The sequence below is a fragment of the Erythrolamprus reginae genome, chromosome 1 (genome assembly GCF_031021105.1).
Source record: "Erythrolamprus reginae isolate rEryReg1 chromosome 1, rEryReg1.hap1, whole genome shotgun sequence".
Lineage (NCBI taxonomy): Eukaryota > Metazoa > Chordata > Lepidosauria > Squamata > Dipsadidae > Erythrolamprus > Erythrolamprus reginae.
The window spans coordinates 26159909-26228290 of record NC_091950.1 but is presented as its reverse complement, the minus strand read 5'-3'; the positions used below and the strand labels follow the sequence as shown (position 1 = coordinate 26228290).

The window sequence follows — 68382 nt, the reverse complement described above, 5'->3', positions numbered from 1 at the left end:
ACCAAAATAAGTTTTCAAATAGGTGTTTGGACTCTTTTTCAGTTGATTAAGTCACATTATTTGAATAGCCACAAAAAAGGAAAAAAATATGATAGACAGCATGATTTGTTGAGGAGCACAGTAACATTTGAAGGTTTTGTACAGAACCCACAAGGTTCAGTATGATAACAGATTAAGCAAGTAGCTCAATTTTCTTTTATTGCTATAAAAGTCCAGTTCTAGATAATGTTAAAATGATTAAAGCACTTATGGGTAAAAAACATACTATTTATTTCCTATTTTAAAAGTAACTGAGGATCATACTAAGGTGCTAGAGAAAGAAGGACAATTTTAAAAACTACTAAGTATTCAATAAACAGTGCATAAACTTACTACCCCCCATTGCATATCTGTCCCCCCCCTCCCCCCCCCCCCGTGGAGGCAGCAGCCAATCACTGTTCTGCTGGCTTTTCCCACGAAGTTGCAAACTTTTCTTTTCACCGGTTCTGCTCTGGTGATGTTCACAAACAGCCTAGCACTTACTACCATTCTTCCATTGGTCCTTTTATCTGGGTATCAGGAAAAATCAACACCCAACTATGGGCTGTGTTCAGATACAACACAGGTGCTGGGCTAGAATCAAGCAGTGGATTAAATGCCTGACGTTTCATTTTTTAGAATCCCAGCAAAAATAACAACTTACAATTTATCTTTCCTACAAGCCAGTGAAGTTGCAGGAACTACGTACGTCTAGTTTAATGAAAAGAAGGACCAGGGGAGACACGATAGCAGTGTTCCAGTATCTCAGGGGTTGCCACAAAGAAGAAGGAGTCAAACTATTCTCCAAAGCACCTGAGGGTAGAATAAGAAGCAAAGGGTGGAAACTAAACAAGGAGAGAAATAGCTTAGAACTAAGGAGAAATTTCCTGACAGTCAGAACAATTAATCAGTGGAACAGCTTGCCTCCAGAAGTTGTGAATGCTCCAACACTGGAAGTTTTTAAGATGTTGGATAGCCATTTGTCTCAAGTAGTGTAGGTTTTCTTGCCTAAGCAGGACTAGTTGGACTAGAAGACCTCCAAGGTCCCTTCCAACTCTTTTGTTATATTATTATTATTATTATTATTATTATTATTATTATTATTATTATTACTACTACTACTACTATTATTATTATTATTATTACTATTATTATTATTATTATTATTATCCCTTCATTACCCAAAAGTGCTTATCAAAAAGTCATTTTTACTGCTTATCCAAATGTCCCTATTTCAATGTTCCTGTTACGATTGAGTAATGGATTTGTGTAAATCACTTTTAGCCAATTTGGGGTCGTTTACCCCGAGTTTGAAAAAGTACACCTGTAAGGTAATCCTGCCCAAACAAATAGAGCAGGAATCCAAGCACCAATATCGTTCTGCTAACTTTTCAATCCGAGATACGTACATATCACCAACTTCCTCCCTTTCCAGTTTCCCAAATGGACTTACACTTTCGCAGGATAGAGAAGCACAAGGACGCTGGCGGCTCCTGGATTGCGGAGGTGCTGCTTACTAAATGATACAGCTCAGCAGGAGGAAAGCTCTACCTTGTGGAAAGTCATTGGACTTCTCCTTCCCACCCTCTCTGTTTTCAAACAGGCGTGTAACCCTTGCCTGCCCAGTTGCAAGGAAATCAGAGAATGAGAAAAGTGAAGGAAGAGGGCAATGCGTCTCTGTTTTCATAGTGGGTCTCACAGTCAGCCGTTTATCTGTCTCTCTGTCTGTCTGTCTGTCTGTCTGTCTGTCTGTCTGTCTGTCTGTCTGTCTGTCTATCTATCTATCTATCTATCTATCTACTTACCTATCTATCTATCTATCTATCTATCTACCTATCTACCTACCTACCTATTCTCTCTCTCTCTTCTATCTATCTGTCTGTCTGTCTGTCTGTCTGTCTGTCTGTCTCTGTCTGTCTGTCTGTCTGTCTGTCTGTCTGTCTGTCTATCTATCTATCTATCTATCTATCTATCTATCTATCTATCTATCTACCTATCTATTCTCTCTCTCTCTCTTCTATCTGTCTGTCTGTCTGTCTGTCTGTCTATCTATTCTCTCTCTCTCTTCTGTCTGCCCCGGCCCTGTGGAATCAACTCCCCCCAGAGAGTCAAACTGCCCCCACCCTCCTCGCCTTCCGTAAATTGTTGAAGACTCACCTTTGCCGCCAGGCATGGGGGTATTAATCTCCCCCCTCCTTTTCTTTTTTCCGCTCACCTTTATTATGTTTATGTTCAGTCGGACTGAGCGTGTATGACTGTGTAACAGATAAGTTTTTATAACAATGTATTTTAAATTAGTTTTTTTAAGTTTTTAACATTAGATTTGTATTTATATTGTATTGCTGTTATGTTGTGAGCCGCCCCGAGTCTTCAGAGAGTAATAATAATAATAATAATAATAATAATAATAATAATAATAATATCTATTATCTATTATCTATTATCTATTATCTATTATCTATTATCTATTATCTATTATCTATTATCTATTATCATCTATTATCATCTATTATTATCTATTATCTATCTATCTTATCTATCTGCTTGCTTGTTTATTTGTTTATTTGTTTATTTGTTTATTTATCTATGGGCTTACTTACTTACTTGAATTTATAAGCCACCCTTCTTCGGTGGACTTAGGGTGGCATACAGAATAAAACAGATACAAAATCATTAAACCCCAAACATTTAAAAGAAAGCCATTCATCCAAGATTCATCTAATACCACAATATACTACTGGCTGGAGCAGAGTGTTAACACTCAATGGGCCTAGGCCTGCCGGCAAAGGCATGCTTTTAAAGCCTTTCTTAAGGCCAGCAGGGTTGGGGCAGTGCGAATCTCTGGGAGGAGTTGATTCCAGAGGACCGGAGCCACCACGGAGAAGGCCCTACCCCTGGGGCCCGCCAGCCAGCTTTTTTTGGCTGACGGAACCTGGAGAAGGCCGACTCTGTGGGATCTGACCAGCCGCTGGGATATATGAGGCAGGAGATGGTCCCATAGATAATCCGGTCCCATTGTAAACTGGATTTAACATTTTTCCCCCCTTCCAAATCCTTTCCATGGATTTGGGATAGGCAGAATTTGTTGTTTAATAATATTAAATATATTGTTGCAGGATGTAAGCAGCCTTTTTCAATTCACAGATGGCGATTTTTGTCAATGCCAGTAGTGTTCAAGTCAGAGGTGGTTCCTCCCAGTTCGCACCAGTTCTATAGAATTGATAGCAAACTGCTGGTGATGTCACGGAGTTGGTTCTGTTGGTTCTGGTCCATGGACACTGTCATCTCTTCTATTTATTTATTTATTTTTGATATTTTTGCTGATTTTTTCTTCTTCTGCATATGCACAGAAGCTGTGTTTCTGGCAACTGCACATATTATTTTTTAATTTTTTTATTAGATTTCTCTGCCACCCTTGCCCACAGAGTCAAATGCTTTAATCATTTTAATCATTATCTAAAACTGAACTTTTATAGCAATTTTAAAAAATTGAGCTACTTGCCTAATCTGTTATCATACTGAACCTTGTGGGTTCTGTGCAAAAACCTTAAAATGTTACTGTGCTCACAACAGAAGTAAATACAAAAAACATATAAGAAATCTAACTTAAAATATACTCTAAAACCCCAATTCTTAAAACCAGTCATCTGCACTCATCCCATCGTACATCAAACATTCAGTCATCGTTCGGGGCTCAATGGCCCAAGCCTGTTGGTAAAGATGAGTTTTTAAGGACTTCTGGAAGGCCAGGAGGGTGGGGGCAATGCAGATCTTTGGGGGGAGTTGATTCCAAAGGGCTGGGGCCGCTACACTCAAGGCTCTTCCCCTAGGCCTCGCCGTGTTCGGAAACTTCAGATCGTGCAGAATGCAGTTGCGAGAGCAATCATGGGCTTTCCCAAAAATGCCCATATAACACCAACACTCTGCAGTCTGCATTGGTTGCTGATCAGTTTCCGGTCACAATTCAAAGTGTTGGTTATGACCTATAAAGCCCTTCATGGCATCGGACCAGGTTCTCTCAGGGACCGCCTTCTGCTGCACGAATCCCAGCGATCAGTCAGATCCCACAGAGTGGGCCTTCTCCGGGTCCCGTCAACTAAACAATGTCCTTTGGCGGGGCCCAGGGGAAGAGCCTTCTTTGTGGCGGCCCCGGCCCTCTGGAACCAACTCCCCCCGGAGATTAGAATTGCCCCCACCCTCCTCGCGTTTCGTAAGCTCCTTAAAACCCACTTCTGCCATCAGGCATGGGGGAACCGAGATCCTCTTTCCCCCTAGGCCTTTACAATTTACGCATGGTATGTTTGTTTGTATGTATGATTGGTTTTAAAATAAGGGTTTTTTAGTTGTTTTAGTATTGGATTTACATGCTGTTTTTTATTATTGTTGTTAGCCGCCCCGAGTCTACGTAGAGGGGCGGCATACAAATCCAATAAATAAATAAATAAAGTATCTGGCTGACGGGACCTAGAGAAGGCCGACTCTGTGGGACCTAACTGGCCACTGGGATACATGAAGGTGAAGACGGTCCCATAAGTAATCTGGTCCGATGCCATGTAGGGCTTTATAGGTCATATTCAACACTGAATTGCGTTCAGAAACCAATCGGCAGCCAATGCAGCTCACAGAGTGCTGGAGAGACGTGGGCATGCCGCCATCTTGTTTTCAGCTTTTTCTCATGGGGGTTTTTTTGCGAATTTTCAGGACTGCGTCTGTGCATCTGTGCTCACGAAGCCCATGCGTGCTCACTCAGTGCATAATGCTCATGCAGCCATGCGGCGTGGGAGGAGGCAAACCGGCAGCGAGGTAAGTTAGAACCCACCCCTGGTCAAGTGGTAGTCCAGATGGTTTGGCATTGCATCCAAGATGCTTATTATTGTTGATGCTCTCTTTGCTTTCTCGGCCACAGTCATTCTATTTCTATTAGTATTAGGGTTTTATTTATTTACTTACTTACTTACTTACTTACTTACTTACTTACTTACTTACTTACTTACTTACTTACTTACTTACTTACTTAGTCCAATACATAATACACATTGAAGAGAAAGATATGTAATAATATGAGTAAAGAAAAGAATAGAAGGAAAGATATAAAATTATAGGAGAACATATACGAAAGGAAGAAAAGATAAATGAGATAAGGAGAGACAATTGGACAGGGGACGAAAGACAGGCTAGTGCACTTATGTACGCCCCTTACTGACCTCTTGGGAACCTGGAGAGGTCAATCGTGGATAGTCTAAGGGGAAAATGTTGGGGGGTTAGGGGTTGACACTACTGAGTCAGGTAATGAGTTCCACGCTTTGACAACTCGGTTGCTGAAGTCGTATTTTTTACAGTCAAGTTTGGAGCGGTTAATATTAAGTTTGAATCTGTTGCGTGCTCTTGTGTTGTTGTGGATGAAGCTGAAGTAGTCATTGACAGGTAGAACGTTGCAGCATATGATTTTGTGGGCAATACTTAGATCGTGTTTTAGGTGTCATAGTTCTAAGCTTTCTCGACCTAGGATTGATAGTCTGCTTTCGTAGGGTATTCTGTTTCGAGTGGAAGAGTGAAGGGCTCTTCTGGTGAAGTATTTTTGGACATTTTTTAGGGTGCAAGATGTTTAAGCTGAAGTACCAGGGTCGGTCATATAGTCACCCAGAAGTTTAGATTGAATTTGGCATTCTTCTCAACCTATCAAGTCATTCCCAGGGGCCTGGGATAGGCAGATGTACATGGCTGGGATCCTCTCCTCTTTCCCTTATTCCTCTTTGGAGAGTTTATAGAAGAGGAATCATTGAGTCTGTCATCTGCATCTCTATAACTGTCTGGTTTGGTTCTGCAACCTAACAGACTTCAGAGCATAATCAGAAGTGCAGAAAAAACAATTACTGCCAACCTGCCTTCCACTGAGTCAAAACGAGGGCTGTGGAAATATTTACTGACCCCTCACATCCTGAACATAAACTGTTTCAACTCCTACCCTCAAAATATCGCTACAGAGCACTGCACACTAAGACAACTAGACACAAGAACAGTTTTTTCCCCGAACGCCATCACTCTGCTAAACAAATAATTCCCTCAACACTGTCAAACTATTTACTAAGTCTGCACAACGTTCTACCTGTCAATGACTACTTCAGCTTCAACCGCAACAACACAAGAGCACGCAACAGATTCAAACTTAATATTAACCGCTCCAAACTTGACTGTAAAAAATATGACTTCAGCAACCGAGTTGTCGAAGCATGGAACTCATTACCTGACTCAGTAGGGTCAACCCCTAACCTCCAACATTTTTCTCTTAGACTATCCACGATTGACCTCTCCAGGTTCCTTAGAGGTCAGTAAAGGGCGTGCATAAGTGCACCAGTGTGCCTTCCGTCCCCTGTCCAATTGTCTCTCCTTATCTCATTTATCTTTTCTTCCTTTCAAATTTGTTCACCTATACTTTTATATCTTTTCTTCTATTCTTTTCTTTATTTATATTATTACATATCTATTCTCTTCAATGTGTATTATGTATCGGACAAAATAAATAAATAAATAAATAAATAAATAAATAAATACTATTAGTACTAGTTTTTTCTCATCATTCCTATTGCCCATCTCTTCCCACTAATGATTGTATGACTCTAACTTGTTGCTTGTATCCTTAAGATTTTTATTAGAAACATAGAAACATAGAAGACTGACGGCAGAAAAAGACCTCATGGTCCATCTAGTCTGCCCTTATACTATTTCCTGTATTTTACCTTACAATGGATATATGTTTATCCCAGGCATGTTTAAATTCAGTTACTGTGGATTTACCAACCACGTCTGCTGGAAGTTTGTTCCAAGGATCTACTACTCTTTCAGTGAAATAATATTTTCTCATGTTGCTCTTGATCTTTCCCCCAACTAACTTCAGATTGTGTCCCCTTGTTCTTGTGTTTACTTTCCTATTAAAAACACTTCCCTCCTGAACCTTATTTAACCCTTTAACATATTTAAATGTTTCGGTCATGTTTCCTCATTGCTTATTTGACCCTTATAATCATTAAGTGTTGTACCTCATAATTCTTGACAAATGTATCTATTTCTTTTATGTACACTGAGAGCATATGCACCAAGACAAATTCCTTGTGTGTCCAATCACACTTGGCCATTAAAGAATTCTATCTATCTTAGTTAAACTGCCAGCCTGCACAAGGACAGGTGATGATATAGCATTGCTGATTCAACTAAGAGCTGTTAAACTAAATGGATACTTCCCTTTTCTTGTCATCTGATATTACTATTATTATTATTATTATTATTATTATTATTATTATTATTATTATTATTATTATTAATTAGATTTGTATGCCGCCCCTCTCCGTAGACTCGGGGCGGCTCACACCATCTCTCCTTGCTGTTTGTATGAATGTCACATAGATGGTTTAGGTGAAAAGGTATCAGTCCATAGATCACATCTGAAATCCTACCCAGCAAGTCTGGTCTCTCTTCAAAAGTTGCTCAACCAGCAAAACTCCGGGAAGATGAGGGTTTCTTCAGGGCTGCATCATCTCCATATTTTTGGAGATGGTTGGTGGATTGTTCTATTGGGAGTTAGAGTTCTTGTCTACTCTATCACAATGTTTCTTAACCTTGGCACCTTTAAAATGTGTGAACTTCAACTCCCAGAATTCCCCAGTGAATAGAATAGAATAGAATTTTATTGGCCAAGTGTGATTGGACACACAAGGACTACTTCAGCTTCAACCACAACAACACAAGAGCACACAACAGATTTAAACTTAATATTAACCGCTCCAAACTTGACTGTAAAAAATATGACTTCAGTAACTGAGTTGTCGAAGCGTGGAACTCATTACCAGACTCCATAGTGTCATCCCCAAACCCCCAACACTTTACCCTTAGATTATCTACGGTTGACCTATCCAGATTCCTAAGAGGTCAGTAAGGGGCGAGTACAAGTGCACTAGAGTGCCTTCCGTCCCCTGTCCTATTGCTCTCCTATATCTCCTATACCTTTCTTCTATTCCTATATCTCTTCTTCTATTCTTTCATTGATATATTCTATTCCTATATCTTCTTTTCTATTATTTCTTAGATATATTTTACTATGAGTATCTCCTTTATAACCTTCATCATGTATTTTACTATGTGTATATAGATATATACCCACTAAAACCCTCATTGTGTATTGGACAAAATAAATAAATAAAAATAAATTAAAAAATAAATTTGTCTTGGTGCATATGCTCTCAGCGTACATAAAAGAAAAAGATACATTTGTCAAGAATCATGTGGTACAATACTTAATGATTGTCATAGCAATGAAGAAGCAATCAATATTAATAAAAATCTTAGGATACAATTGTGAACTGGCAGTGAGGTAAGTTATAACCCACCCTCATCTCAAACCCAAGCTTTTTGTCATTTGTACCTCAAATGAAAACTGAGTTGATTTTTTTTTATATAATCTGTCATTTTATTTTCTTGGCTGTTTACATTCTTTTCCAATTCTAAGATTGAAAAGCATAAATATGCTCCCTATCCTGTTTCCAGAGTTATAGCACAAGTTGCAAAGGAGGCTATTATATATGCTCGCAGATAAGCAGAGATTTTTAAGTGCCAAAATGCCAGTGAAAATTGAGTTCTGCTTATCTGCCTATAGGCTTATTTACAAGTACAGTATATATATTTAAAGTACACGCATGTCTGTATATACTTACAGATAAGCTCATCTGCAGACAAGGAGGTGTCCTATTTTTAACCAAAATACTATGAAAGATGCCGGTTGACTGTATGTACAGGGAGCACATTTTTCATGGTAATTTGGTTAAAATGTGAGGGTTGGTTTATTGACAGATGGGCTTATCTATATGGCAGATATAGATACAGCAACTCTGAAAACATTATCATTGGATGCCACTTTTTGCCATCTAAAGAGTCACAATTAACAACCTGCTAATATCTCATTATTATCTTTGCTAATTATGTTGTATAAAGCAACATTTTGATAAATGCATCAGAAAATTAGTTCCTTAACATGGTCAAGGACAGCTTCCTTTCTTTCTTCAGTTTGTCAACTATTTTTTATGTGGTACGTTGCGGATTGCAGCTATCCACTTTTTTTTTTTTTAAGTTATATTTATTAATTTTTCAAATTTTAAAAACATCACTATATTTTAGCCCGTTTTCTTACATGTCTTACAATTCTTACATTGCATCCATATAATTATATACATTGTATTTCTTGTTTATATATTTCTCATTTTTCATATGTCCTTTCACATTTTATCACGTACCATTGCTTCTATTTTTAATCCAATTCTACCAATTGTTCCAAATCTCGTAATATTCTGAATTACTTGTTCTCTTAATCTCCATAGTCATCCTGTCCATTTCCCCACATCTGTAAATTTTATCTATAATATTGGTTTTTGGCAGCCATCCACTTTTTTATCCTCATATGTGATTTTGGGCCTCAAGAATCCCATAAGCTCTCTTTGAAATAATAATAATAATAAAAATGGGCTGTGTATTTCACCTTTTCAGAAAAAGAAAAAGGAGTCAACTGGATTAGAAGGTGTTCTGCCGGGCTCTATGGTATGACTTAAGCAATGTCGTTTGGCGGGAGCCAGGAGAAGAGCCTTCTCTGTGGCGGCCCCTGCCCTCTGGAACCAGCTCCCCCCAGATATCAGAGTTGCCCCCACCCTCCTTGCCTTTCGCAAGCTCCTTAAAACCCACCTCTGTCGTCAGGCATGGGGGAATTGAAATTTCCCTTCCCCCTAGGCTTATAGAATTTATACATGGTATGCTTGTATGTATGAGTGGTTCTTTAAATTGGGGTTTTTTAGATTATTTTTAATATTATATTTGTTTACATTGTCTTTTTATACTGTTGTTAGCCGCCCCGAGTCTTCGGAGAGGGGCGGCATACAAATCTAATAAATAAATAAATAAAATAAATAAAATAAAATGAGTCTCTCGAAAATTCAAGGATACAAATTTCAGACACACGCACACTTGAAAGTTCAAAACAATGTTCTTTATCACAAAATTCAAAAGAAACAAAGCACCCTTTTTGTATTGCAAAGAGCACTCGTCCCAAAACAACCTTGTAGGCTGTACAATCCCCTTAATCAGTCCTTAAGTACTTAGCTAGCAGCTGTGAAGAAATGTCACAGCCCTCCTTCTTCCACGAAGTGAGACACACACACTTTGCTCTGCTTTGGTTTCCAAGTCGTGAAAAATCAACAAAGTTCAGAAACAGCAAGGCACGGTCCTGAAGAAACAACGATCAGATAATCTTCCACAACGGCCAAGCCAGCACGCTGCTATTTATATCAGCAGCTCTAATTACTGGAGCCCCACCCAAACACAGGTGGCCTCTCTTATCTCCTGCAATATTTCTTCAATTGGTCTCTTCGATGCATAACTCTGCGCATGCGTGGGTCTAACACGTCCTCATCCGAATCGACCGAAGATAATGGAGATTGGCTTCCTGGGCTGTGTGCCAAGCCCCCCTCTTCCAAGTCCCCCCCACCTTCTTCTTCGTCCGAGGAAACTGCACTACCTGACTCTATCGGCAATAAAACAGGCCTATGACATGTTGATGTTTCCCCTGCATCCACCTCCACATTCCTTGGGGCAGGAGCTGGGCCAGAGCCAACCACAACAGAACGGAGCATCCTTATAATAGAAGACAAATTTAAAATAATTAATACAGTATCACTTCTTGATTTCAATGGGAAACAGCTGCTTTGTAGCTAATTGGGTGCCCTTATTTATTTATTTATTTATTTTATTTATTGGATTTGTATGCCACCCTTAGCTGCCTTTTCACAAAGTGCCCAAATATTCCCTCAACATTCCAGATGTTATCATCACCACCAAAAATGTGGAGCGTTGGGTCACAAACAAGTAGCATTTGAACATGGAAAAAATGATATTTGAGTGTTTTTTTTTTTTAAAAAAAACACACTTATTTCACCCCTTCTGTAATCAGCACATCAATTATGACTGGATTACAGATTAAAAAGAATAGAATAGAATTATTTATGGGCCAAGTGTGATTCGACACACAAGGAATTTATCTTAAGTGTTTATGCTTTCGGTGTACATAAGGAAAATAAAATAATTCGTCAAGAATAAAAAGATACTTTCCTCTTCCTTTTTCTTTCCTTCTCTTCCTTTCCCTTTAGTTTCTTTTTTCCTGTTATATATATATATGTGTGTACTTTGACTTATAACTGTATACTCAAATTCAAGGCTGTGTACTCTCACCACTTCTCTCTATACACTAATGACTGCATCTCATACGATCCATCTGTTAAACTACTGAAGTTTGCAGATGATACAACAGTGATCGGACTCATTCGAGACAATGATGAATCCGCATACAGACGGGAAGTTGAACAACTATCCTTGTGGTGTGATCAGAACAATCTAGAACTGAACACACTCAAAACCGTAGAAATGGTGGTAGACTTTAAGAGAAACCCTTCCACCCTTCCACCTCTCACAATACTAGACAACACAGTATCAACAGTAGAGACCTTCAAATTTCTAGGTTCTATCATATCTCAAGACCTAAAATGGTCACCTAACATCAAAAACATCATCAAAAAAGCACAACAAAGAATGTTCTTTCTGCGCCAGCTCAGGAAGCTCAAACTGCCCAAGGAGCTGCTGATTCAGTTCTACAGAGGTATCATTGAGTCTGTCATCTGCACCTCTATAACTGTCTGGTTTGGTGCTGCAACCCAACAGGACCGACACAGACTTCAGAGGATAATCAGAATTGCAGAAAAAACAATTGCTGCCAACCTGCCTTCCATTGAGGACCTGTATACTGCACGAGCCAAAAAGAGGGCGGGTAAAATATTTACTGACCCCTCGCATCCTGGACACAAATTGTTTCAACTCCTACCCTCAAAACGTCGCTACAGAGTACTGCACACCAAGACAACTAGACACAAGAACAGTTTTTTCCCGAACGCCATCACTCTACTAAACAAATAATTCCCTCAAAACTGTCAGACTTTCTACAAAATCTGCACTTCTATTCTACTAGTTTTTCTCATTATTCCTATCACCCATTTCCTCCCATGTTGACTGTATGACTGTAACTTGTTGCTTGTATCCTAAGATTTTTATTAATATTGCTTCTTCATTGCTTATTTGACCCCTATGACAATCATTAAGTGTTGTACCACATGATTCTTGACAAATGTATATTTTATTTTATGTACGTTGAGAGCATATGCACCAAGACAAATTCCTTGTGTGTCCAATCACACTTGGCCAATAAAAATTCTATTCTATTCTATTCTATTCTATTCTATTCTATTCTATATACATTTGTACCAATATTTGCAAAGTCCTTTTGGTTTATGTATCCCCTCCCCTATTGATCTTCAATAAAGATTATATTTTCTTTAAAAAAATAAAAAATAGAAAAGAATAAAAAGATACAATACTTAGTGATAGTCAAGGTTACCAATAAGCTATCAAATTGTACTAGGAAACAAAAACAAGATACAAGCAACATGGTTGGAATAATAAGAGGGGAGAGATAGATACAAGTAAGATGAGAAGAATAATCTGTAATACAGTCTTACTAAATTATTTGACAGTGTTATGGAATTTAGTTGTTTAGCAGAGTGATGACATTCCGGAAAAAACTGCCTTGTTTCTTGTTGTTCTGGTGGGCCGTATAGTTTATTTATTTTATTTTTATTTATTTATTTTGTCCAATACACAATACATATTGAAGAGAATAGACATGAAGTATTATATATAAAGAACAGATATAAAAATAGAGGAGAAGATATATGAAAGGAAGAAAAGATATATGATATATGAGATAAGGAGAGACAATTGGACAGGGGACGAAAGGCAGGCTAGTGCACTTATGTACGCCTCTTACTGACCTCTTAGGAACCTGGAGAGGTCAATCGTCTAAGGGAGAAATGTTGGGGGTTAGGGGTTGACACTACTGAGTCCGGTAATGAGTTCCACGCTTCAACAACTCAATTGCTAAAGTCATATTTTTACAGTCAAGCTTGGAGCGATTAATATTAAGTTTGAATTTGTTGCATGCTCTTGTGTTGTTGCGGTTGAAGCTGAAGTAGTCATTGACAGGCAGGACGTTGCAGCATATGATTTTCTGGGCAATACTTAGATCGCGTTTTAGGCGTCGTAGTTCTAAGCTTTCTAGACCTAGGATTGATAGTCTGCTTTCGTAGGGCATTCTGTTTCGAGTGGAGGAGTGAAGGGCTCTTCTGGTGAAGTATCTTTGGATGTTTTCTAGGGTGTTGATGTCCGAGATGTGGTATGGGTTCCAGACAGATGAACTGAATTCAAGGATGGGTCTGGCAAAAGTTTTGTAGTGTCATTTTGAGGGTAGAATTTGAAACAATTTATGTCCAGGATGTGGAGAGTTCTGTAGATATTTTCACACCCACTTTTTGACTGGTGCAATATACAGATCCTCAGTGGAGGGCAGGTTGGTAGCATCCCCCCCACCCCGCAGTTCTAATTATCCATTGAAGTCTGTGTTTGTCTTATTTGGTTGCAGACTCAAACCAGACAGTTATGGAGGTGCAGATGACAGACTCAATAATCCCTCTGCAGAACTGTATCAGCAGCTCTTTGGGCAGTTTAAGCTTTCTGAGTTGGCGCAGAAAGAACATTATTTCCTGTGCTTTTTTGATGATGTTTTTAATGTTAGGTGTCCATTTTAAGTCTAGAGATATGGTAGAACCTAGAAACATGAAGGACTCTACCATTGATACTGTGTTGTCCAGTGGACTGCAAAAAAGCTGACCACTTTATGCCTAAACCATTATTGGTTCTTAATATTCAGGGGGGGAAATACGACCTATCTCGGCAAATTTGTAACAGAAATTGCAGGTCATGGGGTGCTAGAAGTAGAAAGTTAATTTTCCAACACCCAAAATTAATCATTTATTGAGAAAAGACTCGGTGATGCATGATGGGCAGCAGGAATGTTAATGAACTAAAGGCAGAAATAAGAGAGGTACCATTTTGGTGGCTGGCTGTTCTTCCAGAGGTTCTGGGATCCTTTGTGGCAGAAGATTTGAACGCAAGATCAGTTTCCTCTACTTTTCTACAGGGTCAGACTGTGAAATATTGGATGGTCATCTGAAGCATGGTGCACCAACCTATGAAGGTCGATGAATGTTCAATTTTTGTTCCTCAAAGAGAAACTATATAGATTTAACTATTCTCAAAAAGACACCAGATTACTTGTGTCTGGAATAGTTATTCAGATCTGGGTTTCATCTTCACCTGCCAGGTCAATTGATAACACATTGGATTGGATTGAATTAATTGAATTAATAAAGGTCCCACAGAGTTGGCCTTCTCCCAGTCCCGTCGATTAAACAATGTCGTCTGGCGGGCCCCAGGGGAAGAGCCTTCTCTGTGGTGGCCCCGGCCCTCTGGAATCAACTTCCCCTGGAGATTAGAACTGCTCCCACCGTCCTTGTCTTTCGTAAACTATTCAAGACCCACCTATACCGCCAGGCATGGGGGATTTGAGACATATTTCCCCCAGGCTCCTTATAATTTATGTTTGGTATGTATGTGTTGTCTGCTTTTAATATGATAGGGTTTTAGTTATTTCTTTTAATATTAGATTTGTGCCACTATAATATTGTTTTTATCATTGTTGTGAGCCGCCCCGACTCTTCGGAGAGGGGCGGCATACAAATCTAATAAATTATTATTATTATTATTATTATTATTATTATTATTATTATTAATTGGATTTCTATGCCACCCCTCGCTGAGGGCTCAGGGTGGCTCATAACATATAAAATATACAGTACATAATGTAATCCAATTGACTAATTAAAAATCTAGGAAACCCACCCCCCCAAACCATAAAAAATAGTCATTCCATTCACTCCACATTCTCTCAACACAGTCATTGGGCAGGGGGCAAAGATCTAATGGCCCCAGGCCAGGAGGCATAAATGAGTCTTCAGACTCTTACAGAAGGCAAGGAGGGTAGGGGCAGTACGAATCTCCGGGGGGGGGGAGCTGATTCCAGAGGGCCGGGCCCCCCACAGAGAAGGCTCTTCCCCTAGATCCCGCCAAATGACATTGTCTGGTTGATGGAACCTGGAGGAGGCTGACTCTATGGGACCTGACCGGTCGCTGGGATTCATGCGGCAGAAGGCGGTCTCGGAGGTATTACAGGACTTCCTCTATAAATGCATTCATACAATACACTAACTAAAGCATAGTTTACTGACTTGGTTAATGTAATAAATGCCACATTCTATTCCCAAAATTTTCATTGCTAAGCAAGACATTTCTTAAACCAGTTTTGCCCGTTTATGACTCTTCTTGCCACAGTTGTTAAGCGAATCATTGCTAAGTAACCCGTTTTTTAAGTGAACCTGCCCTCCCCATTGTTGTGGTTAGCTCTGGGCCAGCTCCTGCCCCAAGGACTGTGGATGTGGGGGAGACATCCACCTGCTGCAGGCCTGTTTTGCTCCCAGTGGAATCTGCTGATGACAGCTCCTCTGACCAAGAAGACATGAGTGACAGGGAGGAGGAGAGTGTGGCAGACAGCTCAGAAGGAGATCAATTATCTAGCTCCTCCTTGGATTCGGAACAAGAGTTAATGATACAGCCATGCATGAGGAGAGCAATGCATAGGCAACAACAACTGAGAGATTATTATCAAAGAAAATGAGGCCACCTGTGGTTGGGTGGGGCTGTGGTCATTAGTGAGGCTGCTATAAATAGCAGCCTGTGGGTTTGGCCATTGTGGAGGATTATCTGATCGTTGTGTTTCGTGCCTGCTTTATTGACTTTGACCTTTTGTGTGCTGATTCTTCCCTGCTTTGAAACTAAACCAGAGCAAAGTGTGTTTCACTTTGTGAAAGAAGAAGGACTGTGAATTGCCTCACAGCTGCAAGCTAAGTATCACAGAACTGATAAGGGACTTGTACAAATTACCAGTTTGTTTGGAGAGAGTGCTCTTTGCTATACCAAAAGAGGGCTTAGTTTAAGTGAATTTTCATTATAAAGAACATTGTTTTGAATTTTCAAACTTGTGTGTGTCTGAAATTTGTACCTGTGAATTTTTGGGAGGAGTCTACCAGAGAGCCCGAGAGAACATTTACTGACTTGGTTAATGTAATAAATACCACATTCTATTCTCAAAATTTTCATTGCTAACCAAGACATTTCTTAAACCAGTTTTGTCCCAGTTTATGACTCTTCTTGCCACAGTTGTTAAGCGAATCATTGCTAAGTATCCCGTTTTTTAATTGAACCTGCCCTCCCCATTGAATTTGCTTGACCGAAGGATATGAAAGGTCATCTTCAACTGCCACCTGTCTGTGCCCAGAAAAAAGCGTCTGCCCATCACCATTTTTTCCACTGGAATGTTTTCTGTGGATAGAAATGCCTGTGTTCGCTGCAGGGATTTTTGCTTTCGAAAAGTGGAAAGAGTTTTTGCCCGTCGTTTGTCTTCCTATGTCGCCACAAGTGGGTATTCTTAGCTCCCACCACATGCCAACACTGATGCCAAAGAGAGCGGCTGGGGGCCCAACAGTTAGTGTGACTAATTAACTCTCTGCCTATGTTATTCATTAGCCTGGCAGACACATTTCCAGAAAGTTAATTTGGGAAATGTCAAGCAGGATGGGTGAGGCAGGCAGCAATCAGGATTCCCTTGTGGAATAAATAGCATTTCACATCCATTTAGTTCCTTTGGAGGATGTGAAGCATCTGATCGTTCTTTGGACCAATAATAAAAACTGGAAGTTTTTAAGAAGGTGTTAGATAACCATATGTCTGAAGTAGTGTAGGGTTTTCCTACCTAAGCAGGGGGTTGGACTAGAAGATAATTGCACATAAATGGCGAGGAGGTGGAGAGGGTTGGTAGTTTCAAATTTCTGGGCACTTATATCTCGGAGGACCTCTCATGGACTATGAATGTTAATATAGAATAGAATTTATTGGCCAAGTGTGATTGGACACACAAGGAATTTGTCTTGGTGCATATGCTCTCAACGTACATAAAATAAAATATACATTTGTCAAGAATCATGTGGTACAACACTTAATGATTGTCATAGGGGTCAAATAAGCAATGAAGAAGCAATATCAATAAAAAATCTTAGGATATAAGCAACAAGTTACAGTCATACAGTCAACATGGGAGGAAATGGGTGATAGGAATGATGAGAAAAACTAGTAGAATAGAAGTGCAGATTTAGTAGAAAGTCTGACAGTGTTGAGGGAATTATTTGTTTAGTAGAGTGATGGCGTTCGGAAAAAAACTGTTCTTGTGTCTAGTTGTCTTGGTGTGCAGTGCTCTGTAGCGACGTTTTGAGGGTAGGAGTTGAAACAATTTGTGTCCAGGATGTGAGGGGTCAATAAATATTTTCCCTGCCCTCTTTTTGACTCGTGCAGTATACAGGTCCTCAATGGAAGGCAGGTTGGCAGCAATTGTTTTTTCTGCAGTTCTGATTCTCCTCTGAAGTCTGTGTCGATCCTGTTGGGTTGCAGCACCAAACCAGACAGTTATAGAGGTGCAGATGACAGACTCAATGATTCCTCTGTAGAACTGTATCAGCAGCTCCTTGGGCAGTGAAGAAGGCACAAAAGAGGCTGTACTTCCTGAGAATGCTCAGGAAGATAAATTTATCTCAGCATCTATTGTTGTCCTGCTATCGCAGCACCATTGAGAGTGTCGTGACATACGGCATTCTAGCTTGGTATGGGAGCAAAAAAGCTCTACAGAGAATTATTAAAACTGCCCAGAACATCACTGGGCTCCAACTACCCGCCCTGGAAGACATCTTCACAACTCGCTGTTCTAGGAAGGTGCATACTATTCTCAAAGACTCTCCTCATCCTGCTGACAATCTCTTTGAACTGTTGCCTTCTGGCAGAAGGTACAGAACAATTAGAACTCGGACCCCACGTTTCCTGAATAGTTTTTATCCCAGGGCTGTACTCGCACTTAACAACGAACTAAAGGGTCACCATCAGTGAACTGTTGGGCAATATTACTTGGTTTGTCATGTAGATGGTTGAGTGGTTCAGGGTGGGGAATTTGTAGTGGGTGGGACATTTATTCTATTTTTTATTCTATTTTTAAATTTACATATTCTGATTTTATGTATGGTGGGACTGGTCTCTGGGTGTCACACGACTTTCGTTGCCAATGACAATTCGTTGCTTTTGACAATGACAATAAATTTATTATTATTATTATTAAGATCTCCAAGGTTCCTTCCAACTGGCTGGCTGAGGAATTCTGGGAGTTGAAGTCCAGACATCTTCAAGTTGCCAATAGGGGTTTTAGTTGTTTTTTATTATTGGATTGTACAGGTTGTGTTTATTATTGTTGCTAGCCGCCCCGAGTCTGCGGAGAGGGGGCGGCATACAAATCCAATAAATCATTATTAATTAATTATTTATTTATTTTATTCAATTTTTATGCCGCCCTTCTCCTTAGACTCAGGGCGGCTTACAACATGTTAGCAATAGCACTTTTTAAACAATTAATAAATAATTAACTATTAAGTTGGCAAGGTTGAGAAACACAAAATTAGAGCATTGCTCTCAAGAGCTCAGTAGCTGTGCAAAAATTCTTCGAGTTTAGGAAGGCATCTGCAAAATCAATATTTATCTAAACTGACTATAAATGAATACAGTGGTACCTCTACTTAGGAACTTAATTCGTTCCGTGACCAGGTTCTTAAGTAGAAACGTTTGTAAGTAGAAGCATTTTTTCCCATAGGAATCAATGTAAAAGCAAATAATGTGTGCAAACCCACTAGGAAAGAAATAAAAGCTCGGAATTTGGATGGGAGGAGGAGGAGGAAGAAGAGGAGGAGGAGGAGAGTCATTGCCAAAGGAAGAAGGTGAGGTGAGAAGAATTTAAAAAATCCAAAATTTTAAGGCTTAAAAAAAAAAAAGAGGGACTCTGAGGCGGCGATGAAAGGAAAGGCTCCTCTGGCAGCCCAGAAAAGCCCAAGATGGCCAGGATTAAAGGGGGAATGGCACGAAATTGACAGGGTCTTTATGCAGCTCTCAAATTTCCTGGGAAATTTTTTCGGGCTCGGGTTCCAACTTTAGTAAAATAGAACGCATTTTGCAAGCAAACTTATCCATAAATTGAAAAATATTTCACAAAAACAGGGGGGGGGCGCATTTCATCAGCAAAATAAACCAATATGCATCAATTTTTCCAGTTCAATTTTCATATCATTATGTTCAGAAATGTTCAAGCCACCAATCCTACACCAGGTTTAGTAAAATAGAACGCATTTTGCAAGCAAAACTATGCATAAATTGAAAACAATTTCACAAAAACAGGGGGGGGCGCATATTTTATCAGCAAAATAAACCAATAAGCATTAATTTTTTCATTTCAATTTTCATTTCAATGTGTGCAGAAATGTTCAAACTTGTTTCCAAGTGAAAAAAGCTTTCAAAAAGACCAAATATAAGCACTTCAAATGAAGAGTTGACCCAGGAACATAACATTAGGGAGGTTTTTTGAACAGAACAGTAGGGTTAAGTAGAAAATGGTTCTTAAGAAGAGGCCAAAAAATTATTATTATTATTATTTATTGGATTTGTATGCTGCCCCTCTCCATAGACTCGGGGCGCCCCTCTCCGTAGACTCTTGAACACCCAGTTCTTATCTAGAAAAGTTCTTAAGTAGAGGCATTCTTAGGTAGAGGTACCACTGTACTCATCACACGCACACCCCCACACTCCCTAGAGCAGCTAAATGACACAAAACAGTAGTTGGCACTGATGCAACTGAAACAAATTTTATTTCATAAACAAAGTCTGTTGTGTGTGTGGAGAAGACCTCCTTGATGCTTGCTTAAAATATTCATGGAGCACAAGTCCAGCATAGGTTGGAAAAGGTCCGCTTGGCTATTTTGGTGGGTATCGGGCAAACGGAGAATCTTCTGCAACTTTCCCCTGTTGAGGAAAACGGAGAGAGGACAAGAGATGAAACGGAGCCTCCTCAAATGTCACAGCTATCCAGTTTGTCAACATTTGAAGCCAAGAACCGATTATGACCCTGAGTTTCAGGAAACAGCCTTTACAAGCTCTTTGTCTCACACCCCACCCTGGAGTACATACCATCGGCACCTCGTCCAACTTCTTGAAGGCTGGTTCCTTCGGACGGCAGCATTTTATTAAGACCACAGCTGCCACAATGACTAGGACAAACGCGAAGAGGCAGATCACAACCACCAGGCCTGGTTTTGCTGAAAATGCCGGTTGTGGGCTCGTTTGTCCTGTGGGAGAAAGAAGGGATGAAGCCCTAGGATGATCAGATTCTTTAGAATCCAATCCTGGCTTTAGGGGACCAAATGCAGACGGTCACAATTCCGATCTCAGAAAAGATGCAACGAGTGTGTGCAGATCCTGTTGTCGATTCCTACTTTTCTTTATCAAAATCATTGCAAAAGGTTAGCTCCCAACCCGCTCCTAGAAGAATGAAATGTCAGAAATATTAAAAAGGCAGAATGTTTTAGAGAGCAATCGTGGGCCTCCCCAGATATGCCCATGTTACACCAACACTCCGCAGTCTGCATTGGTTGCCGATCAATTTCCGGTCACAATTCAAAGTGTTGGTTATGACCTATAAAGCCCTACATGGCATCGGACCAGAATACCTCCGAGACCGCCTTTATTTATTTATTTATTATTTAATTTTATTTATTTTATTTTATTTTATTTTATTTTATTTTATGTTATGTTATGTTATGTTATGTTATTTTATTTTATTTTATTTTATTTTATTTTATTTTATGTTATGTTATGTTATGTTATTTTATTTTATTTTATTTTGTTAATTAATTTATTTATATAGTTAGTTAGTTAGTTAGTCCAATACACAATGAGGGTTGTAGTGGGTATATATCTATACATAGTAAAATACATGATGAAGGTTATAGAGGAGATACTCATAGTAAAATATTCCATTTTGTCTCCAGTGCCTTTCTTCCTGCTTGGATCTGAACCAGTTGGATATTTCTTCCAACATCATCACCATCATCTTGCTTCTAGAGCAGTGTTTCTCAGTCTCAGCAACTTTAAGATGTGTAGACTTCAACCCACCCACCCACCCAAATTTCCTCAAGGGAGGGGATATCCGGAAATCACATCTTAGGAGAAGAAAGAAGAAGAGACTGGACATCTACTTGTATGGAATGCTGTAGGACAGTGATGGCAAATCCTTTTTGGCTCAGATGCCAAAAGGGGGAGGGGGAGTTTCCTGCTTACATAGAAACATAGAAGACTGACGGCAGAAAAAGACCTCATGGTCCATCTAGTCTGCCCTTATACTATTTCCTGTATTATGTCTTACAATGGATATATGTTTATCCCAGGCATGTTTGAATTCAGTTACTGTGGATTTACCAACCACGTCTGCTGGAAGTTTGTTCCAAGCATCTGCTACTCTTACGTCTGCTATCGGTGCAGTTCCTAGGTGACCAGTGTGTGTGTGTGTGTGTATTTGGCGCGCACACGTGCACGTCAGAGCAAGATTTGGCTTTTGCATATGCACAGGAAGCAAATCTCGTGGGAAGACGCGTGGACATGCAAGATTTTGGCGAAGTCGCCCAAAATCACAAAAATCTCATGCACCCATGCATCCTCTTGCAAGATTTTGCTTCCTGTGCATGTGCAAAAGCCAAATCTCACTCCGACATTTATTTATTTATTTATTAGATTTGTATGCCGCCCCTCTCCCTAGACTCATGCCAGTCACCTGGAATTGCGTGTACAGCTCCATTTTTGCTACTGGAATGCCATCCCCCCTGTCTGCATAGAAACCCAATACAGTGGTCCCTCGGTTTTCGCGGGGGATGCGTTCCGAGACCGCCCGTGAAAGTCGAATTTCCACGAAGTAGAGATGCGGAAGTAAATACACTATTTTTGGCTATGAGCAGTATCACAAGCCTTCCCTTAACACTTGAAACCCCTAAAGTGCAATTTCCCATTCCCTTAGCAACCATTTAGATCATTACACACCATGTTTATTTATTAAAGTTTATTAAAAAAAATATTTATTAAAGGCAGATGAAAGTTTGGCGATGACATATGACATCATCGGGCAGAAAAAACGTGGTATAGGGAAAAAACCCACAAAGTATTTTTTAATTAATATTTTTGAAAAAACGTGGTATAGACTTTTCACGAAGTTCGAACCTGCGAAAACCGAGGGAACACTGTACTGTTATGCACGTAACGCAATGCCCTTCCCCCCAAGCACATGCACATCCCCAGGACTGCCGCCATCATGTACACAGGCCTCACTGAAGCCTACTTCCCGTAGGCCCATTGGGCTGTTTTTTGCTCTCCCCAGAGTTCAGGAAAGCCTCCTGAAGCCTGGGGCCAACGTAAAATAGCCCCGGGCCAACTGGAAGTTTGTAAACAAAACAGAAATGGAGCTCCCCTACTACTTACCTTCAGATAGTTGCGACCAGGCCTTGCACACCTGTTATCGGCTGCAGAGGCCTTTAGGAAAGCCTTGCCGGCTGCATGAGAAATGGACCAAAGTGTATGAGGTCTGGCTGCAACTTTCCAAAGCTGAAGGTCGTGAAGACCTCTGACAGTGAAAAGGAAGCTGGAGGTGATGTATACAAGTGAACATTTGGTTGGCCCGTTGAGTCCTTTTTTGCCATCCCCAGGCTTTAGGAAGACGCTCCGGGAGGCAACTTCATGCCGGGTGTATGGGAGGCAGCGCGAGAGAGTCACTACAGCAAAGTGGTTTATTCCCTCTCCAAGCGCCCAGAGAAAGGAAAACGCTCCATTCGCTCTGGACTGCCAAAGACTCCTTAAGTGCCACCGAAAGGCTCCTCTGGCAGCCCAGAAAAGTCCGAGATGGCCAGGAATAACGGAGGAATGGCAGGAAACTGTCTGGGCCTTCGTTCCGCTCTCAAATTTCCTGGGAAAATTTTCCAGGCTCGGGTTCTTAAGTAGAAAATGGTTCTTAAGAAGAGGCAAAAAAAATCTGAACACCCGGTTCTTATCTAGAAAAGTTCTTAAGTAGAGGCATTCTTAGGTAGAGGTACCACTGTATTTATATAAGGCTTAGCCTACAGCTTCTATACATGGCACCAAACCAAGATGACAGAATAGTTTTTGTTCTTTGTTCTATATATATATATTTATTTATTCTTTGTCCAATATACAATACATATGGAAGAGAGTAGGCATTAAGTAATATATATAAAGATAGAAGGAAAAAGAGGATATATATGATATAAGAGATAAGGAGAGAATATATATGATATATGTATATATATATATATGTAGATAGATAGATAGATAGATAGATAGATAGATAGATAGATGGATGGATGGATGGATGGATGGATGGATGGATGGATGGATGGATGGATGGATGGATAGATAGATAGATAGACAGACAGACAGACAAGGTAAGGGAAGACAATTGGACAGGGGACGATAAGCACATCAGTGCACTTATATACGCCCCTTACTGGCCTCTTAGGAACCTGGAGAGGTCAATTGTAGAGAGTCTAAGGGAGAAATGTTGGGGGTTGGGAGTTGACACTATTGAGTCTGGTAATGAGTTCCACGCTTTGACAACTCGATTGTTAAAGTCGTATTTTTTACAGTCAAGTTTGGAGCGGTTAATATTAAGTTTGAATCTGTTGTGTGTTCTTCTGTTGTTGTGGTTGAAGCTGAAGTAGTCATTGACCGGTAGGACGTTACAGCATATGATCTTGTGGGCAATACTCAAATCGTGTTTTAGGTGCCGCAGTTCTAAGCTTTCTAGACCCAGGATAGTTAGTCTATTTTCGTAGGGTATTCTGTTTCGAGTGGAGGAGTGAAGGGCTCTTCTGGTGAAATATCTTTGGACGTTTTTGAACTGCACAATGTGTAGATTCTTTGTGTGCCCATTTTCATGGATTTATCTGTGCAAGCCTCTTACCAGCACCATGCATTTGGCAATATGATGGGGCATGGATTCAGTGTTTCCTACTGATGTTCCATATGACTCCAGAAAACATTCCTGGGTTTAATTAACTCATCTGGATTGCAAAAAAAAACCAACCCTTGATCATACCAGAAGACATGGAGCTGCAATTTTATGTATTTGGTCCTCCTCGTGTTTGTAGGCAGTATGGTGGCCCTACCTCATCCTTGCAAACCGAGACTGGGACTTTTCTTGCTTCTTCCATCTCCTTCCTTTGGATGGGAAAAAACTGACATGCTTTTTTTTTGCAACAAAAGCTATTGTCGGACTGCAGTGCCACCTAATGGTTATTTCAATCAGCTTGTTCATATTTTATTTATTTGTTTTTATTTTTATTTATTTATTTTGTCCAATACATAATACACATTGAAGAGAAAGATATGTAATAATATAAGTAAAGAAAAGAATAGAAGAAAAGATATAAAAGTATAGGTGAACATATTTGAAAGGAAGAAAAGATATATGAGATAAGGAGAGACAATTGGACAGGGGACGGAAGGCACACTGATGCACTTACGCACGTCCCTTACTGACCTCTTAGGAACCTGGAGAGGTCAATCGTGGATAGTCTAAGGGAAAAATGTTGGGGGTTAGGGATTGACACTACTGAGTCAGGTAATGAGTTCCACGCTTCGACAACTCGGTTGCTGAAGTCATATTTTTTACAGTCAAGTTTGGAGCGGTTAATATTAAGTTTGAATCTGTTGCGTGCTCTTGTGTTGTTGCGATTGAAGCTGAAGTAGTCATTGACAGGTAGAACGTTGCAGCATATGATCTTGTGGGCAATACTTAGATCGTGTTTTAGGTGTCGTAGTTCTAAGCTTTCAAGATTCAGGAATTCAAGATATTCCTGCCTTCTCTTCGCATAGCTACAGCACAGCCTAAGATTCAGTAAGTCAGAACCGATTGCAAATCACCATTACGGGAGAAAAAGCTCTATGTAGGTTGAATTTATTCAACCTTATCAACAGTAATAGCACTTAAGACTCATATGCCGCTTCATAATGCTATACTGTACAGCCCTCTCTAAGCGGTTTACAGAGTTAGCATATTGCCCCCAACAATCTGGGTCTTCATTTTACCACCTCGAAATTATGGAAGGCTGAATCAGCTTTTAACCATTGTTAATGGCTACTGATTGTTTTGTGGGTCTATTGAATATTTTATTCAGGGAAACAGAGTTTTCTTACAGTTATATTTTATGCATTTTACATCATTTTAGGTACTTTGAAGATGCTGGGTTGAAGAGAAGAGGAAGAGAAGAGAAGAGAAGAGGCTTGAGAGAGAGAAAGATAGAGAGATAGAGATAGATATAGAGATAGATACAGTAGGTAGGTAGGTAGGTAGATAGATAGATAGACAGACAGACAGACAGACAGACAGACAGACAGATAGACAGACAATGATAGATAGATAGATAGACAGACAGACAGACAGACAGACAGACAGACAGACAGACAGACGATATAGGTAGGTAGGTATGTAGGTAGGCAGGTAGGCAGGCAGGCAGGCAGGCAGGCAGATGATAGATTGATAGATAGATAGATAGATAGATAGATAGATAGATAGATAGATAGATAGATAGATAGATAGATAGATACATACATACATACATACATACATACATGGGGGAGAGAGAGATTTTTAAAACATTTTTACTAACAGTTCAATTTTTTTTTAAATAACGGTTCGGGCGAACCAGCCCAAACCAGTAGCATTTTACCCCTGCTAAATATCCATTCACAGGGACTTGCTGCTTGAGTGGTTTTACTTCAGGAAAGACTTTTCCAGGGGCAAGGATGGGGGCATTTCTTTGCTAAGATGGGGACTTTATGGGCGTACATAAGTGCACTAGCCTGCCTTTCACCCCCTGTCCATTTGTCTCTCCTTATCTCATATATCATATATCTTTTCTCCCTTTATATATCTTCTCCTCTATTTTTATATCTTCTCTTTATATATAATACTTCATGTCTATTCCCTTCGATATGTATTGTGTATTGGACAAAATAAATAAATACAATAAAATAAATAAATATTAAAGGGGTGGATTCTCCCTACACTGCAACCATCTAATAACCATCCAGATGTTTGCCATTTAAATATGTTGGCCCTAATGAACTGGAATGAAATAAAAGTTGGACAGGATGGGGAATTTTGAGAAGTGTAAGGCGGCTACTTGGAAACAAAGTTAATGATTACATGTAGTGTGTGCCATGTAGGTGCGTTTCTGGTGGTGCTCCAGTAAGTGTGAGTAGTGATATTTACTAAGATGGGCTGAGATCACGCCCAGGGCTTTGTTCCTCTGTAAAAGTAACAGGGTGGGGCTTCAAGGCATAGGTGAGAAACCAGGAGACTATCCCATATTAGTCATGAAAGCCAGCTGAGGGACTCTGGGCTATTGGTTTGTTTATTCAAATTTATAAGCCGACCCCCCCCCGAGGTAGTGCAAAACAATAAAATAATACACAATTTAAAACTCCTCAAATAGCATACAATAAAAACAAAAACAAAGTTTAAGACCCAATATAAAACAAACATACAATAGAGAGACTGAGGGCAGTGCAGAGACAGGTTACAAGCGGTGTGCCACAAAGGTCTGTTCTGGGTCCTATTCTTTTTAATATGTTTGTGAGTGACATAGGGGAAGGTTTGCCTATTTGCCGATGACTCTAAAGTGTGCAATAGGGTTGATATTCCTGGAGGGGTCTGTAATATGGTAAATGATTTAGCTTTACTAGATAAATGGTCAAAGCAATGGAAACTGCAGTTTAATGTTTCCAAATGTAAAATAATGCACTTGGGGAAAAGGAATCCTCAATCTGAGTATTGCATTGGAAGTTCAGTGTCAGCAAAAACTTCAGAAGAGAAGGATTTAGGGGTAGTGATTTCTGACAGTCTCAAAATGGGTGAGCAGTGTGGTCGGGCAGTATGCTTGGCTGCATAGCTAGAGGTATAACAAGCAGGAAGAGGGAGATTGTGATCCCCTTATATAGAGCGCTGGTGAGACCACATTTGGAATACTGTGTTCAGTTCTGGAGACCTCACCTACAAAAAGATATTGACAAAATTGAACGGGTCCAAAGACGGGCTACAAGAATGGTGGAAGGTCTTAAGCATAAAACGTATCAGGAAAGACTTAATGAACTCAATCTGTATAGTCTGGAGAATAGAAGGAAAAGGGGGGAGATGATCGAAACATTTAAATATGTTAAAGGGTTAAATAAGGTTCAGGAGGGAAGTGTTTTTAATAGGAAAGTGAACACAAGAACAAGGGGTCACAATCTGAAGTTAGTTGGGGGAAAGATCAAAAGCAACATGAGAAAATATTATTTCACTGAAAGAGTAGTAGATCCTTGGAACAAACTTCCAGCAGACGTGGTTGGTAAATCCACAGTAACTGAATTTAAACATGCCTGGGATAAACATATATCCATTGTAAGATAAAATACAGGAAATAGTACAAGGGCAGACTAGATGGACCATGAGGTCTTTTTCTGCCGTCAGTCTTCTATGTTTCTATATTTCTATGCACAACAATAAAATACAGTGGTACCTCTACCTAAGAATGCCTCTACTTAAGAACTTTTCTAGATAAGAACCGGATGTTCAAGATTTTTTTGCCTCTTCTTAAGAACCATTTTCTACTTAAGAACCTGAGCCCAGAAAAATTTACCGAGGATATTTGAGAGCGGCACAAAGGCCCAGACAGTTTCCTGTCATTCCCCCTTTAATCCGGGCCATCTCGGGCTTTTCTGGGCTGCCAGAGGAGCCTTTCAGTGGCACTTAAGGAGCCTTTGGCAGTCCAGAGCGAACAAAGCATTTTCCTTTCTCTGAGCGCTTGGAGAGGGAATAAACCGCTTCACTGTGGTGACTCCCTTGCGCTGCCTCCCATACACCTGGCACGAGGTTGCCTGTCGGAGTGTCTGGGCATGGAAAGGCAAAAGGGGGTGTTTCGCCCTAGCTGGATCAACTTGGCTTCAGCCAAGACGACGAGTAGCCACAGTGAAGGAAAGACGCCAGCTACAAAGCAAGCGAGCGAGAGGAGAGGGGAGCCCTTCAGCATGGGAAGGAAGAGGAAGCAGGTAGCAGCAGCAGCAGCCTTTCGGTTTCTCTCTCTGGCGCAGTGTATGGGAGGCAGCCTCGAGTCCCTCTTTTTTTTTTAAGTCTTAAAGTTTTGGATTTTTTTGATTCCCCTCACCTCCCCTTCTACCTCCGGCAGCGATTGTCTTCCTCCTCCTCCTCCTCTTCTTCTTCCTCCCACCCAAATTCCGAGCTTTTATTTCTTTCCTAATTAGTGATGGTATTTAAGGCCCTGCGCTCAAACACACCAAATTAATTGGTGACCTACCTATCTTGGTATGCACCATCGAGGGACCTATGTTCAGTAGGGAAGGGTCGGTTGACACATACAGCAACATCAAAATTGTGGGCCTTTCAAGACCTGTCCCTATGCCTATGGACAGTCTTCCCTTAGAGCTTCGGTTAGAGGAGAATTTTCTTCGCTTCCGCAAGGCACTAAGGACATTTTCTCTTTGATTCAGCAGATTGAAACATCCTTGCTCTGGGTATCAGCAAGTGGGGAAGACATTGGAGAGGTTGGGAAGGTTTTTAACAAGTTTTGTGGTTTTCTTATATTTTTTTAAATTTTGATTATAGTACAAACAAACAAACAAGCAAACAAAACAAAACATATAAACATATCTATATATATACAAATTAGTGGTTTTATTAGTTGTGTTTTAGCTAAGTGTGTGTATTGCCTACTGCCTGTCTTTGTTAGTTGCATATGGCTTGCTGTTATGCCCTTTGTTAAAAGGGCATTATTATTATTATTATTATTATTATTATTATTATTATTATTATTATTATGTCAATACAACACAGCAAACGAGATCACTATGCTGGATTTTGTATTTCATCACCAGTCGGGCACTTCCCAAGCACCAAAGACTGTGTGATGTATTATTATTATTATTATTATTATTATTATTATTATTATTATTATTATTATTATTATTATTATTATTACATCATACAACACAGCAAACGAGATCACTAGGCTGGATTTCATATTTCATCACCAGTCGGGCGCTTCCCAAGCACCTAGGACTGCGTGATGTAGCGGTGAATTATGTTTGCCGATCCCAGTAAAGCGGCCTTTTGCAATTGACAGATGGAGATTTTTTCTATTCCGATGGTTTTCAAATGTCCGCTGAGATCCTTTGGCACTGCGCCCAGAGTGCCAAGTACCACTGGGACCACTTTCACTGGCTTATGCCAGAGTCGTTGCAGCTCGATTTTTAGATCTTCGTATTTCACTAATTTCTCTAGCTGCTTATCCTCAATTCTGCTGTCCCCTGGGATTGCGATGTAGATGATCCATACTTTCTTTTTCTCCATGATCACAATGTCTGGTGTGTTATGCTTCAGAATTCGGTCAGTCTGAAGTCGGACGTCCCACAGTAGTTTTGCTTGCTCATTTTTGACCACTTTTTCGGGCTTGTTATTACTATTATTATTATTATTATTATTATTATTATTATTATTATTTCAATACAACACAGCAAACGAGATCACTATGCTGGATTTCGTATTTCATCACCAGTCGGGTGCTTCCCAAGCACCTAAGACTGCGTGATGTATTATTATTATTATTATTATTATTATTATTATTATTATTATTATTATTATTATTTTATTATTATTTCTTTGGCTTTGGCTTTTTAGTTTTCTCTCTACCTTTTTATATATTATCGTATTTTTATATTTATGATTTTTATGGTCAGCTGCCCACTTTGCAGAAGGGTGAGATGGACATTTAATTTATTAATTAACGGAGTTACAAAATTTCCTCTTACCTGCCTGAGTGCTGCCATTGAAGGACTCAGCCGTCAGCATAGTGAAAGACTCTTTGGATCCCGCAGGAGAAGTCAAGCTGCTCCAGTGGGTGGTTGAGTCACTTGTCTTTGTGGCGCTGCTGGTGGCTCCGGTGGATAGGGGCATAGGGGAGGTGGCTGCTGTTGAGGTGACATTTTCTCCGCTCCGGGTTGTATTTGAGACTGTTAGAGCTGCTGTAATTGTTGTAACTGTTGTGGAAGTATTCAGAAGACCGGGTGTGCTTGTGTCGTTTAAAGCAGAAAAGCTGTCTGAAGAAAGACAACAATCAAACAAAGGGTACCAAAATTGGTTTCATGACCCGTTCTTACTCGTTATGGTTTAATGGAACCTCCAGCTTCAGCAGCAATTATTAACTATGGAAGGAGACACCGTTTACTACCTTTCCAACCTGCTAGTTGAGTTTTTGAAACATATTTCCCTTGCTGTTGTCAGAAACAGGGAATAGATAGGGAGATCTTTGCTCTGCTTCAGGGTTAGGTTTAGCATTAGCGATAGGGTGAGGGTGAGGGTGAGGGAGACAGTGAGGGTAAGGGACAGGGACAGGGTGAGGGTTGGGTTAGGGTGAGGGATGGGGTGAGGCTGAGGGAGATGATGAGGGAGTGGGTGATGGTTGGGTTGGGTTGGGTTAGAGTTAGTGTTAGGGTTATGGCAAGGATGAGGGATAGGGTGAGGGTGAGGGAGAGGCTGAGGGAGAGGGTTAGGTGAGGGTGAGGGAGAGGGTTGGGTTAGGGAGAGGCTGAGGCTGAGGCTGAGGCTGAGGGAGATAGTGAGGGAGAGGGTGAGGGTTGGGTTAGGGTTATGGTGAGGGTGAGGGATAGGGTGAGGGTTGGTTTAGGGTGAGGGCGAGGGTTAGGGATATGGTGAGGCTGAGGGTGAGGGTTGGGTTAGGGTTATGGTGAGGATGAGGGATATGGTGAGGGTGAGGGTGGTAGACAGTGAGGGTAAGGGAGAGCGACAGGGTGAGGGTTGGGTTAGGGTGAGGGTTAGGGATGGGGTGAGGCTGAGGGAGACAATGAGGGGGAGGGGGACGGTTGGGTTTGGGTGAGGGTGAGGGTTAGGGTTATGGTGAGGATGAGGATGAGGGATAGGGTGAGGGTTAGGGAGAGGGTGAGGGAGAGGGTTAGGTGAAGGTGAGGGTGAGGGAGAGGGTGAGGGAGAGGGTGAGGGAGAGGGAGAGGGTGAAGGCTGGGTTAGGGTTAGAGTTAGGGTGAGGGATAGGGTGAGGATGAGGGTGAGGGTTAGGGAGAAGGTGAGGGAGAGGGTTGGGTTAGGGTGAGGGTGAGGGTTATGGTGATGATGAGGGATAGGGTGAGGGTGAGGGAGAGGGTGAGATTTGGGTTAGGGTTAGGATGAAGGTGAGGGTTAGGGTGAGGGAGAGGAAGAGGAAGAGGAAGAGGGTGAGGGTTGGGTTAGGGTTAGGGTTAGAGTTAGGGTGAGGGATAGGGTGAGGGTGAGGGTGAGGGTTAGGGAGAAGGTGAGGGAGAGGGTTGGGTTAGGGTTAGGGTTAGGGTGAAGGTGAGGGTTAGGGTGAGGAAGAGGAAGAGGGTGAGGGTTGGGTTAGGGTTAGGGTTAGGGTGAGGGACAGGTTGAGGGTGGGGGTGAGGGTGAGGGATAGGGTGAGGATGAAGGATAGGGTGAGGGTTAGGGAGACGGTGAGGGTTAGAGTTAGAGTTAGAGTGAGGGTGAGGATGAGAGCAGTAGCAGGTTGCTACCGCTATGGGCCACACCATAGCTTCGGAAGCGAAAATATAGCTGTGCATGCAGTTATGCATCTACGGCATGCACATTCATGCATCCAAGTGAGAGTTTGCTTCTATACATGCGTAGGAAGCAAAGTCCCATGAGGGGACATATATGTGTGTGAGATTTCGGTGATTTTTTGCTTCTGTGCATGCCGCATGCACGGAAGCAAAAAAAAGTCACCAAATCTCTCGCGCACATGCTTCCCCCTGTGAGATTTTGCTTCCTGTGCATGCGAAGAGGCGACTTGATCATGTGCTTTTCAAGTAATAGAACCTTCCTAGGAGAGGCAGTCTATCACAGGTAGACACCAAGGACAAATAATACGGCTTTCCTTGACCTTCGGGTTTCCTGGTAGTCTTAGCTACCAAATCCATTCAAATCCTCTTATATAACAACATAAATCAACATTTTTGTGCCTTCCAGCATTTTTTGAAAGTGTCACATTTCTTTTCTTTACAAAATGTGCTTGCGCTGGTTTGAAAGTGTTTCTCAAGAATAAACAATAACTTGATGCTAAAATTTCAGGCTTGTTTTGCTGCTGGAAAGAATATTTCTAGTTCTGGTGTGGATCTGTGAACATTGCTTTTCAGTGGGTCGGGTCTTGTACATCAGGACATCATAAAGGGAGGGTTGTATTTGTCTAGGGTCACAACACACACACACACACACACACCATCTTTTCTGAGAGGGAGGGAAAGTAGGTTTAGAAAGAGAAAGGGGAAGGGAAGACAGAAGAAAGAAGGAAGGGCTGAATAAGATAGAAAGAGAGGAGGGTAAAAAAAGCAACCTTGAACTAATAAAGCAATAAGATAAATATACAGAGGTACCTCTACCTAAGAATGCCTCTACTTAAGAACTTTTCTAGATAAGAACTGGTTGTTCAAGATTTTTTGGCTCTTCTTAAGAATCATTTGCTACTTAAGAACCTGAGCCTGGAAAAATTTCCCAGGAAATTTGAGAGCAGCACGAAGGCCCGGCCAGTTTCCTGCCATTCCCCCTTTAATCCCGGCCATCTCAGGCTTTTCTGGGCTGCCAGAGGAGCCTTTTGGTGGTGCTTAAGGAAGCTTTGGCAGTCCAGAGTGAATGAAGCATTTTCCTTTCTCTGGGCACTTGGAGAGGGAATAAACCTCTGCCAGCGCCCAGAGAAAAGAAACGCTCCCTCCGCTCTGGGCAGCAACTGTCCTCCTCCTCTTCTTCCTCCTCCTCCTCCCACCCAAATTCCAAGCTTTTATTTCTTCCCTAATGAGTTTGCACGCATTATTCGCTTTTACACTGATTCCTATGAGAAAAAGTGCTTCTACTTACAAACGTTTCTACTTAAGAACCTGGTCACGGAACGAATTAAGTTCCTAAGTAGAGGTACCACTATATATGTAAACATTTTGTAAAAGAATGAAATATGAAATGAGATGATGAATATGTGAAAATGTCTGTATGGTAATAAAAATTTAAAAAACTTTTTAGGGAGACTAACGTGTATTAGTAAGTAGGAATTGAAATGGTTGCAAATGAATAAGCTGCAAATAAAAAATATCCTGCTACATAGCAAGTATCCATTCTAAATTCTGATACCAAAGTTATTTAATGTATAAAGCATAATGCTTTATTTTGTCTTGTTTGTATGTATGTATGTTTTCTTTTTATGTTGTCTTGTTTTTATCAATGTAAATAACCAATAAAGATTTTTTTTTTTTAAAAACCTTTTTAAAAAAATAATTATTATTATTTGTAAGTTTGGAGACTGTACGTTTCCTTCCCCCCCTCCAGTGCCCAGCTGTCTAACAAGTGTAAAAAATGAAAGTGAAAAGTGTGTATTGCACTAGGGCAGAATGTACCTACTTATGACTGCTTTCCTTATCTGCCCGTATTGTACAAATAATACATTTTTGCTGGAGATCAGATAGGAGCGTTCCGAGCATGAAGAAAGCACAATTTAATTAGAGTGTATAGAGATTCTCAGTCATTCAAGACCTGGTTGTTCCCAAAGTGCTTTTTTTTGAAGAAGCAAATGGATTTTCTTTACTTTCCTTGAAAACGTTTCACTTCTCACCCAAAAAGCTTCTTCAGATCTTTAGGGCACAGTTTAATTCACTTCCCAAAGCTTGCTTTCTGCCCAGGTGAAATATTTGCTAAAACTAGGGAGATGAATATCTAATACAATTTGGAAACCATTTGTTAAATAACATACTGTGCCCTTGTTCAAAACACCCTTGTTTTAACTCAGAAACTGCCTAGTAGTCCTATTCTTTTTAAGGGGAAGGTTTGGTAGGGAAGGTTTGCCTATTTGCCGATGACTCTAAAGTGTGCAATAGGGTTGATATTTCTGGAGGCGTCTGTAATATGGTAAATGATTTAGCTTTACTAGATAAATGATCAAAGCAATGGAAACTGCAGTTTAATGTTTCCAAATGTAAAATAATGCACTTGGGGAAAAGGAATCCTCAATCGGAGTATTGCATTGGCAGTTCTGTGTTAGCAAAAACTTCAGAAGAGAAGGATTTAGGGGTAATGATTTCTGACAGTCTCAAAATGGGTGAGCAGTGCGGTCGGGCGGTAGGAAAAGCAAGTAGGATGCTTGGCTGCATAGCTAGAGGTATAACAAGCAGGACGAGGGAGATTGTGGTCCCGCTATATAGAGTGTTGGTGAGACCACAATTGGAATACTGTGTTCAGTTCTGGAGACCTCACCTACAAAAAGATATTGACAAAATTGAACGGGTCCAAAGACGGGCTACAAGAATGGTGGAAGGTCTTAAGCATAAAACGTATCAGGAAAGACTTAATGAACTCAATCTGTACAGTCTGGAGGACAGGAGGAAAAGGGGGGACATGATCGAAACATTTAAATATGTTAAAGGGTTAAATAAGGTTCAGGAGGGAAGTGTTTTAATAGGAAAGTGAACACAAGAACAAAGGGGCACAATCTGAGGTTAGTTGGGGGAAAGATCAAAAGCAACATGAGAAAATATTATTTTACTGAAAGAGTAGTAGATGCTTGGAACAAACTTCCAGCAGACATGGTTGGTAAATCCACAGTAACTGAATTTAAACATGCCTGGGATAAACACATATCCATCCTAAGATAAAATACAGGAAATAGTATAAGGGCAGACTAGGTGGATCATGAGGTCTTTTTCTGCCGTCAGTCTTCTATGTTTCTATGTTGTAAGCTGCCCTGAGTCTCTGGAGAAGGGCGGCCTAGAAATCGAAATAATAAATAAATAAAGTAAACTTATCTATATTAAAACTTATCTATTGGTGTTAGTTAAATAATGAACTAAAATAGTCCCATTAGAATTCCAGTTAAGAACTGAGGGAGACGCCTTTGGAGTAGATCAAACACAATGTTTCATGCCTTAAGGCGGTACAATCCTAATGTTTAGTCCAGATCATTGTGCGTAATAGAGAGAATTGGTCAGCCAGGCTTCTCTTTATTATCCCAGCCGTTGAGAATTATTTTCTAGTTCCTCCATGCTTTTCTCTCTGCCTCTCCTGCAGATAAACAGAACTGCTTACTTCCTCATCTCTCTGAGCAACAGGAAACGGAATCTTACATCCTCTTTTTCACCGGGTTTTGTATCAGTGTGTGTTTGTGTGTGCGATTGATCAAAAGAAACCGGTCCATTATCGAGTTTAAACTCAGCGCTGAAACAGCAGACACAGTTAATTTTTCATTTTCCTATAAGTGTTTTTTTACAAATCTCCGGAAAGGGGAAACTTTTCTCTTTCTTTTCTTTTTTTTCCCTTTATCATGCATAAATTTAGTCTAGGCTTAAGTGATAAGATAACTGGGTAATTAAATAAGAACACATGATAGTAAATATACTTAATTGATCTTGAGAACGTACAGAGAAAAAAGAATGGTAAACTGCTGAAATGTAAGCCTAAAAACATCAACCAACGTTAAGCATGTTTGTTAATTTTGTTTACTTTAATTGTTTAAATAAAGTCTATTTTTAAAACCAGAAAAAAGGAAGGAAAGAAAATCTTCATTTTCCTAGAAGTTTTTTTTTTTTACAAATCTCAGGAAAGGGGAAACTTTTCAGAGCGTTCGGATAAACCTTCACCATTCTTTGAATGCTTTGCTAAAAGCCGCAATTACTACGGTGTGTTGTAAAACTGGCCACTCCACTCACCTCGGCAGGTTAAACTGGCTTTCCTGCAGAATTTAGATTCTCTGGAGCTGGGGGTCCCTAAGCCCCAGGCTGTGGCACCCTATGGGCCACAGCCTGTTCAAAACCTGGGGTGCATAAGCGACAGACATGCAGCTCCATTTTGTGTGAGTGGTGTGTGTGTGTACCCACAACTACTTGCAAAAATGGAGCTGTGTGTGCTCACAGGGAAGCATCCCCTCTCCTCCTCTGCCGGTCAGCAAAGCTGGAAAAAGACCAGAGACCACTACTCTAGACTATCAGCCCAATACTCCAGATTACCGTATTTTTCAGAATATAAAATACAGTTTAATTTTGGGGGAGGAAAATAGGGGGGGGGGGGAATCTGCCTACCGGGTATTCATCTGGCTATTATTATTATTATTATTATTATTATTATTATTATTATTTAATAAATTTATACGCCACCCCTCTCCAAAGACTCAGGATGTCCTACCGCATATAAAAACAGTATATAATAATTACAATTGAAATTAAGAATTACATTAAAAAAAATTAAAAGGCCTATTAACATGCACACATACCCATTCACACAAACCCACTATACATTCATTGGCCAGGTAGTAGAATCTAATGACCCCAGGCTTGGCGGCATAGATGAATCTTGAGACTCTTATGGAAGGCGAGAAGGTTGGGGGCAACACAAATCTCTGGGGGGAGTTGCTTCCAGAGGGCCGCCCCCCCCCACAGAGAAGGCTCTTCCCCTAGTGATATTGGCTAGCATCCTTAGTCTGGCCAGCTTCAGCACATTATTTTATTTTATCTCCCGGTTGGGGTTGAAAAAAAATCTTCTTTGGAGGGAGAAGCCATGAAAACAACCCTGCAAAGACAGGGCTGGGAAAAAAACTTCTTTGGAAGGAGTAGCAATGAAAAAAATCCTGCAAGCCAGGAAGATCCTTGGAGAGAATTTAAATCCAAAAAATAAATAATTAAGATCACCAGCATCTTGTTAGGGCTGGGGGAAAAGCTTCCAAAAAGCTACATTTGGAATATAAGACGCACTCCAATTTTCAGTATTATATTCCGAAAAAATACAGTATTTCTTGAACAGTCATAAGTGGACAGCCATCAATCATGCTGGTTTTTGGCTCTGTGCAGCTGCCCCAGGAATCTTCCTGCCTTAGTTACCTACCTTGAGTAAATGCCACCAGTAAAAACAGCACCCCGAGGGCCATGCTATCTGGCTCCAATTCTCCCGAGAGGATTGGTGGCAAAGCAGCTGCTGGAAGGAGTTTGTCTCAACTGCAAACAGGATACGATCCACCTGTGCCAACTCCCAAAGGGGGCTGGCATCTAGGCAAAAGTCCAAGTCTGGTTTTTCTAAGCAAGATCCATGGCACGCCACTGCCCTCTGCAGGACAGGTGAGAGAAAGCAAGGACTCAACTCACCTTACGAAAGCCCCTCTACCACTTGTGGTAGTTCTGATTCATTCATTCAAATGATTGCCCATCAAAAGGGGAAGAAATGAGAATTTGAATGCCTGAAGCAAACTTTGATTCTGAGAATGGCCTTTGGTCATAACAAACAACAGATGAGAACAAAGCCATCTATTTTACAGGGAAGATCCTGGGTCTAGAAAGCTTAGAACTACGGCGCCTGAAACACGATTTAAGTATTGCCCACAAGATCATATGCTGCAACGTCCTACCGGTCAATGACTACTTCAGCTTCAACCGCAACAACACAAGAGCACGCAACAGATTCAAACTTAATATTAACCGCTCCAAACTTGACTGTAAAAAATATGATTTTAACAACCGAGTTGTCGTAGCATGGAACTCATTACCGGACTCAATTGTGTCAACCCCTAACCCCCAACACTTCTCCCTTAGACTCTCCACGATTGACCTCTCCAGGTTCCTAAGAGGTCAGTAAGGGGCATACATAAGTGCACTAGTGCAGTGATTTTCAACCTTTTTTGAGCCGCGGCACATTTTTTACATTTACGAAACCCTGGGGCACATTGAGCAAGGGGGGGGGGGGCGGCTAAAAAAAGTTTGGACAAAAAAATCCTCTCTCTCTCTCTTCCTCCCCTTCACTCTATTTCTTTCTCCCTCCCTCTTTCTCTCCCTTCCTTCCTCTTTCTTTCTCTCTCCATCCCTCTTTCTTTCTCTTCCTTCCTTCCTCTCTTTTTTGCTCTCTTTCTCCCTCCCTCCCTCCCTCTATGTCTTTCTCTCTCTCTCCTTTCCTCCCTCTCTTTCTCTCTCTCTCTCTCTTTCTCTCTTTCTTTCTCTTGTTTTCTCTCTCTCTCTTGTTCTCTTTCTAGCTCTCTCGCGCTCTTTCTCTCTTGCTTTCTTTCTCTCTCTCTCTTGCTTTCTTTCTCTCTTGCTTTCTCTCTCTCTTGCTTTCTTTCTCTCTTTTTTTCTCTCTCTTGCTTTTTTTCTCTCTGAGCTTCGCGGCACACCTGACCATGTCTCGCGGCACACTAGTGTGCCCCGGCACACTGGTTGAAAAACACTGCACTAGTGTACCTTTCGTCCCCTGTCCAATTGTCTTTCCTTTATCTCATATATCATATATATTTTTTCCTTTCATATATCTTCTCCTCTATTTTTACATATTATCTTTATCTATATTACTTCATGTCTTTTCTCTTCCATATGTATTGTGTATTGGACAAATGAATAAATAAATAAAAATAAAATAAATAAGAAAGAATCGACTTGTAGAGAATGTAGAGAAATGTAGAAAAAAGCAAAATCCTGCACCTAGGTAAAAAAAAAACACACCAAAACATACATACAAACTGGGAGAAATTACATTCACCACAAGTGACTGTGAAAGGGATCTTGGAGCCTTGGTGGATAACCAACTAAATATGACCCAGCAATGCGCAGCAGCAGCTTAAAAAGCCAACACAATCTTAAGCTGCATCAACAGGGGGATACACTCCAAGACTAAGGAGGCATTGATACTACTCTATAACGCCCTGGTCAGACCACACCTGGAGTATTGCATTTAATTCTGGTCACCACACTTCAAAAGAGAACTCTGGAAAGGATGCAAAAAGGGTCCTCATTTTACCCGCCTTGGAATGATTTTATTTATTTATTTATTTATTTATTGGATTTGTATGCCGCCCCTCTCCGTAGACCCGGGGCGGCTAACATCAGTAATAAAAAACAGCATGTAAATCCAACACTAAAAACAGCTAAAAAACCCTTTTTGTAAAACCAAACATACATACATACATACATACATACATACATACAAACAAACATACCATGCATAAATTGTAAAGGCCTAGAGGGAAAGAATATCTCAGTTCCCCCATGCCTGACGGCAGTGGTGGGTTTTAAGGAGCTTGAGAAAGGCGAGAAGAGTGGGGGCAATTCTAACCTCCGGGGGGAGTTGGTTCCAGAGGGCTGGGGCCATCACAGAGAAGGCTCTTCCCCTGGGCCCCACCAAACAACATTGTTTTGTTGACGGGACCCAGAGAAGGCCCACTCTGTGGGACCTAACCGGTTGCTGGGATTCGTGCGGCAAAAGGCAGTCTCATAGGCTGGGTTAACCTTGAGCCGGTGATGAGATTTGAATCGCTAACCTGCAGATCTAGCAGTCAGCTTAATGGCCTGCAGCACAGCACTCTACCCACTGTGCCACTTCGGCTCAAAAAGGCCAAAATGTGCCACCAAAAGCTGATATAGTCCTTACAGTGGAGTTCCTGGTGTTTACACATAGGTGTTCAGATCTTTTGTGTTCCTTGCTAGCTTTTTCCTTGTTTCTTTTTGAATCGTGTAAAACGTTGTGGGTTTTTTTAAATCTCCAGGTGCCATCAGAATGTCAGCTACAGCAAATGTAAACATTTGCACACCATTTATAACATTTACACAGCATTCAAGAGAGACAAGGAAAAAAGCTAAGCAGGAAACAAAAACAAAAAGACCAGGATAGTGATAGGGCACATCCTTGCCAGCAATCAACACAACAGATAAGCAGGGATTAACACTAGGATTAATACCAGACATACAATCAAGCAGTAAACAATTTCCAAATCAAGGAATTTACCAACTCAGACAATTAAGTAGTAAACAAGTCAGCTTAATCAAGGATCTATCCAAAGAAAACAAAACTCCCACCAACACTGATACGGAAACTACTGGTATATATAAACAGAGAACAAAGTCCACTTTCTTTTGGCAAAGAGGCTTTTACCTAGTTGGGTAATGAAAAATTTGCAAGAAAGTAACCCAGCCTAAGAACTCCAGAGTTCAAATCTGAGTTACAAATATTCTCTTCTATTGGTAACCCAGGTCTACAAAAAAATATTTTTTGTAATCATCGCAGTTAACATTGTATTTTTTAAAATCATTTTTTGTTATGATTTTAAAAATCTATATAGTTTTTCTGGAGCAGGTATAGTTTCCATGGAGCAGCATCATTATGATAAGGTATAGGAAATATACTGGCGACATTAAGAAAAAAGTAACATCAATACAATATAATAACATAGAAACATAGAAGACTGATGGCAGAAAAAGACCTCATGGTCCATCTAGTCAGCCCTTATACTATTTTTTGTATTTTATCTTAGGATGGATCTATGTTTATCCCAGGCATGTTTAAATTAAGTTACTGTGGATTTATCTACCACGTCTGCTGGAAGTTTGTTCCAAGGATCTACTACTCTTTCAGTAAAATAATATTTTCTCATGTTGCTTTTGATCTTTCCCCCAACTAACTTCAGATTGTGTCCCCTTGTTCTTGTGTTCACTTTCCTATTAAAAACACTTCCCTCCTGAACCTTATTTAACCCTTTAACATATTTAAATGTTAAATGTCAGCCTTCCATCCTTCCAAGGTGGGTAAAATGAGGACCCAGATTGTGGGGGCAATGTGCTGGCTCTGTTAAAAAGTGCTATTGCTAGCATGTTGTAAGCCACCCTGAGTCTAAGGAGAAGGGCGGCATAAAAATTTAATAAAGGAAGAAAGAAAGAAAGAAAGAAAGAAAGAAAGAAAGAAAGAAAGAAAGAAAGAAGAAATAATAAAGAAAGAAAGAAGAAATAATAAAGAAAGAAAGAAATGAAATAAATTAAGAAATGAAATAAATTAAGAAATTAAGAAATTAAGAAATTAAGAAATTAAGAAATTAAGAAATTAAGAAATTAAGAAATTAAGAAATTAAGAAATTAAGAAATTAAGAAATTAAGAAATTAAGAAATTAAGAAATTATAAAGAAATTAAGAAATTATAAAGAAATAAAGAAATAAGAAAGAAAGAAAGAAAGAAAGAAAGAAAGAAAGAAAGAAAGAAAGGGTTAAATAAGGAATTTGCAAAGAAGAAGAGACAACTGTATCAGGCGGGGGTTCCTCTTCGCCGGTGCTACCGGAACGCTCCCGGTGACTGCCACAGGCGCAAAGGCATCCTGTGGGCAGGCAAGCGTGTCTCAGCATGAGATTCAGCTCCTGCGCATGTTCCGGAAGTCAAATCTCATATGAGGACAAGCGCACAAATGAGATTTCAGCTATTTTCACTAATATTTTTGCTTCCACACATGCTCGAAAGCAAAAAATCGGCAAAAATCACCGAAATCTCACTTGCACGCATGAGATTTGGCTTCCGGCGTATGCACAGAAGCCGAATCTCACGCCAACGCCTGCACCCACCTGCCAGTCAGCTGGAGCATGCATGTGCAGCTCTATTTTTACTACCGGGACTCCACATTCGACTTTCTGCTTGCCTAGACAGCATATCCATTGTGCTGCTCCCTTTCAGGAAATCAAGTGTTGAAATTTCCCCCATTCTTCAGCACTTGAGGATCTATTCACCACACTGAGGCTGTAGGATGTGAAGTTTACCTTATGTATATTTTTGGCCATCACTTTCCCTGTTCTTTGTTTACGGAATTGCAGAATTGAGGTCATATCCTTCTACCTTTGTTCGCAGTCAGTTTTCTGACTCTTTTCTTGATAACATGAGCTTAGCTAAATGCTAGGTGTAGCCTCCCTTCGTAATGTACTTCCTGTAAATAAATCTCCTGCCTGCCGTCCTTATGAAATTTATTCCAATATTCTGTGCTCAAGTGATATTCCTGCTGCTAGGAATGCTCACATGCAGACTCACAACACTCCGCCTCCCAACCACACAAAGCTCAGAAAATGAATAAGAAATTATTTTTAAAAATCCTAATTGTTTTTTAAAATAAATGTTAAATTATTAATTTTTTTAAAATCCTAAAATAAAAAAAAGGTAAGGAATCATCTACAGATGGTTTAAATGAACAATCATTCGTTCTGTTTTATCTTTCTACCACAACTGACTTAAAGCCTTTGAGAAATAATTGTGACATCCATACCGATCACCCTTGACTAATAACCATTTGTTTAGTAGCTGTTCAATGTTACAACGGCTCTGGGGGGGGGAAATGACTAATAACTGGTCCATCCATGCATCCATCCATCCATCCATCCATCCATCTATGATTTGATATGATTTGACTTGACTTGACTTGACTTGACTTGACTTGACTTGACTTGACTTGATTTGACTTGACTTGACTTGACTTGATTTGAATGCCACCCCTCTCCGTAGTGCTTGAATCAGGGTGGAGTTGGGACAGCTGAATGGAGCTGAGTGTTTCTGGCTGGATGCTTTTCCTGTTGCCAACGTAGAGTTCACAACAGATAATAACTCATTGTGCCCAGAGAGAGAAATATCTGTTGCTAACTAGGAACGAACTCACAGCCTCCTGATTGTGAGGTGAGGGCTCCGCATCTAGGCCACTGTACCTCTCTCTCACACACATTTGACAAATGTGTCTTTTTTAATGTACACTGAGAGCATATCCACCAAAGACAAATTCCTTCTGGATTCAATCACACTTGGCCAATAAAGAATTCTATTCTATTCTATTTCAGTCCAGTCCAGTCCTAGAAGTCTAAACTAACTTAAAACTGTAGTTGCAGGCTAAAGATGAGTAGGAAATAGTAAGGAAAGAAAAAATATTAATGTGAAGGATTTGAGGGGAAAGTATCAAAAATAAATGAAAAGTCAAGAGACAGTCTGTTGAATGGGGAATAGAAAAAAGGCAAAGCTGTTTAACTCCTTTTTTCCTCTATTTTCACTCAGAAGGAATAATTCATATTCAGTTATGTAGGAGGAAAAGGACGGAATGCAGCTCAGGGTTTATTTTAAAAAATGATAAGAATTCATCTTGCTACCTTAAATGAGTTCAAGTCTCCAAGCCAGCCAACTGAGTTCAAGTCTCCAACCCGCCCCGAGTCTTCGGAGAGGGGCGGCATACAAATCCAAATAATAAATAAATAAATAAATAAATAAATTACATTCCAGGATGTAGAAATTCCTGACATAAACTGATCTCACGTTGTAACTCTTGAAAACTCTTGGACAACTGGTAAAGTTCCAGACAACTAGGAAAGAGCAAACATCATTGCAATACTCATAGATGAGAAAAAGGAGGACTGGAAAATGACAAAACAATTACCTTTATTATTATTATTATTATTATTATTATTATTATTATTATTTATTAGATTTGTATGCCGCCCCTCTCCGAAGACTCGGGGTGGCTCACAACAGTAATAGAAACAATATAACAGTGAAACAAATCTAATATTAAAATAAAACATATCTAAAACCCCAGCAATTTAAAACCATACAACACATACATACCAAACATAAAATATAAATATAAATATAATCTTTGCAAGAAAAGAAAACAGATTGGAGTACTTAGGAAAGTATGTTATCATTATTGGGAACTAATTTGGGTTGACAAGGAGAAAACATATCAAACTAATCTTATCTTTTTTTTTTACACTTAATAGATAGGGCATAACGAGCCGGGGTGGCGCAGCAGGTAGAGTGCTGTACTGCAGGCCACTGAAGCTGACTTGTAGATCTTAAGATCAGCGGTTCAAATCTCATCACCGGCTCAAGGTTGACTCAGCCTTCCATCCTTACGAGGTGGGTAAAATGAGGACCCGGACTGTGGGGGCAATAGGCTGGCTCTGTTAAAAAAGTGCTATTGCTAACATGTTGTAAGCCGCCCTGAGTCTAAGGAGAAGGGTGGCATAAAAATTAAATAAATAAATAAATACTTGGAAACCAGAAAAGTGTTTGACAAGGTTCTTATGATATGATAGATAAAACGGATAAACATTATTATGTAACTGAATAAGACATCAAGGAAACGTGAGGCACCCTTCTTTATTAACGATAACAGTTACGATTCATAACACAATTAGAACTCTGCTATCAGTAGCACAACCATAAACCTACCAATCAGAGCTTCCGTAGTTCCTGCTCCTTTTCCGCCCCCCTAGTGGCCCTCCGGAACACTGCACCCTTCCCTCTGCTGGCAGCTTCCTTTTATACTGTAGCACAACATAAACCAACCAATCAGAGCTTCCATAGTTCCTGCTCCTTTTCTGTCCCCCCCCAGTGGCCCTCTGGAACACTACAAACATGGACTATACAGTTCTGTGGTCAAATGAATTTGCATTTGTATCAAACATTGCACCCAAACCACTGAAGAGCTGCACTTACCTTTCTCTACCAGTTCGGTCCCGGAGGCATGCACGGAAGCAAAGAAATAGGTGAAAATCGCTGAAATCTCGCACAAGGATATTCACACCTGCGCAGAAGCAAAGAAAGGCCGAAAATTGCCAAAATCTCATGCGTGCGAGCACCCTGGTGCAATACTCCAGTGATTTTTGCAAATGAATTTTGCATTTGTATCAAACATTGCTAATAAATAACTAATAAACAAGTAAATAATATATGGATATAATTGATAGCTATAAATAACACAAAAAATGTAAACAATCGATATATGGATTATTAGATAAAGCAACAAGGAGATATACTGTAGTTTCCTTTTTGATTCATCAGGAATGCAAACAAAATAGAAATGATGTACAGTGTAACCATTTTCCTTTCTTTTTCTGTTTTCTTTTTATTCTATCTTCTTTTCTCTCTTTTTTTCTCTCTGTCTATCTTTACAAGTTTGCAATAGTCGTTTACTGTTCTTTTTGAATTGTATTGTTTTTCTATTTGTGAATAAAAAACTTATTTAAAAGAAGAAGAAGAAGCCAAACATTATTTTTATCCTTTTATGGTTTAGTTTTTGGTTTCTTATGTCTGCATGTATATATACCGTCTTCTTGAATTAGAACTTGGAAGGGAATTGTTCGATAACTGGTTTTTTTAAAAAAAAAATATTAGATGGATAGAGGCTTGTTAAGCATTGTAAACATTGGCAATTGTGCCTCTGCATTTTTTCCTCCTAACATCTTTCATGTCATTCTTCCAATTTAATTTTTGGAAAAGACCGTTTTCTGAAGAGAGCCTCCAAGCCAACAACTAAAGCTGCAATAGGAAATCAGTAGAGTCAAAGAATAAGCTGTAGCTTTGGAGCTTGGTGCTGGCAGACTGAAGGTTTTAGGGATTTTTAGTCCACATGCGTATGGAGAAATAGGAAATGAGCAATAGCTATACTGTATTTGGAGTAAAGTTTGCAATGTAGAAATAGAAACTGTCAGGTGGAGACTCCCATACAAGGAAAGTTGATGGCTTTAACATTCCTAAGCTCCCTAGAAAGCAAAGCAAATAAAAACCCAATAGAGGCACTTTTTATAAAGAAAAATAACTCCTAGTGATTATTTATTTATCTATCTATCTATCTATCTATCTATTTATCTATCTATCTATCTATCTATCTATCTATCTATCTATCTATCTATCTATCTATCTATTTATTGGATTTGTATGCCGCCCCTCTCCGGAGACTCGGGGGGCGGCTAACAGCAATAATAAAACAGCATATAATAATAATCCAATACTAAAAACCCATTATTATAAAAAACCAAACATACATACAGACATACCATGCATACAATTGTAAAGGCCTAGGGGGAAAGAGTATCTCAATACCCCCATGCCTGGCGGCAGAGGTGGGTTTTAAGTAGCTTACGAAAGGCAAGGAGGGTGGGGGCAATTCTAATCTCTGGGGGGAGTTGGTTCCAGAGGGCCGGGGCCGCCACAGAGAAGCCTCTTCCCCTGGGTCCCGCCAAGCGGCATTGTTTAGTTGACGGGACCCGGAGAAGACCCACTCCGTGGGACCTAACTGGTCGCTGGCATTCGTGCAGCAGAAGGCGGTCCCTGAGATAATCTGGTCCGGTGCCATGAAGGGCTTTATAGGTCATAACCAACACTTTGAATGGTGACCGGAAACTGATCGGCAACCAATGCAGACTGCGGAGTGTTGGTGTAACATGGGCATATTTGGGGAAGCCCATGGTTGCTCTCGCAGCTGCATTTCATATCAAATGGCCTTCTTCATCAAACATTTCACTGTAATGATAGATATAAATGTATAATATAAATACAATAAATACAATATGCACGAGTCAAGCCTGGACACAAACTGTTTCAACTCCTATCTTCAAAACGTTGCTACAGAGCACTGCACACCAAGACAACTAGACACAAGAACAGTTTTTTCACCCGAATGCCATCACTCTGCTAAACAAATAATTCCCTCAACACTGTCAAACTATTTACTAAGTCTGCACTACTATTACTACTAGTTTTTTCTCATCATTCCTATCACCCATTTCCTCCCACTTATGCCTGTATGACTGCAGCTTGTTGCTTGTATCCTTAAGATTTTATTGATTGTTTCTTCATTGCTTATTTGACCGCTATGACAGCCATTAAGTGTTGTATCCCGTGATTCTTGACAAATGTATCTTTTCTTTTATGTACACTGAGAGCATATGCACCAAAGACAAATTTCTTGTGTGTTCAATCACACTTGGTCAATACAGAATTCTGTTCTCTTCTCTTCTGTTCTACTCTACTCTACTCTATTCTATAATAACTATAAATGTAATGCAATAAAGATTGCAGAGAAGAGCAACAAAGTTTATTAGAAGACTGGAGTCTAAAACATATAAAGAACAGTTGCAGGAATTGGGTAAGTTTAGTTCAATAAAAAGAAAGATGAGACGTAATGTGATAGTAGTCTTCCATGCTCGCTTTGGCAGCACATATACTAAAATTGGAACGATACAGAGAAGATTAGCATGGCCCCTGCGCAAGGATTACACGCAAATTCGTGAAGCGTTCCATATTTTCCCCCTAACCCCCAACACTTTACCCTTAGACTATCTACGGTTGACCTCACCAAGTTCCTAAGAGGTCAGTAAGGGGCGTACATAAGTGCACCAAAGTGCCTACCGTCCCCTGTCCTATTGTCTCTCCTATATCTCCTATATCTTCTCTTCTCTACCTATATCTTTTCCTGCTATTCTCTCATAGTTATATTTCACTCCTTTATTTTCTCCTCTATTCCCCCTTTAATACATTCTACCTGATTATAACCCTCATTGTGTATTATTGTGTATTGGACAAAACAAACAAACAAATAAATAAATATCTGAGGGGCTGCCACAAAGTATTCTCCAAAATACCAGAAGACAGGACAAAAAGTAATGGATGCAAATTAATCAAATAGAGGAGTAACCTATATCTAAGGAGAAATTTCCTGACACTGAGAACAATTAACCAATGGAACAGCTTGCCTTCAGAAGTTGTGGATACTTCATCACTGGAAGTTTTTAAGAAGAGACTGGACATTCACTTGTCTGGAACAACATAGGACCATGATGGTGAATCTATGGCACGCATGTCAGAAGTGGCAAACAGAGTCGTTTCTCCAGGCACGTTGCTCTTCCGGGTTCCGGCACACACATGCGTGCCAGCCAGCTGGTCTTCTTGTGTGCATGCATGCCAGAAACCACGAGACTAAGTGACTGGTGTGCATCTGCATGTTAAAAACTGGAAGCTCAGCTTTCTGGTATGTGCATGCCTGCCAGGTGTTCTGTCTGGGTCACTCCAGAAGCCAAGACCAACCCAAAAAGAGAAGCCAGACACACCGGTAAAAGGCAAAGGCAGTTTATAAAATTCAAGAAAAACACAGGTAACAGAAAATGTCCTTACAAACAGGAAAACGCTGTGTCTTCAGATATATCCACGAAGAGAAAAGTCCATGCAGCAATACAGGATTCTTGCTGCCAATACGAGGCTGTAGATAGCAGACCTACACCTCCCACGGGTCTTCCAAACTGCTGGGCCACAAGCCAGGAACAGATACGTCGAGAACAAAGCAGGACACCGTAACTCCACTTGATAACACTCCACATGGCTTCAAGGGCTTGCCTGCCTTTAAAACCCTGCTAAGGAGGACCACACCCAAGCCCAGCTGTTCCTAATTCAGTGCTGATAATACTTCTTTAATTGCTCCTTTCTTTGATCTGAACGTCTCTGTCCCATGTCAATGATGGCTTGTGCGTCATCACCTAATGACTCCAAGCTACTGGCTGGGGAGAAGGGCCCCCCCCCCTGGGGCTCTCATGCTGTTCTCCTTCGTCCCATTCCTGACTTTCCTCTCCCCCGTCCGACTGTTCAGCCCCCTCCTCTTCGCTGTCCTCCTCCTCCGGGCATGGAGCCAGCAGAGACACAGCTGGTCCCTGAGCAGCCTCAGGCTGAATCACAACACCAGGGAACTGCTTTTTTGGTGCTCCCCCGACCCTATGGATATGTGCATGCTCCCATTTTGGCACTCAATGCTGAAAAGATTCTTCAACACTGATATATGGTCTCCTACTTGAGAAACAGTTTGGATCAGAAGACCCCCAACATCCCCTCCAACTCTGTTATTCTAACAACAGCAGCAGCAACAGAGTTGGAAGAGACATTGGAGGTCTTCTAGTCCAACCCCCTGCTTAGGCAGGAAACCCTACACTACTTCAGACAGATGGTTATCCAACATCTTCTTTAAAACTTCCAATGTTGGAGCATTCACAAACTCTGGAGGCAAGCTGTTCCACTGATTAACTGTTCTGACTGTCAGGAAATGTCTCCTTAGTTTTAAGTTACTTATCTCCTTGCTTAGTTTCCACCCATTGTTTCTTGTCCTACCCTCAAGTGTTTTGGAGAATAGGTTGATTCCTCCTTTGTGGCAAACCCTGAGATACTGGAACACTGCTATCATGTCTCCCCTGGTCCTTCTTTTCATTAAACTAGCCATGCCCAGTTCCTGCAACCGTTCTTCATATGTTTTAGCCTCCAGTCCCCTCACCATCTTTGTTGCCCTTCTCTGCACTCTTTCTAGAGTCTCAATTTATTTTATTTTATTTTATTTTATTTATTAGATTTGTATACCGCTCCTCTCCGTAGACTCGGGGCGGCTCACAATAACAATAAAACAATTCAAGACAAATCTAATAATTTAAAAACATTCAAAAAAACCCGTTATTAAAGCAGACATACACACAAACAAACATACCACACATGAATTGTATAGGCCGGGGGGAGATGTCTCAATTCCCCCATGCCTGACAGCAGAGGTGGGTTTTAAGGAGTTTACGAAAGGCAAGGAGGGTTGGGGCAGTTCTAATCTCAGGGGGGAGCTGGTTCCAGAGGGTCGGGGCTGCCACAGAGAAGGCTCTTCCCCTGGGATCGGCCAAATGACATTGTTTAGTCGACGGGACCCGGAGAAGGCCAACTCTGTGGGACCTAATCCGTCGCTGGGATTCGTGCGGCAGAAGGCAGTTCCGGAGATATTCTGGTCCGATCCTCAATATCCTTTTTATATTATGGTGACCAAAACTGAATGTAGTATTCCAAGTGTGGCCTTACCAAGGCATTATATATCTACGGGACCGCTTCCTGCCACATACCTCCCAGAGATCAATCACACAGAGTTGGCCTCCTCCAAGTCCCGTCGACTAAAGAATACAGGTCAGCGGGACCGGAGGAGGGCCTTCTCTGTGGCTGCCCCGGCTCTATGGAATCAACTACCCCCTGATGTCCACACCCTACTGGCCTTTTGCAAGGCCATGAAGACCTGGCTTTGCCAGCAGGCCCAGCAGTCATGAATTGTACATCTTTCATGGCCAATTGTACATCTTTCATGGTGTGTATGCATATGATTATGACTGTTTTTTTTATAGAAATGGGTTTTATTACGGGGTTTAGTTTTAGATATATATTCGACTTCTTTCTATTGCTTTGTATCTTTTTGTATTGTATTATATTATTTTGTAAGCCACCCTGAGTCCTTTGGGATTGGGCGGCATAGAAGTCGAAGGAAGGAAGGAAGGGAGGGAGGGAGGGAGGGAGGGAGAGAGAGGGAGGGAGGGAGGGAAGGAAAGGAAGGAAAGGAAGGAAGGAAGGAAGGGAAGGAAGGGAAGGAAGGAAGGAAGGAAGGAAGGGAAGGAAGGAAGGAAAGGAAGGAAGGAAGGAAGGAAGGAAGGAAAGAAGGAAGGAAAGGAAGGAAGGGAGGAAGGGAAGGGAGGAAGGGAAGGAAGGGAAGGAAAGGGAGGAAGGAAGGAAGGAAGGAAGGAAGGAAGGAAGGAAGGAAAGGAAGGAAGGGAAGGGAAGGAACAAAGGAACGAAGGAAGGGAAGGAAGGAAAGGAAGGAAGGAAGGGAGGGAGGAAGGAAGGAAGGAGGGAAGGAAGGTAGGAAAGAAAGAAAGAAAGAAAGAAAGAAAGAAAGAAAGAAAGAAAGAAAGAAAGAGGTATTAACACTTCATGGGATCTTGCTTCTATCCCATGGTGCATGTCTTTGGTTTACAATTCAGACTATTGTTTAATGTTAATTCCATACACCATGACAAACGTGTGGCATGAATACAGGGAAAAGTTTTTAAGAACTATAAGCCCAGAATGTTGAACTCAGTGGATGTTGTGTCTTAAATTCTTAAGAAATTATGTAATGTTATCCTGGCAGGGAGCTGCAGTCCAACAACATTTGGAAGCTGGAGGAGCCAAAACTGCCAGTGATAGAAGGGATTTAATTGAATTATTGCCTAAAGCTTGGCTGTGGTTTTGTACCAAAAGCGATCTCTTCAGTGCCAATTTTCTTCCTTTTGTTGTTGACATTTAGTTGTCCTACAGCTGCCTGCCTGGGACTATGAGGCTGCTTATCAGGTTAGATTCAGAAGCCCACAAGCTTTTCTGATTGATTGATTGATTGATTGATTGATTGATTGATTGATTGATTATTTATTACTTACTTACTTACTTACTTATTTAGTTATTTATTTATTTATTTTGTCCAATACACAATGAGGGTTTTAGTGGGTATATATCTATATACACATAGTAAAATACACGATGAAGGTTATAGAGGAGATACTCATAGCAAAATATATCTAAGAAATAATAGAAAAGAAGGTATAGTAATAGAACATATCAATGAAAGAATAGAAGAAGAGATATAGGAATAGAAGAAAGGTATAGGAGATATAGGAGCGCAATAGGACAGGGGACTCTAGTGCACTTGTACTCACCCCTTACTGACCTCTTAGGAATCTGGATAGGTCAACCGTAGATAATCTAAGGGTAAAGTGTTGGCGGGTTGGGGATGACACTATGGAGTCCGGTAATGAGTTCCACGCTTCGACAACTCGGTTACTGAAGTCATATTTTTTACAGTCAAGTTTGGAGTGGTTAATATTAAGCTTGAATCTGTTGTGTGCTTTTGTGTTGTTGTGGTTGAAGCTGAAGTAGTCGCCGACAGGCAGGACGTTGCAGCGTATGATCTTGTGGGCAATACTTAGATCATGTTTAAGGCGTCTTAGTTCTAGGCTTTCTAGGCCCAGGATTGAAAGTCTAGTCTCATAGGGTATTCTGTTTCGAGTGGAGGAGTGAAGGGCTCTTCTGGTGAAGTATCTTTGGACATTTTCAAGGGTGTTAATGTCTGAGTTGCGATATGGGTTCCAAATAGATGAGCTGTATTCGAGGATGGGTCTGGCAAAAGTTTTGTAAGCTCTGGTAAGTAGTGTGAGATTGCCAGAACAGAAGCTAGGTAGGATTAGGTTTACAACTCTTGAAGCCTTCTTGGCTATGTTGTTGCAGTGGGCTTTGGCACTTAAATCTTTTGTTATTAGTATACCGAGGTCTTTAACCGAGTGGGGATTATCTGTGATAATTTGATTATTCAGTTCATATTTGGAGTTCAGATTCTTCTTCCCAATATGTAGGACAGAGCATTTGCTAGTTGAGATTTGGAGTTGCCATGTGTTAGACCACCATTTAAAAGAGATTTTTTTTCTTCTCTAAAACTAAAAATGCACTAAAAAAACCCAATGGGACTTCAGTTTTCCTAAACGCTTTTAATGGCTTTACAGATCTGCTGCTAATCTGAGTATTTTGAGTCATTCTAGTAACGAGAAAAATTACCTTCGACAACCTCTTCCTGTTTTTGTCCCATCACTTAACTTTCTCTTTCAGAATATAAAATTGATGGCAGGATATATTCTTTTCTTATGCACATGTAATTTGATTACTAGGCTGTTTTTCTGATCCCAATTTGTCTAAAGCGGCCTCAAATGTAGTAATAACAATATGCAAACTTTCAAAGGTAATAAAATAAAATAAAATACAAGATAGGGTACAATAACCTTTTAAGAGCCACAAAGGAAATCTTGATACTGGTAGATTCTTTGTTTTAAACTGTTGACATGAAAACTGAATGTAAATTCATTTGATTGTGAGCAAGCTTCCAAATGAATTATTCTATTAGAATAACTGAGATATATTTTTAAAAAAACGTGGCAGGAACTAGGAATTCTCAAGAATTGAGAACTGTGCTAATGTACGTAAAAATAGACATTTATTTATTTTTTGTTTATTTTGTCCAAAACACAATAATACACAACGAAGGTTATAGAGGATATAGTAGAGAAGAAATACGAGATATAGGAGAGACTATAGGACAGGGGACGGAAGGCACTCTAGTGCGCTTATGTACGCCCCTTACTGACCTCTTAGGAATCTGGAGGGGTCAACCGTGGATAGTCTAAGGGTAAAATGTTGGGGGTTAGGGGATGATATTACAGAGTCCGGTAATGAGTTCCACGCTTCAACAACCTGATTACTAAAGTCATTTTTTTACAGTCAAGTTTGGAGTGGTTAATATTAAGCTTCAATCTGTTGTGTGCTCTTGTGTTGTTGTGGTTGAAGCTGAAGTAGTCTTTGACAGGCAGGACATTGCAGCATACGATCTTGTGGGCAATACTTAGATCATGTTTAAGGCGTCATAGTTCTAAGCTTTCAAGACCCAGGATTGTAAGTCTAGTTTTGTAGGATATTCTCTTTAGAGTGAAGGAATGAAGGGCTCTTCTTGTGAAGTATCTTTGAACATTTTCAAGGGTGTTAATGTCTGAGATGCGATATGGGTTCCAAACAGGTGAGCTGTATTCAAGGATGGGTCTGGCGAAAGTTTTGTAAGCTCTGGTAAGTAGTGTGAGATTGCCTGAACAGAAGCTACGTAGGATTAGATTAACAACTCTTGAGGCCTTCTTAGTGATGTTGTTGCAATGGGCTTTGACACTTAGATCTTTAGTTATTAGTATTCCGAGGTCCTTGACATACACATAACACTGATATTGACAATGTTCAAAAGAATACAAAAAACAGAAGGATAAGCAGAGCAAACTATTTATAGTGTACCTACTTCTTTACCTGCTACGTTTACTAATATCTCTATATGTTTATAAATGCAAATATCTACTACATATCTGTCTTATTTGAATTGAACACATTGCACATAGATTTGTAAGCAAGAAAAACAACGAATACGGGTTATGATCTGTAAAGGCCCATTGAGATGTATATCATTTTTTTATTCTGTAAAAATCAAATAATAAATCAAAAATTCAAATAAAAAACAAATAAACTTTTTTTAAAAAAGGAATTCTCAAGAACTCTTAATCAGAAAAGTTAGGAGGAAAAACATAGCTGATGGAACAAAATGACTTGAACAAGTTTTGTTTTTAGATAAGAGGATTTGAAAGGCTTAAAAACACCTCCAATCTTTTAGGGACTTTCAAGGGTTTATTTTAATTTTAAGTAACAAGCTAGAGTCCCAACACCAAAGAAATGGGTGGAGCTAGAAAAAAAATTGAATTCAAGCTAATTAATGCAGTTGATCCTCATGTGTTTTGGCCAGTTGTAAATTACTGTTTGATTGCAATATCTAGAGCAGTGATGGCGAACCTATGGCACGGGTGCCACAGGTGGCACGCGGAGCCATATCTGCTGGCACACGAGCCGTTGCCCTAGCTCAGCTCTAGCACACATGTGTACATCAGTCAGCTGATTTTCGACTCGCATGGAGGCCCTGAGAGGCCAGTTTCGGCTTCCAGAGGGCCTCCAGAGGATGGGGGTGGGTGTTCTTGCTCTCCCCAGGCTCCAGGGAAGCCACTGGAGGGTGAAAAAGAGGCCGACTGGGCACACCGGAAGTTGGGGAATGGTCTGTTTCTGGCCTACAGAAGGCCTCTGCAGGGGCAGAGAAGGCAATTTTTGCCCTCTCCGGGCACTGAATGAATGAATGATTTATTTTTATTTTTATTTTATTATTTATTTTATTTATTTTATTTATTTTATTTATTTTATTTATTTTATTTATTTTATTCATTTTATTCATTTTATTCATTTTATTTATTTTATTTATTTTATTCATTTTATTCATTTTATTTATTTTATTTATTTTATTTATTTTATTTGTTTGTTTATTTATTTATTTTTATGCTGCCCTTCTCCTCAGACTCAGGGTGGCTTACAACATGTTAGCAATAGCACTTTTTTAACAGAGCTAGGCTATTGCCCCCACAATCCAGGTCCTCATTTTACCCACCTTGGAAGGATGGAAGGCTGAGTCAACTTTGAGCCGGTGATGAGATTTGAATCGCTGACTTACAGATCTACAGCCAGCTTCAGTGGCCTGCAGTACAGCACTCTACCCGCTGCGCCACCCCGGCTCTTATGGGTGGGGGCCCTCATGCAGGCGTGATAGTGTGTATGCACGTGCTTTTGGCACCCGAGGGAAAAAGGGTTCACCATCACCGATCTAGAGAGTGGTTCCCAAAGTGAGTGGTACCATCCCCTGAGGGGGTGCTAAGAGCCAAGTTGGGGGGGGGGCAGAGGAGTCCTGGAGGTGGAACTCTTGCAGAGCACAATTCTGACTGGGGTTCTGTTGGCTGCCAGTCAGCAGGCAAGCGGAGGGGCCACGGGGAAAGCAAGAAAGCATATCGGGATAGCGGGGAAGGGAGGTAGCAGCCTACTCCCTTTCCTACAGCCCTGCCATGCTTGGTGGCCTCTGACATCCCCTGATAATAAGCCCAATCGGGCTTTTGAATGTATGGCAATAAGGCCAAGTCTTCGGAGAGGGGTGGCATACACGTCTAATAAATAATTATTATTATTATTATTATTATTATTATTATTATTATTATTATTATTATTTCAGGTTACAATTCAAAGTGTTGGTAATGACCTTTAAAGCCCTACATGGCATTGGGCCAGAGTACCTCCGGGACCGCCTTCTACCACATGAATCCCAGCGGCCGATAAGGTCCCACAGAGTTGGTCTTCTCCGAGTCCCGTCGACCAAACAATGTCGTTTGGTGGGCTCCAGCAGAACAGCCTTCTCTGTGGTGGCCCCGGCCCTCTGGAATCAACTCCCCCCAGATATTAGAACGGCCCCCACCCTCCTTGTCTTTCGCAAATTACTCAAGACACACCTTTGTCGCCAGGCATGGGGGAGTTAGGATATTCCTTCCCCGAGGCCATTACAAGTTATGTATGGTATGTTTGTGTGTATGTTTGGTTTTTATAATAAGGGTTTTTAGTTGTTTTATTAAATTGGATTGTTACATGTTGTTTTTTCTCATTGTTGTTAGCCGCCCCGAGTCTGCGGAGAGGGGCGGCATACAAATCCAATAAATAAATAAATAATAAAATAAGGCAGGGTCTTTTTTTCAAGGAAACACGATGGCACACATCAAAAGGGATACAAAACCCGCGTGGGTTAAGAGACGATCTGCCGAATAATTAGTGTGGAAACCAAGCTCTTTGACAGGTATGGTTACAAGAGCTGGACGTATTTACTTTCCCCAAAAGGCTGAACAGGAGATATAGTGGTCTATAAATATCTACTAGAACAGTGATGGCGAACCTTTTTTGATTCATGTGCCAAAAGGGCTGGGTAGGTGTGCTAGCATGCGTGCACATGCCCACAACTCTTCCCTCCTCCCCATGCATCCACAACCCCTGAACTGCCCCCACACATGCGCACAGGCCTTTGTGAAGCCTGGTAGGAGAAAAAAAATGCCCCAATGGGCAAACCAGAAATTGGGGAAAATGCACTTCCCGGGCTTCAGGAAGCTTCCCTGAACCCCCCGGAGTGCAAAAAACAGCACAGCGGCAAGCAGGCCTTTCTGAAGCCTGGTAGGTGGAAAAAAATGCCAAAACGAGCAAACCGGAAGTTCAGGAAAATGTACTTCCTGTTTGCCCATTATGTTGTATTTTGCACTCTGGGGCTTCAGGAAGCTTCCCTGAACCCTCCAGTGTGCAAAAAAACAGGACAACGGCAAACCGGAAGTGCGTTTTTCTGAACTTCCAGTTTGTCCGTTGGGTGATTATTATTATTTTTGTCTCTGGGGCCTTTAGGGAAGTTTCCCTGAAGCATTTGGATTAGATTAGATTTAGATTAAATTTATTGGGTTTATATGCCGCCCCTCTCCGTAGATTCGGGGAGGCTCACAACAATAGTAAACAAAACATAGTAACAAATCTCATATTTCGCAATCTAAATTACAGTTTTAAGTTAAAAAATCCAAAAGAACCCCAATATATATAAAAAACAAGCACACAATCGAATCATACACAAAAACTACATGGGCAAGGGGGAGATGTTTCAATTTCCCCATGCCTGACAGCAGAGGTGGGTTTTAAGGAGTTTCCAAAAGGCAAGGAGGGTGGGGGCAATCCTAATCTCTGGGGGGAGCTGGTTCCAGAGGGTCGGAGCCACCACAGAGAAGGCTCTTCCCCTGGGTCCCGCCAGACGACATTGTTTAGTCGACGGGACCCGGAGAAGGCCAACTCTGTGGGACCTAACCGGTCGCTGGGATTCGTGCGGCAGAAGGCGGTCCTGGAGATTTGGAGGATAAAACGGCGTTTCCCAAGGCCAAAAAGCAGATGGCCAGCAAGCACATGCGCGCTGGAGCTGAAACATGGCAAAGTCTTGCGTGCCCTCCGATATGGCTCCATTGTGCCACCTGTGGCATGCGTGTCATAGGTTCACCATCACGGTGAAGTGCAAGAGGGGGAAGGGAGATCTCTATTGAAACTGAAGGCACAAAAAGGGCCAGTTAATTTGGAATTAAAAGGAACATGTAGAAGAATTTCTTGAGAATAAGAGGTAACGACTGTCTATACATGAAGTATTTGAACAGGAGTTGGGTGAATCAGTGCAAGTGTTAAGTTGGTAACACAGTTGTGAAATGTATCTGGCTTCCCCACTGAGTTTGTTTGTCAGGTCACAAAAAAACCCTACGACCCCGTCATGAGTCGGTCACCAAGCGTCTGAATTTTGATCAAGTGACCATGAGGATGCTGCAATGGTCGTTAAGAGTGAAAAATGCTCACAACTCACTTTTTCCTGTGCTGCTGTAACTTTGAATGGTCACCAGGGTGGATAAAAATCGATTAAAAATATACAGGTATAGGATTTTAAAAATTTAAATCAGATTTTTAAAATTTTTATCAAATTTATTTTAATAAAATGCTTTTGGAGAGAAAAAAATCTATCTAAAGATAGTTTTCTGTTTAAGATATATTCATAATTTAGCTTATTCAGCATGAAACAAAGCTTAGTTATGTAACACAGGGGTGTATAGTCTGCAATATTGGGACTCTCAGTGAATCAACAGCACGTCAGAGTCAGGGGTGGATTCTACTTACCTTCCCTACTGGTTGGCATCACATCGGAAGTGTGTTTTGTGTTACATAGAAACATAGAAGACTGACGGCAGAAAAAGACCTCATGGTCCATCTAGTCTGCCCTTATACTATTTCCTGTATTTTATCTTAGGATGGATCTATGTTTATCCCAGGCATGTTTAAATTCAGTTACTGTGGATTTATCTACCACGTCTGCTGGAAGTTTGTTCCAAGGATCTACTACTCTTTCAGTAAAATAATATTTTCTCATGTTGCTTTTGACCTTTCCCCCAACTAACTTCAGATTGTGTCCCCTTGTTCTTGTGTTCACTTTCCTATTAAAAACACTTCCCTCCTGAACCTTATTTAACACTTTAACATATTTAAATGTTTCGATCATGTCCCCCCTTTTCCTCCTGTCCTCCAGACTATACAGATTGAGTTAAGTCTTTCCTGATACGTTTTATGCTTAAGACCTTCCACCATTCTTGTAGCCCGTCTTTGGACCCGTTCAATTTTGTCAATATCTTTTTGTAGGTGAGGTCTCCAGAACTGAACACAGTATTCCAAATGTGGTCTCGCCAGCGCTCTATATAAGGGGATCACAATCTCCCTCTTCCTGCTTGTTATACCTCTAGCTATGCAGCCAAGCATCCTACTTGCTTTTCCTACCGCCCGACCACACTGCTCACCCATTTTGAGACTGTCAGAAATCACTACCCCTAAATCCTTCTCTTCTGAAGTTTTATGCTAACACAGAACTGCCAATGCAATACTCAGATTGAGGATTCCTTTTCCCCAAGTGCATTATTTTACATTTGGAAACATTAAACTGCAGTTTCCATTGCTTTGACCATTTATCTAGTAAAGCTAAATCATTTACCATATTACAGACCCCTCCAGGAATATCAACCCTATTGCACACTTTAGAGTCATCGGCAAATAGGCAAATAGTTACAAGGTGGAAATGACCCTCTGCGCATGCACAGAGGGTTCTTTGCCAGCTGCTTTCAAGGAGCGACAATCAGAGGTTTGGGGGTGTGGCCAATTGGCCATCGCTACCAGTTCGGTGAGTGGGGGCAAATTTTCACCACCGGTACAGGCGAACCGGTCCGAACCCTGCAGCAACCCACTACTGGTCAGAGGAAAAGCTGCTGTGGGACAGAGAGGACAGTTTGTTCTTTAAAAATTATGATTTAAATAAGAGTTGATTTAAATCAAGCCTTTTTACTAGTGATTTAAATGGGGGGTCTCCAACCTTGGCAACTTTAAGACTTGTGGACTTCCACCTCCCACAAGGGGTGGGTTGCAAGCTTTGCTGGTTGAGGAATTTTGGGAGTTGAAGTCCACAAGTCTTAAAGTTGCCAAGGTTGGAGACCCCTGATTTAAAGGAGCCTTGGTGGCGCAGTGGTTGGAGTGCAGTACAGTGTTCCCTCGATTTTCGCGGGTTCGAACTTCGCAAAAAGTCTATACCACGGTTTTTCAAAAATATTAATTCAAAAATACTTTTTGGTTTTTTCCCCTATACAACGGTTTTTCCTGCCCGATGACGTCATATGTCATCACCAAACTTTTGTCCACCTTTAATAAATATTTTTTTTAATAAACTTTAATAAAGAAACATGGTGAGTAATAATCTAAATGGTTGCTAAGGGAATGGGAAATTGCAATTTAGGGGTTTAAAGTGTTAAGGGAAGGCTTGTGATACTTTTCATAGCCAAAAATAGTGTATTTACTTCCGCATCTCTACTTCGCGGAAATTCAACTTTTGCGGGGGGTCTCGGAACGCATCCCCCGCGAAAATCGAGGGAACACTGTACTGAAAGTTGATCCTGCTGACTGCTGGCTGTAGTTCACCAGTTTAAATCTCACCAGGCTCAAGGTTGATTCAGCCTTCCTAAGGTGGGTAAAATGAGGACCCAGATTGTTGGGGTCGATAGGCTGACTCTATAAAGCACTGCGGAGCAGAATAAGTCTGTTGCTATTGATAAATCGTGATTTAAATTGTGATTTAAGTTGACTTGATTTAAATCAAATCCACCGATTCTGCCTAAATGAAGTTGGTCTATGTAAGGTCCTTTCAGCATTCAATATGTGCGACACTGTCCATCATCCTATGCTGACGGAAGAATCGGTACAGGTAGTCCTTGACATATGACTACAACTGAGACCAGAATTTCCATCACTGAACAAGTCACTTGTTCAGTGAGTCCTGTCTGATTTCAGTTCCTTGTTAAGTGAAACTGCCTTCCTGCATTAATTTTTGCTTTTTGGGAGCCAGTTGGGAAGGTCAGAAATGATAACCACATCATTGCAATTGTTGCACCAGCCCCAAATTTTGATCATATGACCATGGAGAAGTGTGAGAACTGGTTGTATTTTTTTTTTCTTTAGTGCGTTGGCCAGACTATTTACGGGACCACCTCCTTCCTCATACCTCGCTGCGGCCAGTAAGGGCCCACAGAGTTGGCCTTCTCCAGGTCCTGTCCTCCAAACAATCCCGGCTGGCGGGACCTCGGGGAAGAGCCTTCTCTGTGGTGGCTCTGACCCTTTGGAACCAACTGCCTCCAGATATCCACATTATCTCCAACGTACCAGTCTTCCAGAAAACCGATAAGACCTGGCTTTTCCGGCAGGCCTGGAATTAGGCTGATTGTAAGTATGTATGTTTTTTATATTATTGTCATTATTGATTTTTATTACCGGTATTAGATTTTAATTGTTTTTATTGTTGTTGTATTTAGTAAATAGAAACATAGAAGACTGACGGCAGAAAAAGACCTCATGATCCATCTAGTCTGCCCTTATACTATTTTTTGTATTTTATCTTAGGATGGATCTATGTTTATCCCAGGCATGTTTAAATTCAGTTACTGTGGATTTACCAACGTCTGCTGGAAGTTTGTTCCAAGGATCTACTACTCTTTCAGTAAAATAATATTTTCTCATGTTGCTTTTGATCTTTCCCCCAACTAACCTCAGATTGTGTCCCCTTGTTCTTGTGTTCACTTTCCTATTAAAAACACTTCCCTCCTGAACCTTATTTAACCATTTAACATATTTAAATGTTTCGATCATGTCCCTTTTCCTTCTGTCCTCCAGACTATACAGATTGAGTTCATGAAGTCTTTCCTGATACGTTTTATATTTAAGACCTTCCACCATTCTTGTAGCCTGTCTTTGGACCCATTCAGTTTTGTCAATATCTTTTTGTAGGTGAGGTCTGATTATTATTCCGATTGTTAGCCGCTCAGAGTCCTTTTGCAGTGAGCGGCATATAAATACAATAAATAAATAAAATAGATAATTCTGATCACTTAATTAATGGCTTCAAGTCAAGGATTACCTGTCAAAGTATCAATTCTAAAGAACAGCATACAAGTTTAAAACTACAGAGGATGATTATGCAGTTCTTTTTTTTTTTTAAACAAAATTATCCAGTTTTCTTTATTTCTTCCACATAGTAAACCCAACAATTGGTCAAGCCAAATAACAACCTCGCTTAAATGTTATTGATGCATAGGTCAGTGGGTTGTATTAATACAGCTACTCAATACCCCATCTTTAAAACCAAGGAAGAGCCTTCTCTGTGGCGGCCCCGACCCTCTGGAACCAACTCCCTCCAGAGATTAGAATTGCCCCCACTCTCCTTGCCTTTCGTAAGCTTCTTAAAACCCACCTTTGCTGTGAGGCATGGGGGAATTGAGATATTCTTTCCCCCTAGGCCTTTACAATTTATGCATGGTATGTTTGTATGTATGTTTGGTTTTAGAATAAGGGTTTTTTAGTTGTTTTAGTATTGGGTTGTTATATGCTGTTTTTTATCACTGTTGTTAGCCGCCCCGAGTCTAAGGAGAGGGGCGGCATACAAATCCAATAAATAAAAAAATAAAATAAAGCACAATGCAGGGCTCCCAACCGTTCTGGCAAAAGACAGGCCTCAATTTCTTATTCTGAGTTTTCCCATCACTATTTTAAGCCTCTGCATCTGGACTTCAAATCCCAGAATCCCCCATCCATAACTGGGAATCCTGGGACTTGAAATTTAGACAATCTTCAAGTTGCCATGGTTTAAGAAATAAGACTGAAACAGGATTGAAGCAGTTTTCCAAATACATGTGTTTTTTGGCATGTGGCTTAAAGCAGTGTTTCCCAACCTTGGCAACTTGAAGATATCTGGACTTCACCTCCCAGAATTCCCCAGCCAGCATTTGCTGGCTGGGGAATTCTGGGAGTTGAAGTCCAAATATCTTCAAGTTGCCAAGGTTGGGAAACACTGGCTTATAGGACAAGGCTGACTGGAACTAGAAACTTTTTTTAAAAAAATGCTAGTTTGAGCCAAATTACTGGGGAAGCTTCCATAGACAGTTCTCATCCATTTTTTAAATTGCAGCTCCTCGTGTGGAATGGGAATAAGACTCAGGAAAGGCATCTGAAAAGTTGAACGCAGAAATTCCCAGTGCCAAGAGATTTGACAGCCAGCGACAGATGGGAGTTCTTTAGCTGAGCAGAAGTTATGAGGACGGTTATCATCCAAGTTTATGAAATTATATCTCGTAAATAAAGAATGGGCATGTTTTTCCTCTGATCTCCCATACTACAACTGGAGACCACTCAATGAAACAGACTAGCAAATTTAAAGCAACTGAGATGTAGTCCTCAACTTACAACCTTTCATTTAGCCACCCTTCAAAATTGCAACAGCCCTGAGAAGTGACTTATGGCTAGCTCTCACACTTACAACCATCACAGTACCTCCAGCCACGTGATCAAAATTCTGTTGCTTGGCCAACGGCATGTATTTATGACGGTTACAGCATCCAAAGGGTCATTTGACCACTGTTGGCATTTGGATTACCAGTCAATGGGGAAAACCAGATTTCTTTTAACAATGGCAGCGATTCCCTTCACGGTGAAAATAAGTTGTAAAATTGGGCCCAACTCACTTAGCTGCCTTACTTAGAAATTGAAATTATCCCAATTATGATAAGTCGAGGACTAACTATATTCATGATGGTGAACCTATGGCACGGGTGCCACAGGTGTCACCCAGAGCCATATCTGCTGGTGCACAAGCTGTTGCCCTAGCTCAGGTCCCACATGCATGTGTGTGCCAGCCAGCTGATTTTTGGCTCTCAGAGGCTCTGGGAAGGCATTTTTGGCATCCATAGAGCTTCCAGGGTGATGGGGAGGGTGTTTTCCCCTCCCTTGGCTTCAGGGAAGCCTTTGGAGCCTGGGGAGGGTAAAACACGAGCCTACTGGGCCCACCAGAAGTTGGGAAACAAGCTGTTTCTGGTCTGCAAAGGGCCTGGGAGGGGAGAGCTGTTTTCGTCCTCCCCAGGCATTGGATTATGGGTTGGGCACAGGCGCATGGACGATAGCATGGACACACGCTCTTTCAGCACCCAAGGAACAAAAGGTTCATCATCACTGACCTATATGCTACCAAAACTATGGTGTCAGCTGCTAAACGTAGATAATAAATGCCTAGAGCAGCAGCTCCCAACCTTTTGGGCACCAGGGACTAGTTCTTTGGAGATACATTTTTTCATGGACCGGTGGGAGCATGGTTTTGTATGCTGCCTGCATCCCATGGATGGGGTTTCACTTGCTTACGCAGCCCTGTTTCCGGCATGCTGTAGCCCAGTGCTATTCCATGGTTGGGGAGTCCTGGTCTTGAGGACAGGAATATTAATAGCCACCAGCAATGAGGTCTAGCTTTTTCCAAGAGATAGTCTATCTCTCAGCCCCAAGTGCATGTGAACAATGGGAAAAGGTTGTGTTGAACCTTCTTTACTCGTGATCTTCCTAAATGTATCACATGCAGGAGAAATACTGCCTAGATTGGCTTAGGTGCAATCTCAGATTCTCTTCAAATGTTTTAACTTTCAGAACAAGGTAAAATATTTAGAAGTTTTTCATAACTATTCATTAATTTGCCTTTTCATCAGTAGCCATTTCTCTGAAAAGCTGATGCCAAAAGACAGGTAGTTGTAAATTTTAACTATTCCTAATGCAGAACTGATGGAATCACTCATTCTCTTCTAATGGATACATAGAGCTAAGAACTTGGAACACAAATCCTTATTGTAAGTTACTTTCTGTCATATTTTACCACATAGAACTGAAATACAGCAACATCTGGAGAGCTACTAGTTTTTAAACAGATTTTTTAAAAAATCAAACAAAATAGTACCCCTCCAATTTCATTTTGAAAGGCCATCTACAGGAGCAGGTAACATACAAGTTGGGAACTGTGGCTCTCCAATATTGCTGAATTAAAGCACTCAACTTCCCCAATTAGCCCTGCTAGTGGGTTTCTGGGAACTTTTATTCATCACCATGAGCGCAGATGCTGCTGCTTTCACTTAAGATAGTACATCAGGCTAAAAACCTCTGGGAAATATAACTTTCCCTTTGACCTTTTTTTCAGCAGCTAACTTCCCACATTTCCCCCAAACATTAAAGTAAGTTAAAAGGTACTGTGAATTAACTTAGAAACAAATACTGTAATTTGGAATGATGGGCGCAGGGGTTAGAGTGCAGTACTGCAGGCTACTTCAGCTGACTGCTAGCTGCCTTTTGGCGGTTCAAATCTCACCGGCCTTCCATCCTTCCGAGGTGGGTAAAATGAGGACTCAGATTGTTGGGGGCAATATGCTGATCCTATAAACCGCTTAGAGAGGGCTGTAAAAGCACTATGAAGTTGTATATAAGTCCAAGTGCTATTGTAAGTGACTAATCCCTGTGAGTAACCAATGCAAAGTAGCCATGAATGACAACCCCCCTCCCCCCCAGCAAACCCTGTAATCTCTGGATCAATTGGGAGTATTAATGCCAAAATTCCTAGTCTACCAGAATTTCAATACAGGAAACCTGCCCCCCCCCAAACAAAACTCTGTTCCTCAGACACCCACCAGAGGGCACTCCCAACACACATTTTTTGGGGGGATCAGCTGCCCCAAAAGGAGTCAGAGCCCAAAATGAACCCCACCCATCCCCAAAAAACAGGCAAGACATGGGTTTTTTTTCATCTCCTGCACAGGATTTTACTGCACTGTGGAATGTGATGATATATCGAGGGAGGGAGAGAAAAAAAAAGAGAGAGAAGGGACATAAGAATCCCTCTTTTCAAAACAAGAAAGGATCAGGAGCCAATATTAACATAAATATGGTAAGGGAGGGGGAGAAAAAGGAAATGCTGCCATGGGAAGAGGAAAGACTAGGAAGCCTGTCTGGGCCAAAGTTCAGTCCAAAAGTCTATGGCAAATCCCAGGGGATTGAGATCTGTGGCTTAGCTGGGGGAGGAACCACTCTAAGGCTCCTTTTCCAACCACTCCCCCTTTTGAGATCCTGTCACTTTAAAAAAAAAAAAGGAAGGGTATCCAGAGTTCAAAGGCACAAGACTAGCGAGGCCCCGCCCCCTTTTCAGACCCCCCCCCGGATTATTTCCGTTCCCTTCGCAGCAACAGGAAGTCCCATAAAAAATAACGATTCTTCCGCCGCGTACAATTATTCCGTTGCACCCAGCTTGGGGAGCGCCGGGAAAAGGCTTCCCCCCAACCCCAGCATCCTCGTTTCTTCCGTTCCCTCAACTTCGTATCAAGTTCCTTGTCCAACGTGAGAGGTGGGTGGGGGGAAGAGAGGTATAGCCCGCCGAGGGGGCACCGAAGCGGCAATTCGCAGGTTGCATGAAGCGGGAAAGGCGCCGGGGTTTTCCTCACGCGGCTCCTCGGTTCGCTACGGCCGCCCCAGGACGGGGGTGGTCGTGGGGGTTGCCTCCACTTGGCCAGGTCGTCGAGGCGCTTGGACGGAGGACCTCGGGGGTCCCCGAGTGGCGAGCGCGCTCCTTTTCCCTTGCCGTGGGGCGGCTGGACCCCTTCAGTAGGCCGGGACCTGGTGGGGCTGCTGCTGCTGCGGCAGGAGCTGGCAGCCGCTGTTGACGTGGCTGAGCACTTTCTGCTTGAGCTGAGCCACCTGCTCGCGGAGGAGGTTGGCCGTCGAAGCCAACTCGGTGTTCTGGTTCTTGAGGCTCTTGACTTTCTCCTCCAGGCGGGAGATGCGCTCCAGCTTCCGCCGCCGGCACTTGGAGGCCGCGATGCGGTTGCGCAGCCGCTTGCGCTCCGCCTTGATGCGCTCCTGCGTGTCCATGTCGATGGGGGAGAGGGGAGGGCTGTCGCCGAAGCTCGCCACCTCCGGCACGATCTGAGGCTCGTCCTTGAGCGACGGGGGCGGCGGCTGCAGCCGAGGGTGCGCCTGGTAAGCCCCCTCGGAGGAAAAGGCGGCGGCCGCGCCGGAGAACGTGCTCAGATTGGCGTACACCGGAGGCTCGAGGGGCGGCGGCGGCGGCGGTTGCTGCTGAGCCAGGCCGATCGTCGGCGGCAATTCCCCGACCACCGGGCCCGCGCTCCCCAGCTGGTTCTGGTTGTGCAGGTCCTCCAAGGCCTTCACAAAGCCGGCCGCGAATTCCTGCTCGTCGGGGGCGCCGCCTCCTCCTCCGCTTTTGGGAAAGTGGAACTGGGTGCCGCCGCTGGTCGGCGTCGTCGTCACTAAGCCGTTCGACTGGATGATCAGGCGCTCCAGCTCCGGCGAGGCCAATTTCAGAAGGCCCAGATCCGGGGAAGTCAGAAGCGTCGGGGTTTCCCCAGGCGGCGCCGGCGGCTGTTGCTGCTGCGCCGAAGGGGCAGCGTGGCCGGAGGGCGCCTTCAGGTTAGACACCACCGGGTCGCTGCTCAGGGCCAAGGCCAAGCCGTCTTTTTTCATCATGGTGCCGTGGCCAAAAGGCTGCTGGAAGTGGCTGCTCCGAGAGGAGGGCGCTGTTGTCGTCGTCGTCGAGGCGGCCAGAGCGATCAACACATCGTCATGGTAGAAAGGTATGTCCATCCTCTTCCCCCCCGCGGGCCGCGGAGGGGAGGCAGCCCACCTAGATGGTCTCCGCTCGGGAATGTGAGACGGGCAGCAGGAGGAGAGCCCCCCCTGTTGCGCGCCCGGCGTCGGAGGAGGAGCGTCAGAGGCTTCTTCGCAGGACGGCGCTTTGTTAGACGCCACCGACAACCGAGCCTCACCACCTTCCTCCCCGCGCGCGTTCAAGACGCTCGACTTCCACGGGGAGGTCCCTTTATACCTTCCGCCGGCCCGATGAGCTCACCATACCCGCCTCCCATTGGCTGTAGATGACGTCGGGGAGAGCTGTTTTGCATGGAGGGCGGGGCCTAGGTGGACCTGCGTCCAGGCGCCGCCGCCTCCTCCTTCTTCACCCCCGCCCCCTTCTACCTCTATTTTTTTTCCTCCCTCTCTTTCGGCAGGCCCCGTCGCCATGGCGACCGGGTCCGTAAACGGCCTACAACAGCGCGCGGCCTCTTGGGCTGATGTCATTCGGGAGGCCGGCCACACGCTTGCTTAGGGAAGCGGGGGGGGCAGGAGAGGAGGAGCTCGAGCGATGATTTTCTGCTCCTGTTAGGAAAGTGAATTTTGCAAAAGCTCGGGGAAGATGGGCTTGACTTGCAGCTGCACGAATGGAGGAAGAGAAGGGGAAAAGGGGGAACCAAAAAAATAAAAAGGTTCCCTAGCCCGGAGAGGCTTGCAAACCGAAACTCATAACCGCAAGAAACAGAAAAGAGTAACCGCCGAAAGCCTAGTTTGTCTTTCTCTCGCTTTCTCCCTTGGGAGGTTCGAACTGCTAACATTTATTCCTATCACGAGTGCTTATTCTCCCCTTTTTTGCGTGTGAGGGTGCCCTTGTAATTACTCATTACGGTTCTCAAACTAGTATGATTCAGTTTCCTTTTGAGTAGCTGAATTTTTGTCACAAGGAATTTTTGACTTGGGGCCACTGTTTTAATGATGTTTAAAGTTAAGATGGCTGGGAGCGAAAAAAATGATTTATGACTGGTCCTCACGCTTACAACTGTTGCAGTAAGGGAACATGCATTCAAAGTTCTGCCTTGGCGCAAGAAAATTGGCTGGGTGACTTGGGCTAGCCCACTGCTGATGAGCCCCCACACCCATAATTCAATGCCTGGGGAGGGCGAAAGCAGCTTTCCCACTCCCTGGAGGCCCTCCGGAGGCCGGAAACAGCCTGTTTCCCAACTTCTGGTGAGCCCAGTAGGTTCATGTTTTGCCCTCCCCAGGCTCCAAAGGCTCCCCTGAAGCTGGGAGAGGTAAAAAATACCCTCCCCAATTCCCCCAGAGACTCTGAAAGGCAAAAACGCCCTCCCAGAGCCTCTGTGCCAGCCAAAAATCAGATGGCCGGCACACACATGTACATTGGAGCTGAGCTAGGGCAACGGCTTGCGTGCCAGCAGATATGGCTTTATGTGCCACCTGTGGCACCCATGCCATAGGTTTGCCATCACTGGGCTAGTATATCTCAGTCCAACTCACTGCACAGTGTGGTGATTGTGACAAAAACAGGAGGAGGAAGGTTTGTGGAATATGTTTGCCACTTTGAGTTATTTTATTTATTTTATTTATTATATTTCTATGTTGCCCAACTCCCTAGGGACTCAGGGCGGCTCACAACAAAAATGAACATGAATTAGTAAAAAACATTTCAATTTAAAATAATTGCAGCCAACCATACATACATTCATTTGAGTTGGGCAGCTATGAACAAAATGTATGTCACCAAAGATAATTTGGATTGGTGTGGCTTATACATATTAATTATCTCAACAGACCCTGAGACGGGTCCTCAAACCTTGGCAATTTTAAGACTTTGGACTTCAACTTCCAGAATTATCCAGCCAGCAAAGTCTTAAAATTGCCAGGTTTGA

At 41.6% G+C, this 68382-nt stretch overlaps 3 protein-coding genes and 1 non-coding gene across 4 annotated transcripts in view; 1 reads left to right on the top strand and 3 right to left on the bottom strand.

Moving 5' to 3' along the window:
- Nucleotides 1-1523, bottom strand: part of PDE4C (phosphodiesterase 4C) — a 316116-nt gene extending 314593 nt beyond the window's left edge. The window contains exon 1 of the mRNA XM_070747975.1: nt 1472-1523. The gene's annotated coding sequence lies outside the window, so the exon portion shown is untranslated. The remainder of the gene's footprint in view (nt 1-1471) is intronic.
- Nucleotides 1524-19819: 18296 nt separating this feature from the next.
- Nucleotides 19820-37113, bottom strand: CIST1 (colon, intestine and stomach enriched 1). The gene is made up of 4 exons (XM_070732823.1): nt 36983-37113; nt 29896-30183; nt 20158-20315; nt 19820-19992 (listed from the first exon to the last, which is right to left on the bottom strand). Exons 1-4 carry the CDS (start codon nt 37023-37025, stop codon nt 19945-19947), a joined length of 537 nt encoding a protein of 178 aa, XP_070588924.1. The 5' UTR covers nt 37026-37113; the 3' UTR covers nt 19820-19944.
- A 9731-nt stretch (nt 37114-46844) lies between these two features.
- Nucleotides 46845-46951, top strand: LOC139158276 (U6 spliceosomal RNA). Its single transcript, XR_011557667.1, has one exon. It is a non-coding gene; the product is annotated as a U6 spliceosomal RNA (small nuclear RNA).
- Nucleotides 46952-64630: 17679 nt separating this feature from the next.
- On the bottom strand, nt 64631-66716 carry JUND (JunD proto-oncogene, AP-1 transcription factor subunit). Its single transcript, XM_070747661.1, has one exon. It carries the CDS (start codon nt 66488-66490, stop codon nt 65489-65491), a length of 1002 nt encoding a protein of 333 aa, XP_070603762.1. The 5' UTR covers nt 66491-66716; the 3' UTR covers nt 64631-65488.
- Between the last annotated feature and the right edge of the window lie 1666 nt (nt 66717-68382).

Bases quoted from the DNA above. Each gene is read 5' to 3' on its own strand.
- CIST1 (XM_070732823.1), bottom strand. From the start codon at position 37,025: ATGGCCCTCGGGGTGCTGTTTTTACTGGTGGCATTTACTCAAG. The intron at 30,184-36,982 runs GTAGGTAACTAA...GTCTTTCTTCAG, and splicing joins ACTGGTGGCATTTACTCAAG to ACAGCTTTTCTGCTTTAAAC. The intron at 20,316-29,895 runs GTAAGAGGAAAT...TTTCTCCCACAG, and splicing joins CAATGGCAGCACTCAGGCAG to GACAAACGAGCCCACAACCG.
- JUND (XM_070747661.1), bottom strand. From the start codon at position 66,490: ATGGACATACCTTTCTACCATGACGATGTGTTGATCGCTCTGGCCGCC.